General features: G+C 33.1%; 9 protein-coding genes across 10 annotated transcripts in view; 4 read left to right on the top strand and 5 right to left on the bottom strand.

Moving 5' to 3' along the window:
• Positions 1-1,907: 1,907 nt before the first annotated feature.
• Positions 1,908-2,415, top strand: LOC123908965 (transcription factor UPBEAT1-like). The gene has a single exon (XM_045959718.1). The coding sequence runs from the start codon at positions 2,004-2,006 to the stop codon at positions 2,304-2,306; it is 303 nt and encodes a 100-aa protein (XP_045815674.1). The 5' UTR covers positions 1,908-2,003; the 3' UTR covers positions 2,307-2,415.
• A 9,447-nt stretch (positions 2,416-11,862) lies between these two features.
• LOC123909766 (ribosome biogenesis protein WDR12 homolog) lies at positions 11,863-17,619 on the top strand. Its single transcript, XM_045960655.1, has 13 exons — positions 11,863-12,121; positions 12,208-12,305; positions 13,212-13,318; positions 13,915-13,950; positions 14,071-14,156; positions 14,473-14,531; positions 14,607-14,717; positions 14,813-14,935; positions 15,502-15,645; positions 16,320-16,428; positions 16,513-16,649; positions 16,750-16,785; positions 17,050-17,619. The coding sequence occupies exons 1-13, from the start codon at positions 11,950-11,952 to the stop codon at positions 17,140-17,142; spliced, it is 1,311 nt and encodes a 436-aa protein (XP_045816611.1). The 5' UTR covers positions 11,863-11,949; the 3' UTR covers positions 17,143-17,619.
• A 9,501-nt stretch (positions 17,620-27,120) lies between these two features.
• LOC123910870 lies at positions 27,121-30,009 on the bottom strand. The gene is made up of 2 exons (XM_045962152.1): positions 29,670-30,009; positions 27,121-28,955 (listed from the first exon to the last, which is right to left on the bottom strand). Exon 2 carries the CDS (start codon positions 28,651-28,653, stop codon positions 27,892-27,894), a length of 762 nt encoding a protein of 253 aa, XP_045818108.1. The 5' UTR covers positions 28,654-28,955; positions 29,670-30,009; the 3' UTR covers positions 27,121-27,891.
• A 19-nt stretch (positions 30,010-30,028) lies between these two features.
• Positions 30,029-34,028, bottom strand: LOC123910869 (LRR receptor-like serine/threonine-protein kinase RPK2). Its single transcript, XM_045962151.1, has one exon. It carries the CDS (start codon positions 33,709-33,711, stop codon positions 30,358-30,360), a length of 3,354 nt encoding a protein of 1,117 aa, XP_045818107.1. The 5' UTR covers positions 33,712-34,028; the 3' UTR covers positions 30,029-30,357.
• A 3,500-nt stretch (positions 34,029-37,528) lies between these two features.
• LOC123910052 lies at positions 37,529-38,308 on the bottom strand. Its single transcript, XM_045961080.1, has one exon. It carries the CDS (start codon positions 38,306-38,308, stop codon positions 37,529-37,531), a length of 780 nt encoding a protein of 259 aa, XP_045817036.1.
• Positions 38,309-40,197: 1,889 nt separating this feature from the next.
• LOC123908491 (protein CHLORORESPIRATORY REDUCTION 7, chloroplastic) lies at positions 40,198-42,117 on the top strand. Its single transcript, XM_045959145.1, has 3 exons — positions 40,198-40,353; positions 40,717-40,844; positions 41,627-42,117. The coding sequence occupies exons 1-3, from the start codon at positions 40,299-40,301 to the stop codon at positions 41,897-41,899; spliced, it is 456 nt and encodes a 151-aa protein (XP_045815101.1). The 5' UTR covers positions 40,198-40,298; the 3' UTR covers positions 41,900-42,117.
• A 491-nt stretch (positions 42,118-42,608) lies between these two features.
• Positions 42,609-43,911, bottom strand: LOC123908868. The gene is made up of 3 exons (XM_045959593.1): positions 43,546-43,911; positions 43,286-43,403; positions 42,609-42,932 (listed from the first exon to the last, which is right to left on the bottom strand). Exons 1-3 carry the CDS (start codon positions 43,719-43,721, stop codon positions 42,849-42,851), a joined length of 378 nt encoding a protein of 125 aa, XP_045815549.1. The 5' UTR covers positions 43,722-43,911; the 3' UTR covers positions 42,609-42,848.
• A 681-nt stretch (positions 43,912-44,592) lies between these two features.
• On the top strand, positions 44,593-49,068 carry LOC123906998 (LRR receptor-like serine/threonine-protein kinase RPK2). Its single transcript, XM_045957051.1, has one exon. It carries the CDS (start codon positions 45,133-45,135, stop codon positions 48,490-48,492), a length of 3,360 nt encoding a protein of 1,119 aa, XP_045813007.1. The 5' UTR covers positions 44,593-45,132; the 3' UTR covers positions 48,493-49,068.
• A 4,638-nt stretch (positions 49,069-53,706) lies between these two features.
• Positions 53,707-60,948, bottom strand: part of LOC123906997 (protein CROWDED NUCLEI 3-like) — an 8,137-nt gene continuing 895 nt past the window's right edge. The window contains exons 2-8 of one of the 2 annotated variants that reach the window (XM_045957048.1): positions 60,234-60,443; positions 59,205-59,458; positions 58,827-59,097; positions 58,656-58,739; positions 56,068-58,193; positions 54,168-54,360; positions 53,707-54,077 (exon numbers count right to left, since the gene is read on the bottom strand). In XM_045957048.1, coding sequence (XP_045813004.1) covers positions 53,841-54,077; positions 54,168-54,360; positions 56,068-58,193; positions 58,656-58,739; positions 58,827-59,097; positions 59,205-59,458; positions 60,234-60,443 — 3,375 coding nt within the window. In that variant the 3' untranslated portion in view covers positions 53,707-53,840. The remainder of the gene's footprint in view (positions 54,078-54,167; positions 54,361-56,067; positions 58,194-58,655; positions 58,740-58,826; positions 59,098-59,204; positions 59,459-60,233; positions 60,444-60,948) is intronic. The other variant, XM_045957050.1, reaches the window with a different exon arrangement.

The raw sequence follows: 60,948 nt of genomic DNA, 5'->3' as shown, positions 1-60,948 counted from the left end.
ATAGTTTATGGACTAAGTTGGTGAGAGTGTGATAGTTTAGGGACTAAATTGACGGATGAAAAATAGATTAGGGACATTTTAGTTGTTTTTAATAGTTTAGGGACTAAGTTGGTGAGAGAGTGATAGTTTAGGGATTAAATTGACTGATTACTCAATATTTGATGTATATAAATTCACACTTATATGATTTATGAATGATATGGGGGCAAAATGGTAATTGAAGAAAATGAAATTCTAGGGACCTTTCACATGTGCCCCGTTACAGAAGGGCAGGCTTTAGTTTCTGGCTGCATCACTGTCTGCAACTTGCCTCTCTTCCCGCTTTCTTTCTCTTTTTTCAATTCAATTGGAGGGTAGGGGTCATTCATCACGTACCAATATTAATTACTACCATAACCTTATTACATCAAAATATCCAATTTCTTCTTCTTCTATGGTCCCTCCATTTTCAACTACTTGCAATTCTTGTTTCGTCTAATGGATACTGTAGTTTAAATTCTAATATGGGTCACTTTTATAATTTTATAAATGGTGTTATTATTGTAAGAATTACTACTATTTAAAAATATTTATATGACAAGAAACTTATTTAATTCTTTATTTATCATTTTTATTATAAATTTATAATATCTTGGTAGTTTCCTATTTGCCTAACAAACATAATGATTTTAGGACCTACATACATATTGTATAATTTTAAATAATCAATATATATTTTTGTCTATAACAATGACAAACAATGGTACAAAGGATGTAATATTTTTTTTTTACTTAGGATGTAATAATAACTTTTAAATTTAGAGATAATTGTGTCTTTTAAACACGTAGTTAGGAAAGTAATCTCAAATTTGTGTGTATGAAATTTAGAAGGAATATCCCCTTGGATAGATTATCTCAAGGAATTAGTTTATAATAACTAGCTACCAATAACAAATATTAGTGGTGTCCCCGTGAGTTTAGCTCAATTGATAGAGACTTCGCACTTTATGTGCAGAATCGAGGTTCGAACCTTAAACACTTCATTTATTCGTTTTAAGGTAGATTTTTTAATTATTAAACTACTTGACCAAAAATAAATAAAAATATCGGTGGTTGATAGCCAAAACAAGATGTAAAACCTTTTATAAAAATAAATTAAAACTTTCAACCTGATTTAACTAATTGCAGCCGATCATTTCTTATGTTAGCTAATAATATTGGTATTTTCTAATTTATCCATAATAATTTGAGAATATTTATTCATCAACCAATAAGAACAAGTTATATGCATTTGAAATAAAAATTGATTATAAGTTAGTTGTGAGTATCACATACAAATTTACTTTTATGATTTGTTCTCATTAATTGTTGGATAAATACTCTCACATTATCAAGAGGTAGAGTAAGTGTCACCGTATGATAAAAGATAATACTTCTTATGTTAGTAACAATCTCACAAATTTATGTAGTACATATTTCTCTATATAAATTCTTTTAATCCAACGGCGAATTTCGTAAAATTCATATTCGGTAGATCACTCGTCCACGGTGGATCACTTGTGAAGATAGTCCACTGTAACATTAGCCATAAATTCTTTGGTTCTCACGAAAAGATAACTCTGATAGTTCAAAATTTGCCCATAATATAAATAAAATTCGATAAATAATTGTTCCCATCAGAACTCAGATTCTACGGAACAATCCATCTTAAAAAGAACTCATTAATTATTTAATTTCAATGTCATGCTTTTGTTTTTTACGTTAATGTCATGTTTAATTACACACATATTATTTGAACAAATTTGACACAAAATAACAAAAATAATTGTTCAAGGCAGTGGCATTTTGGTAGTAACCACTATAAACAAGTGGCAATTTCTTTATATCACATTACTTAAACCAATGACTCCTTCCATAACTCAAACTCACAAAAAAAACAGAACACAAAACTCATTTCCTTCCCATCTCTCTCTGTTTCCTCTGTTTTCTATATTTTTTAAGGTTACTTATTTGTTTCAACAACAATGAGCACAAACACAAACACAAACACAAAACATAGTTACAAACTCTCTGTGAAAAAAGCTACAAGAAGAACAAGAAGAAGACAATTAGAAGGAAAATGCAAGTCTAAGAAGAAGCTTTCACAAAAGCTACAAGCACTTAAGAATTTAATTCCTTCTCATAATGGAGATGAAGTTAAAACTGATGAATTGTTCAAGGAAACTGCTGATTATATAGTTTTTCTAAGAACAAGGGTTTTGATTCTTCAGAAGCTTATTGAGATTTATGGAAACAACACTGAGAATCAACATGATGTATTGTTATAGCTAGCTTCAATCTACTTCATGGTTCTTTTTTTACTTTTTAATTTATTTAAATGTTTTATTTAATTTTCCTTTTATTAATGAAGAAAAATGAGACAAGATCTTTGTTCTAGTAGTTTTTTTTATTTTTTTATTTTTTTTGTGATTTTCATTAGATTTGTCTAGGTACTTATCTTTCTTTGGTGAAAGAGAGAAAATGGAGAAGTAAAGATTGGAAAAATTGTAAAGAAAATCCAATGCATGTAACAATTTTTGGTTTATTTTAGTGTCAATGTTATAATTGGCATTGAATAATTGCTTTTTCAATGTTCATTTTTCACATTTCCAACCCAAAATAAAATATATGGAAAATTCTATCAATTAATAAAAGTGAATTTTGGTTTCAAGTTATTGGAAGAGAACAAGGAAAGCAAACTTTGGCATAAGAATTTCAAGCTTCTCTATTTTTTTTTTTGTTTTTTTTTTTCATTGAATTATTAAGTACCAATTAGAAGCAAATATAATTTATTTTTCCATGTTAAGAGTATGTTTTTGGATAATAGTCCACTAAGTATGGTTTTGTTGATGATAATTTTTTTTACTCAAATCATGCTTATTGTGGTTTGGATGGTGAAAACTAAATTTGAGGCAAGAATTAATTTTTCCTTGTAGAAACTTTAAAATCAAAGTTTTGAGTTAAAATTGACTTGAGATGTAAAAACTAAACACAATTATAGTGGTGAAAACACAAACATTCAAATATCAATAGAAGTTAATGTTATGTTTCTAAAATTAATTTCATGTCTCATAAAAATAAATTCAAGCATTCACTTACACTGTACAGTGACACTTGACACAGAATTTCATACCTAGATAGTGAATAGTAATTTGAGTAAAAAAAAAAGAAGGTAGTGAAATTGTGATACCATTTTTAACAAGCTTAACTTTTTGAGGATTTTGACCATGGTGAAAACAATTTGAATTTAATATTTTTCTTTATCAAGATTTGAATTTAAAAAATAAATACTAACATGCATGCTTGTCATCAGGTGCTAAGCAATTGTCTTGAATGAGACATGAAGAAAAATGGACAGAGTTCATTCATTTTTATATGAGTAAACATTTTATAATATTCATTTAAGAACATGGGGCTATAGTGCATGTTAAGTTTTTAAGAGTCTCTCTCATTAAAAAGATGTGTCCACACTTTATATACCTCACAATCTTAATTTTTTTTTTGGTAGAAACGCAATCTTAAGTTTTTATTATGGCATGACAACATAATTCGTACTCGGAGAAGTTTACTTTAACGTTAAAAGGAAAAACAACTTTTACAATGTGTTGGTGCGGATTTTGATTTTCCCCGAAATTAAAAGTCATGTCGGAGGCAAGAATGTAGCTGTTTATATACCTTTACCAGAACTCTCTCCGCTTCCATAGAAATCCACTCTATCTTTGATAGAAAAAACCACTTTGACAGAGAGTTTGGTACGGATTTTGGTTTTCCTCGAAATTAGAAATTAGGCCAAAGGCCGGGATGTAGGTCGCAAAGGAAAACTGGTTGTATTTTTTTTTTCTTTCTTTGGGATAGTTTTTAATTTGTTTTTAAATACTTATTGTTGTTTATTTTATTTAATATATTTTATGTATGTTATAAATTTAAATCTCATCTCAATAGAAAATGTAATGTCACTTTATTTATCATGTGTGTGTAGGAGCGCGCGTGTGTCCTTAATGTGGATCCAGATTTTAACCCTGACGAGAACAAATGTTGACACAATTTTTTTAGGGTAAAGCATATAAAACCCGCTCATTTGCTATTTGTGTGAACCAATCATAATCATTAATCATATTTTTTTTTTGTGAAAGTAATAATTATTTTAAAATTATATTCTCTCAAAATGAATTCTTATAAAAAAAATTTGACTGCATGAAATCTTATAAATTAAACACTACTACTAGATGCAAATTAAGAAATTGAAATTAGAGAATGTAATAATGGTAATGGTAATGGTAAATTGGTAATGGTATGGCACGGAAATGGATTCTACGTGAATCTCAACCATCCATATTTAAAGTTGGACCATCAAGTTTAAATCTAAAGGTTTATAATGCATGACTGCACAACTGCATGAGAATTTGAATGCATGAAATCCAGATATGAATGGCACACGAAGAGAAGATACAGTGGCTGGCTGCAAAGAATATGGGAAGGGGCATGCGTTCATGCTGATATTTGAGATAATATCTGAGTGACATGGACAGCAAGGCCCTCATTCCTGGACTATGATAAATAAGCATGCTGTGTGGTTGTCATGATCTTGACATGTTCACTCAAGGTTTCAATGAACCCATGTGCTAAAGCCAAATTTTAAGGGTTCTTTCTCTCTATATATTTATATATTTATTTTTAGATATCACCATGTGTCTATGTATGTGTAATTTTAGCCCACTTGCATCATTTCTAGCTCTCAACTAAATTCAAATCCATAAAAGGTTTGCAAATATCATGGCATGGGTTATCTATTTTTTTATCACTATGTACCTTTGTCTCATCCTATTTATGTGTTTATAGTTTATATATACAGGAGTATATTTTTTTTTACTGTTGTTTTTATCAATGACATACTGTTGTGAAACTATTAATAAAGATTTTGCTAACAAATATCCTAATGTCACATGCACTTTAAGAAATTAAAAATAGAAGCTTTGTGTAAAAAAAATTCTTTTTGAATTTTTGATAAATTGATTACACAAATTTTAAAATAAAATTATTATATGTAGTTGCTTAACATGTGTTTTTACGTCGATTGTTAATGAACTACATATAGTAATTTGTCTATGTATACGTCTAAAAATAAATTATAAGTTAGTCGAAATCGGCAAGGCAGACTATTAATAGACAAATGGATTCCCTCTAGTTGATAACTTATCTCGCCAGTATAAATGCAGCATAACACGAGGGAGCGGAACTTCGCAAACGACTTAATGAACCTCCCCCAACAGTGAAAAGCCTACGTTTGTGGCTCTTCCCACTGCTGCTAGAAATCAATCAATTGATCAATGATCCACCAAAGGAATCAGTGGTAATGGAAACATATTTTATTAGACAACAATTGAATATAGAGATACATGACACCATGTATCATGTTGCTCAACAACTTACTTAAATTGTAACTTGTAAGACATATGGTTCATCTTAGAAATGAATATTGGGTCTAACTCATCCTTACAAAACCGGCTTGTAAGGTGAAGATTGCCTCTAGTATATAAACACTTAGTCAGGTCATCTCTCAACCGATGTGAGACTCTTAACACACCCCCTCACGCCCAGCATTATTGGGCTTGGTGCGTGGATATAAACGGTGGGTGGCCCGATAGCGGAAACCTGATAACAGGTGGCCCAGCGGATCGTGGAGAGGCTCTAATACCATCTTAGAAATGGACATTGGGCCTAACTCATCCTTACAAAACCGGCTTGTAAGGTGAGGATTGCCTCTAGTATATAAACACTTAGTCAGACCATCTCTCAACTGATGTGGGACTCTTAACAGTTCACAACAAGGTCCAACACGTTAGAGGGTTGGAAACAAAAAAAAAACCAATTATTGTGCCAATCTTGTCATGTCTGCCATACAAAGAGTTCAAAGAAACCAAGGTCCGAAAGAGAATTGAGCAAAAAATGTAATACTTCTTTCGTTAGGATGAGAGGTGGAGGATTTAGAGTTGCTGCATAATTCAGGAAGTGAGGTTTTGTTCATTTTTCATTCAGTAGAATCTAAAATGCTCTAAAAATTAAGATGGTTGTTTCTCGTCCCTTCTAAATTGATTAAAATTTCCCATGTCACTTTCATCTATTGATTGATAACTCCTAGTAGTGCAAGTTTTACAAGAAGATATCTCTCGATAGTGCAAATCTTAGCGGAAGATATCTTTCTGTAGTGTGTTTTTGTTTTTTAGTGTGAACAATTCAGGAAGACGAAAAGCAACCATAAAAAATTAAATGAATTCCCTTTAACATAAACTCCAAAGATAATAAACTCCAAAGATAATAAGTTCTTAAATAATAAAAAAAAAATAGGCCCCAAGGTTCTAACATTTTTCATTTATGATTTTCTTTTCAAAAGATTAGGGAAAATTAATACTCCCTCCGTTTTTTAAGTGTCAATTTAGAATACTAACACCAAATTAAGAAAATATATTTTTGAATCTTATCTTCCTATTATACCTAAATTTTAATCCACCAATAAATTCCTATTTTTTTTGCACACACTTTCTCTTTTCAATAAATTTAATATATCATGTAAAGCCACTGTATTTGGTCTAGTGGTGAGGATTTTGAGTAGTATGCAAGAGGTCTTAGGTTCGATCTTCTCTGGCTCCATTGTAACAAAAAAAATTAAATATTATGTAAAAAAAAGAAACAAAATTTAATATGTTATGTATAAAAAAAAACTTTAGTTTTATTGAAAAAGATAAGAGTACTTGACAATGGGTATAATCGACAAATCGTACCCTTATTAAAACATCAAATGGACAATTAAATAGTAAAGCAAAACCCAACATAAATGACCTTTAAAAAAAATGGAGGGAGTAGTTTTTTTAGAAACAAAAAAGTTTCAAAATTTTCCGGAAAAAAGTTCTTATAATTTTTTTTTGGAAAAAGAAAATTGCCGAAAATAACATTCGAAAAACGTTTCTAAGGAAATAAATTTCCAAAATTTTTTTACTGAAAAAAAAGTTCAAAATTATTTTCAAGGAATAAAATTTTTTTTTTTAGTAAATTACATTTTCAGTTAAGTAGCGAGTGTAAAAATGTAAAATCTAAAAAAAATACAATTTACTACTTAAAATATGAACTCCGACAAATGTGGCTTTTTTTATGAACATTTTCACCATAGTTTGTTTGGTTAACCATGTCGTTCACAAAAGGAATTTATTTTTTTTTCCAACTTTTTCATGTTGGTGGTTAACGGTCTATAATGATGATTCTTGCGGATCTTTACTCGAAGAGTTTTTCTATATATCCATCTATGAAGCAATGGTACTCCATTTAAAAGAGAATACCAGTACTGGGTACGTACCGAGTACTGGTGCGCATACGGTACGCGGATGGTATGCACCAAAACCGTGCCATTTTTATTTTTTTTTCATATTGGGTACGCGGTACACAAGGGGTACACCAAACACAAAAAAAAAAAATTTCTTCGGTTTTTGATCGAGAAAGAGTAAGACTTATAATAAAGGAACAATAAAAATGCAGGATATTGGTAGAGATGAATGAAATCTATTTATTCTTGAACTTACTAGTCTTTCTCTCGATTAACCTAAACTAGAGGCCGCTCCTTTTTAGCAAATTGCTTTTTAATTTTGATGTTTTTTGTTATCATTTGAACAATTTGAATCAAGATTGTCATAATCTAATTTTTACGTCAACTCATTATATCTAAGTGGAATCGAAACTTAAATTTAACTCGTAAACTTGTAGAGTTTACCAAATATTAAAATAAACATATTGATAACTCTGTTATTACTCACTAAAAGTGACATAATTCAAAAGATTTTAGAAGATGATTGGATGGTTTTAAGGCATTAAATAAGATGAAATTGCATGAAGTAGAAAAGAGCTTGTTCCACAAAGAAAAGGTGAAATTTGTGACCATTTTGTCTTGCTGCTTCATGAGTTTCACGTGAGTTACTTGAGTGCCTCGCAGCTGCTAAGCATTTGGCCTTGTTTTGATGCATTTCCTGCGTGATACGTGAGAAGGATGTTGCCACACATGGATATTCATTTTAGCCATGTGAATTCTGTAACCTGCGCATGATGTGCAAAAATATGGGATATGAGGCGCAAATGATAGTGGCAATGCTGTCACTTGCGCATGATGCGCAGAAAATGGAGTATGATGTGCAAAAACTGGTAGTTGGTCTATTATTTAAGAGCTGTTCTTGCACCAAGAAAAGGGTTATGAATTTTGGGGACCAAAATTAAAGATCGGAGTTCAATTGAAGTTGATCCAAGTAAGGAACAAAGGGTGGAAACACTCTACCACTTCTTGTTATGAAGATTTCATCTCTTATTCTTCATATAATTTTTACTTTTAATATAAATTTTTAGATTCATATATTGGATTTTTAGGGGATTCTTATTGTAAGTTGTTTGAACCATGTGAACTTAATTTTATATGATTGGATTATAATCTAGTTTCAATTGATTATTCTTTGCACTTAATGCTTCACAAAATTTGACGAAATTGTGTGATGAATTTAATAGTTGATTTATCATGAGAATGGAAATTAGCTATGGACCTAGGAATGATTGAACAATTGATAATCACTTTAGAGATTTAGATTTATTGATTGTGATTTAGGAATCAATGCTTGTGAAAACCTCACATAAACACAAATTCACACAAGAGATTGGAGAGTTATGATTAAGTGAGAGGATCTTGAAGCTAGTTGAGTAATTCATTAGTGTATAATATGATTCACCAAACAAATTACTTTGAGATGAACCGAAGAGATCCAATCGTCCGCCAACCGTTCGATAAAATTCCAATTTTCGTTTTCAACAAATTCTTTTGAACAAAACCCCCAAATATTCTTTTATTTTCTTTTATGCATTGGTTTAATTGTTTTGGTTCAGAGTTAAAGACAATCTTCATGGACACGATATCTTAATTACTACTTGACGATAATTATATACTTGCAATTTATCTATCACATATATATATATATATATATATATATATATATATATATATATATATATATATATATATATATATATATATATATATATATATATATATATATATATATATATATATATATATTAGCTTATTTAATTTTGAACATAATATGAAATTAATAATTTTATTTTTAATCTATAAATTTAAGTGTTATGAATAATAATTAATAAAACTATAACAAAATTTATATGTTATTAATTTTAAATTAAAAGTGAAATTTAAATATTAGATAATTCACACTTAATTGATTTCCCCTCATTTTTATTATAGGCATGTATCTTAGTAACAAATAACACAACATCTATATGTCCATCAATATATCTTATAAAGAAATAATATCCCTCTCATTTTTTTTTTCTTTACGTATTAAATATGATTTTTTGAATCATGCATATCATGTGAAATTGAATATCATATATTTTAACCTCTATGGTTTTATTTTATTTTTACGAAACCTCAATTATATTATGTATCTTTTTTTTTTGAAAATATGTATATATATATTATTTATCAAATAACTTATTATATTTAAATGTCCACAAAGCTTAGTTCAACCAGCAGAAATGTCAAAATTGTTAGGCCGGACGCCATTTCGTCTATCTACCGGAAAAAAACTTATTATATTTAAATAATCGCATAAAAGTTTGCTATATTATATTATTTTATCAAAATATAATTACTTATTTATTTTGTTTCTCATTTGTTTTCATCTATTCTTTTTTTGTTATTTTTTTCCGCGCATGTGCATAAAAATAAGAGACATCATTGGGGATACACGAGTACTAAAAATTATTATATGCTTAACTCTTAATGTATTTCATCTGTTCCCCCGTCCCCATCTATAAGCAAAAGTTCTCTTTTTCTTTTGTTACATAGCAAAAATTCTCTTTTAAGTATCATTGAATAATTAATGTACTTGGTGTATAATATATACCATATAATCAATTATTCAATCATCAACCGTTGCTTAAAAAATAATATACTATTATAAAAAATAATTGTAAAAATTAGTGTAAATAATTGGAAAAATTAAGTGTAAATAATTGTTATTCCTATTGTTATTAATATAAATATAGTGAAAACAAACGAGATTTTAACACATTGATCTGAATTACTTTTAAAAGTATTTTTTTTTTATGTTTAATTATTTGTTTTGACAATGTAATTTTACTTATATAATTATATGTAAAAAAAAAAAAAAATACACAGACGTACCCATACCTCAGTTTTGCTAAAAATGCCGTATTTCATATGGTTACTCGTATCTGTACCTAGGCAACGTAGATATCCTTGCTAACCATCATCGTACTTTCTCTGGTCACAATGCTACTACTGCAATCGACATCAGCTCGGGAGCTATTCCATGGGTTTCTTGCTTTTGTCGAGCGCAAAAGAGATGCTGGGATCGAATCCACTGTTATTTACGTTTCCAAAACCAAAGATAAAGATCCTCTTCTCAAAACCAGGAACTTGCAAGTGTGGTGTAACACTTTTTCCGTATCGATAAGGTTGTAGGTATTAGTGATGAATATTGTTTCTATCAAAAGTGTGGGATATCCAATTTGAATGAGATAAAGTTTGGTCGATGAACACCATTGCATGTTATTGCACTTCCACCATGTTCATCAATGCCAACCACCACAAACTCCTCTTCCACCATTCCCATGACTCCAATCATCAAACCTTCTTCGAAATCTCTAAATTCACCCTCCAAATTCCACCCGACTAAACCCTCCAATTTTCACCCTTATTCCATCAACCAATTCCAAATTCAATACCATAAATCCTCTTACCTTAATTGAACAACATTAAGATGTGCTCTCACCAGTCTCTTTTGTAATGAATGTTTTATGTTATGGCATGCATGGTCATTAATGCTCTTTATAAATAAAAACAATTGTTATTGAATTTAAGGAGTAATGGTTTCAGTCCCCTTTCTTTCGGTCTTCTTCATCTTTCTTTTTTCCTATGAACATCTTTTTACTTAACGGCAACTTATATATGTCACTAATTATTTGAGGCAACGTAAACTAGAAAGATATGTCACTAAAAATAAAATTTGTAGCAACATAAACTAGAAAAACATGTATTAACAGAATGGTGAAAGGCAACATTGATATACCAACGTAATAATGCACAAATATCATAAACAACAGAAAGATAATCATATTAACGGGAAAAAAAAAGTTCAATCTTTAAATTTTTAAAAGGATAATTTTGGATTTTAACATAAAATTGAGGATAATTGTGTCAATCTAATTTAAAGTGTAATAATCTACCTTCGCTTCATTCTCCTCCAAATCCCCCAATTTGGGGGGAAACAAAAAATGATATTAGTAGGGATTTTGTTCTCCTCTCCCTCCCTCCCCTCATAAAAATTGAACCAAACATATAAAAATTAAAATATTACCTCCCCTCCCATCCAAAACACTCCAACCAAACATACCCTAAGGTTGTCAAACTCGAATTTTTAGCTCAATTTATTTTGATTAGATGGAATCGAATTGTAAACTCGATTCCTAAACTCGTAAAATAATGACTTAAATGCAATTTTTGGGTCTTAGATGGAGTGATAATCCACCAAAATTAAACTCACATGTAATTTTGAGATTCCGGGTTCGAATTCAATTTTTAAAAATTTTGATTTGCTATTTTTTTTGGTAAACCAAAGATATCATCCGTACGCAATTGCAGAGAGTAATACCCTCAAGGTGATTTCTTATTTTAAAAAACAATTTTTGATCCCTTATTTCAATTTTTATGCCGATTAATCAATTTACACATGTCATTAATAATTTATTTTTTATACCTAAAAAAAAAAATGCAGTTGTTGTGTGTCGCGCGCCCTTGTAAGAAAGAAGCTTAGTTAAAAAAGATAAAACCTTTAAACCCTAAACCCTAAAACACAGAGAAAGATGAATACCGAAGAAAATGGCGATGGCGAAACTAGCAACAGAAGAATCCAAGTCCGTTTCGTAACAAAGTTACCTCAACCTTACAAAGTTCCAAATTCAACCATCGCTATTCCTTCCGATCTCACCAGATTCGGCCTCTCTTCTCTTGTTAACGCGCTTCTCGAATCCAATGGTACATATTCAATCCTTCAATTCTCAATTACATATTGTTTTTGTTATTTTTTTGTGATTAAAATTAGGTTGATTTTGTTTTTGTAGATGATGATTATCAAACGGAAGCGTTTGATTTTTTGATTGATGGCGAGTTTGTTCGTATGTCACTTGAGCAGTTTCTTCTCGCCAAGGGAATATCTGCGGTAATCAACGATTATAGATTGTTATTGTTATTGTTATACACTTGTAATAGTTTAGTTTCATTTTCAGTTGGTTATGTTATATTCTTTTGATTGTGTTTTGCTGTGTAATGGTTTGGTTTTTATGCCGAAAGTAAAATGGTTTCATTTTTGACAAATAGGTTTAGTTTTGAGGATTAGAAACAGTTAAAAACTGGCTTAAGTTGAGAACTTGTTCCAAATAGGCGATACATAGTTTAATTAATATAAGTGCTTATGTATAAGCTATGAACATTTCATAGGCTATCCTAGAGCTTATGGAATAAGCTTAAACTGCTTACGAACATATCATAAGTTGTTTTCATAAGCTCTCCCAAACAAACTCATAAGTCATAAGTGTTTATACCAGTAGATAAACTCAAATAGGTCAACCCAAACAGGCCCTTAGAACTAAAAGTATAAAACTAACCTGTTAAATTTCATATAAGATGTTTAATCAGGCAGGACAGTAGCAACCAATAACTGTATTGTACTATTTGGAAGTATAAATTTGAAGTTAAAGAGTTTATGTCTGTGACCATGGATGTCAATATATCGAGGTAACTTATAAAATCCTACGAGTTGACAACTTTAGCTATCATAATTTTGTTAAGTCACTTATAAAATGGTTTGGGTAGACTCACCTAGATTTATGGACTGAATTTGAATCGTGAGTTTGATGACAATTGAATGGTTCAGTTCATGTATAGTTTATTTTTTCAGTTTGGGACTCTGAATATTGTGGGGAAATAGTTGAAATTTCCAGGATTGAATCACCAGGATATGTAAAATAATAAAACATCCATTCTTATAATCTTCACACAAACTATGGTCATGTTTGTCTCCGATTTTGTGTTCTCATAGCTAACCACTTTGAAGTATCAATTATAGGAAAGGATATTGGAAATTGAGTACACAAGGGCTGTAGCCCCACGGAAGGAAGAGGACCCTTCTTTACACGATGACTGGGTCAGTGCAGTTGATGGTTCTTCTTCTCGGTAAGTTTGTAATTGTGTACGTTTTTATCAATAATGGTCTAAATTTTAGTTATCTATTAACTCTTACCTTTGTTACCGCTGGCAATTTGTTACATTGTATGAGAAACTCACTACATAACTGTTCTTTGTCAATGATTTTACTGAGCTAGAAAGGTTGATTTAAGTAAATTCAGTTGGTTTATTGGTTTTCCTTAATTATTTAATCATATTTGGTGACCATGGCAAGAGTGATTGTAGAATTTTTTTATAACATAGGGTATGACTTCATCATGATTATTTTTTCACTGTATGAAGTTCATTTTTAATGTGGTGGGGGACTGTAGTCAGAGAATACGTCCTAAATACCTAACCCTGAGCGGAAAACGTGAAGCATCTAATGTTCTTAATGCATTGAATGCTACACTTTTCAATAAAAAACTTTATATCTCTCAATTCATTAGCCAATGTTCTATCGGCCCTCTTAGCCATTGGGTTAACAAGTGTTTTTAACCGTCTGAAATATAAGAATTGCTGTTCTACTCTAGTATGTTACTTATTTAATTTTTGACTTGAATGTTCCCTTCACTAAGAGTTTAACTATTCATTATTTTTTGCAGGTTTATTTTGACTGGATGTTATGATGGTTTTGGAAGGTAATAGTCTTTCTTACACTGTTTGATTCTTCTAAAGTTGGTGGTGTATTTTGTAATTACTAGATATATTGTAATTTGATTATTTTCCGTTTATTGTGCTTTTACCGTGTTATATTTTAGGGTATGGAAAGGTGCTGGATTATGTACACATATATTGGAGGGACATAGCGATGGTGTAACTTCTGTTAGCATCTTTAATCCAGAAGGTATTAAAGGCAAAAAGCTCCCCCCTCATACTGCCAACTTTATTTAATTTTCTGATTGCCAGTTGTCAAGTTTTAGCTAATTTTCTGATTGCCAATTGTCAAATTTTAGCAGATGAATGATCTGTTTCTGTTAAAAATATTGTAATCCAATGTATAGCTTTTATGTATATCCAAGTTTATTGATACATATTTTATGTTCCTAAATACAAACATCTGTTCATGTTGCTCTGTCATTCATTTCATTATGTGGCAAAATATAGACACTCTATATTGTACTTCAATTGTTCCAAGTTATCAAAATTTGTTCTGTAATCAGGTGTGGAAACTGTAACGGTAGCTACTGCCTCTAAAGACCGGACGCTAAGGCTATGGAAGGTAAGTAAAAGACGCTTTTAGCCGAATTCCTTATGTTGAGCTTATGCTTACTATGGTATATTTTTTATATTATAGATCAATCCTGAGGAGGCTACCGACCATCCTGCGAGGGTTAGAGCATACAAAATCTTGCGTGGTCATAAGTCTTCTGTGCAGAGTGTTGCAGCGCAGACTAATGGAGAAATGGTTTCTATTTGCTTTTCTTTTTTGAGTTTCTCCACACTTAGTTTATGAAGTGTAATTTGTAACATCATTCTTCATCTGCTGTCTCTTATGATCAGGTTTGTTCTGGTTCTTGGGATTGCACCATCAACCTTTGGCGAATCAATGACACTAATGCAGAAAATGATTTTGTGTCTAAGAAGAGAAAAGTTGAAGGTCAAGTTGAGGACTCTCAATTGGAGGTTTATACAGTCTCCTTGCATCTTATTGTTTTTCTTCTTGTATTGTTGAAATTTGAATTTGTGTATATTCACATATTTCTCCCAGGTATTTTGTATTCAAAAATCCATTTTAACTCCCAAGAGATCATTAATTCAAGCCTTAGATTTGACTCTGCTTTTGTTTTAATTGGTGCGTGGAATAGTAAAATATAAAGATGTTTTCCACTTGTTGAGTTTACATGTGCTCTAGTCCACTAGTTCTTTCACGCAGCATCTTTATTATTTATAAGAAGAAAAAGATTTGGGATAATTATAAATTTTAAAACTTCTTATGTTAATTTGTTTTTTTACTGCTGGGGTCCGGAAAAACTCTGGAAACTGTTTGAAAAGGAGTATAATCATCTACTTTGAGACATTTTCAAAATTTTCTTAATATTGTTAATGTAAATCTTCTAGATTTTGTAAATACTAGTATTCTCTTAATTTGTAGCACTTCTTTGATCGTTTCCTTTTTTGATGTATCATTCTGTGCTTTTTGTTGATAATCAAGTTTTCATTAATAATAATAATACACTGTTTTATTACAGGGAGAAGCTTTCACAACCCTCGTGGGCCATTCACAGTGCGTGTCTTCTGTGATTTGGCCACAAAGAGAGTCAATCTATTCTGCATCTTGGGATCATTCTATTAGGAAATGGGATGTTGAGAATGGCAAAAACGTGTCAGATATAGTAAGTTAACAAATCACTGCTATTTTTTCTCCATTATTGTAATCGTATGCTATTGAAGTTTAGATCTTGTCGACAAATTAAGCTGTGACATCATACTCGTTGGCGCTTTATTGTGTTAACTATTTGTGTGTAAATAGGCAGGTAAACTTGAACTGGATTAGGCATACTGGTCATTTTTTTTTCTTTTTATTTTGATGATGATCAAAGCTATGTTTATTTTCTTAATACCATTGTTCTGGTATCTATGAGATTATTTATGTTTCTCTGAATAATATTATCTAATCTTAACATTTTGTCTATACTCGTTCATCAACTATTTTCCATATGCTTACTATGATTATGATTATCATGAGTTAGCCCTAATTGGTCTTGTTATGACGCTATCATTATGCTTAATTAGTACAATTTTGTTGAACTCTTGAATTGTACATCTTTGTCTTATAACCCGTTTTAAGTACTTGACATGCTGGAGGAACTGTAACCTTGTTCATGGTCATAAATAAGTTTCGTTATTTTCTGATTATCTGTTTATTTTTTCTTCACTATTGGATGGAATACAAAAAACTACTATTGAAAATAACTCCATGTGACAATTAGAAGTAGATAAGCACCAAAATATTAGAAGTTAAAAATTTTCAAAGTGAAAATAAGACGACTTTGTTTTCCGTGTATAGTTTTGTGGGAAGGCTCTTAACTGCCTTGACATTGGAGGGGATGGTTCCGCATTGATAGCTGCCGGTGGTTCTGACCCTGTTGTTAGGATTTGGGATCCTCGTAAGCCAGGTCAGTAAAAGGAAGCAAATAATTGCCCCTCTAACCTCCACACACAATGCATGCATCTTATAAAGCAGTTTATTTTTTCTGCAGGCACTTCTGCTCCGGTTCTTCAGTTTGCTTCTCACACTTCTTGGGTATCAAGTTGCAAATGGCATGATAAGTCTCCATTTCATTTACTGTCTTCATCTTATGATGGGAAAGTTATGTTATGGGATCTGAGAACTGCGGTAATATATACTTATTTTGACCAAGTAATTTTTTACTTATGGTGTGATTATACATGTCTTTCGGTTTTTAACCAATAACTTTTGTTTATTACTGTTGCAGTGGTCTCTTTCAGTCATTGAATCACACAGTGACAAGGTATAAAACTTTCTTTCCATGCTTTAGAAGAGAAAGAAAACAATCTTGGTAAAAGTGGCTATAGTAGCATTATAGTGTAACTGAACTTAAACAAATTGCTAAATATCCGCTATAGCTCTGTTGCATAGTGAAATTGGAACAAACTGCTATTTTCATGATTTGCGATTGACAACACTGGAACTAAAACAAAACTCTCCAACATCTTTGTTTTATCCAAGAAAAGGGCTAAAATGGTTGCTAACATATTTAATTTGTTTAACTCAGGTATTGTGTGCTGACTGGTGGAAAAGTGACAGTGTTATCAGTGGTGGAGCAGATTCAAAACTCTGCATTTCTTCAAACATTCCGATACAGTGACATAAACGTTGATCCCTCATATATGGAACTCTTTGAGTTTGAAGCCAATTTTGTCCCAGGCACAACTACTGCTAGTGTTTTATCTATGTAACACATACACTTCGGATTGAAGAGGTGTCTGATAGACACATGATCAATTGTAAACAACAGTCTGTGTTTCTAATTGCTATTTATGTAAACCTTTACATTAAGCATATCTATGAACTCATTTTGATAGCCACGCTGTTCTTCAATAAGAATTGAGACGATGCTCAGAGAGTAGTGTTAAGTACTTAAAATTGCTCTCTGAATAGGAAAAACAAGTACTAGTCAACACTATTTTGAATGACATAAAAAGTAGTAAAATATAGTCCCGTAAGGGTAGCTCAATTGGTAGCTATCAAAGGACATTATTGAAGGTGTTGAAGTTCAAACATCTAGCCGTTAAAAACAGTTGTTTATTTCTTTTCTTTTTTATGAAAAATATTGTTTATGTTTCGTTTTATGGGGTTTCTTCTTATTTTTTCTATATTATTTATATAATTTTTTTATTGATTAAACTTTCTATAATTTTTGTATTGTTTTTTTTTCTCCCTATTTTAATGTATACATTGTTATGTTTTGTTCATATCTATAATCTGTTTTGTTCCTATTTTTAAGCATATCATCTCTTTATATTTTTTTTAGTGAAATTATAATGAAGGATATAAATATTGCAATGTGGTTAAAAGTAATAAGGATAAATTAGTAATTTTGGTGGTAATCGATTTTAATATATTAAGTAATAGATTACAATGAAGTATACAAAACCTGAAATGTGGTTAATCCTACTAAGGATAAATTAGTAAATTTGGTAGTAATCAATTTTATTACTCCCTCTGTTACTTTTTACTTGTCGTTTTAGAAAAAAATATTTATTTCAAATTACTTGTCGTTTTGGTAATTTAAGGTTATATTTTGTTTATTATACCCTCATGTAAATTTCAAATATTAAGGAGTAGATGTTGAAACCGTAAAAAATTTAATATATATTTGGAAAACTAAAGTTTTTTTTTTTTAATTCTTTTTTTGGTACATAACATATTAATTTTTTCTGGTACATAATATATCAAATTTATTGGAAAGAGAAAGTGTGTGCAAAAAATATATTATTGATGAATTAAAATAAGGGTATAATAGGAAGATAAGATGCAAAAATACACTTTATTAATTTTTTTTCTTCTAAAACGACAAGTAAAAAGAAACGGAAGGAGTATATTGGAAGTAGAAAGTAGAAGAGATATACAAATATAGTTATCTATACATATATACAAAGAGGATACAAAAGTTTTGTTATCGACTTTTTATAATACCAACAATACACTTGATTTTTTTTAGTAGCAACAAAATTCTTTTATTAACAAACTCACTGTACCGGGCCATGGACCAGGGTGTGATTTGTTAAGGCCCAATACAAAAAAGCCCAATCAATTATAGTCCATAAGGTTCACACCAAAATATCTTGTGTTTCTCACCATGATGATGACACGTAAAGATTACCACCACCTCCATGATCTACCATAGCTTGGAGAAGAAGGAAAAGAAGCTTGGAGAAGAAGGAGAAGAAACCGCCCACTACCCATGAATTCCTCCACAAGCAAGGCGGTTATCAAGCAACAAGAGAGAGATGTTTTGCCTATAAATAGGATCTTCTTCAAGAGAATAAAGGGACTCTCATTCTGAGAAACCACCATACTTTCATTCTTGTAAAGAGACAATTCTTTCATTCTTGTAAAGTTAATCAATTTTTTCTCTGATCATACTTGTATCCATTATCAATCTTGAATAATACACACCCCCTATGTTCTTCACCAAAACATTTTGGCGCCCACCGTGGGGCTGCGGTAAAAACATTTGTCCCAGCCTACCACATCAAACTAGACAAAAATTAAACATCTCCACATCGTATATCGCAAAGAAAGAAGGCCAATCTGAGAAATCAATCACGTTGACAAACACTTCCAGTTAAGAGTTGTCTGATTTGCTCTTCGATTTACCAAAAGGTTTATCCATCTGCGTTTGGTATGGTCGCCGCTAGCCAAGCTTCAGGCGACAACAATGAAGTCGCCGTCGCCGCCGTCATATTCGTGAAGAACCGCCGTGTCGGCACCATGATTATGTGGGAACTGGTCTAGTGACTGGGTTCAGAAAATATATGACAATCGAAGCAAATCAGCATGGAAGAGTCACCATATTCGGTAGCATAACCCAGGTGATATCATTCTAAATCTCTTTGATGAAATTTATAATTTTATTTGGTTTTCTCAATAAAAGCCACCATGGATGAATTTATGTTATTGGGAGAAAACACGCTGCGTATGAATCTATTACTGCATATGAATCTAATCATTCTTCTCTTGTCTGTGTTTTACTCTGATTCTTACTTCTGAATGTATCAGATAATCTTTCAATATATTAATTTATAATCTTTGATCATTGTGTTTCAAAACAAAAATGAAGAAACCCATATATTTATTAATTCCCTGAATTGCTCTGTTTTTGACTTCCCCCAAAAAAGGCTTCTCACATTTAGTTTATTGATATCGCTTTAAAGAAAATTGGTATCATTAACTGCTAAAAGAAAATTTGGATATGAAGTTTTCACTCTTGTAGAAGAGATAAGAAATAATTGGAACAAAGTTATCTGATTATCTACATTTAAATTATGGAAACACACTTATTACCTTTGTCATTAATTATGTTATTCAAGCTCTATTGTTTAGGATTCTGAATATGAAAATTCTATGAGTCTTTCAAAACTTATCATGCTAACCTGAAAATGTCTTTTGAATAAAATACTTGCTGACTAAGTTGCAATTTTTTATGTGTTTCAAAGGTTTGTGTAAACCCTCTAACTATCAGGCTTACCTTATATTTATGCACGATCAATAGTGAACCTGTAATGAATTATAAGTGATGATAATGTTATAACGGTAATAGTAAGGCCTTTATCATTTAGTGTTTTCATTTTCATAGTTGAAAATTGTAGTCTTTCAAGCACAATCATGTTCAAGTGAAAGGTTATATAAAAATTGCATTATGCTTCTGCACTGATGCGGAAAAGGTATGAGTGTATCTAGTTTTGTAAAAGTAAAAGTAATAATAATTTATCCAGTTCTGTTCAGAAAAATGATGGATTTCCATGTCATATTTCGACTCTGTATTGCTCTAAGCGTGGAGATAATTTGCTATAAAATATATATCTGTGTTACTACTAGATAAAATCTGCATAACATGCATATCCTTCCTCATGCAATTACTTTCTGTTCTTTTGCTCTCTAAACTCTCATTGTCTTGTCAAGCATTATGTTATTCTTTGTTTATAATTAAATGGCCTGATATATTGCCTTTTCATATTGATTCTTTCCAATATGTGATGCTCATGTTGGACATTGTTGAGTCTGTGGACAAAGTACTATTTGATTAAACTTGAAGTAAGAGAAGGTCAAATACAACTTCGAAGATCAGATCCGTCACGTTTGAATTGAAATGGTGTCGCCATAGTTGATGTGAATCTAAACTCTCCAACTCGCCGAACTGGCGCCACAGCGACTTACCGTCCAACGTCGTCATCTCGCCGTAGAATCGTTTTTGTTGCTAGGCGACTCCCGATCCAGGTGTTAACGTTCTTTTCCTCTAACTTACCATTTAATCATATAGTTCTCGCTCTCTCTATTGTGATAATATATTATTTGTGCATATATACGTTATCGGTTTTATTAACATGGTTAATTTATAGTTCATGAATCACATTCTATCGCCATCTATAATAATAATAATAATAATAATAATAATAATAATAATAATAATAATAATAATAATAATAATAATAATAATAATAATAATTATAATAATAATCTCATCAATGAGTAAAAGAAAAGAACATCGGTACTTATGTATTTCAAGGTTAATCACTAGAATGAGACTTGTTTTTCTTTTAGTGTGCCACTTTACAAGATCTAAATTCAAGAATCGCTGTTCTGTTTGGTTCAAAACTGTTTGTGCTTATTTGATATGTGATATCTTTAACCCTGCTATAAATTATTCTAGCACACGATAAAATATTTTGTGTGATTGTATGAACTAACTTTCTTAAGACCTCATGTAAACATTTTAAACATAAAAGAACTTTTGCATGAAAGAACTTCAACTCTGATAAGTAGAATAAGTCAACACTTTAAATTAAAATGACCAAGACAAATATAACCAACAGAGAAAGTATAAAAATTTTCATATGTTTCTACATTTTTTCGGTTAAGAACTAAATTAGTATTCTTCTTACAAAGTATTTTGCTTTTTACTTATAACTAACATGAATATGCTTTCTCTACGTATCACATTTTTATTTGTTTCGGTATCGATTAATTAAAATTAATCATACATGCAAAGTTTCAATAACTAACGGAGTATATGAGACTTATTATTAGCCGACGTGTTTTTTACATATACTTGAAGCACTTGCTATAATGTCACCTTCTTTGAAATTTATCTTGATTAGGAAATTTAGTTTATTCATCTATGATTTCTATTTTGATTCATTGATGTTAATCATAGTGCAGGACAACGAACAAATGTGGAAAATTAACATGAAAATTCAATAATTATCACTCGACGAGATAGAAGCCGCCAACTAATATTTCAGGTTGAAGCGTATTCCGCGATGACTACCGCAATGGAACTCAGTCTCGCCACGCCAAAACATAATTGTTTTTTCTTACTAGGCGAGGAGCGCCGCAACAAACCACCCATGGCGGTATCATTTTTGTTTGTTTTATGTTTCATATATTATTATTGTTGAACCTTTAATGTATCAAAGCTTATTTGCAGCAATCATGATTAAGTTGCGGGCTCTGAACCATAATGAAGCCAGCCGGCTCTAGACCAATAAAGACTAACCAGTGATGGAATAAAGATCAACTCATATGAAAGCTCTGAACCAAATGTAAGGTTGAAAGGCCTTGGCGTTACCTGTAAACCTTACGAGTAGGGGGCGTCAGAAAAAGAAAAAACAGGGTTGAAAGGCCTTGGCGTTACCTGTAAGTCTTACGAGTTGGGTACGTCAGAAAAAGAAAAATTAAACAAGGTTGAAAGGCCTTGGCGTTACCTGTAAACCTTACGAGTAGGGGGCGTCAGAAAAAGAAAAATTAAACAAGGTTGCAAGGCCTTGGCGTTACCTGTAAGTCTTACGAGTTGGGTACGTCAGAAAAAGAAAAATTAAACAAGGTTGCAAGGCCTTGGCGTTACCTGTAAGTCTTACGAGTTGGGTACGTCAGAAAAAGAAAAATTAAAACAAGGTTGCAAGGCCTTGGCGTTACCTGTAAGTCTTACGAGTTGGGTACGTCAGAAAAAGAAAAATTAAACAAGGTTGCAAGGCCTTGGCGTTACCTGTAAGTCTTACGAGTTGGGTACGTCAGAAAAAGAAAAATTAAACAAGGTTGCAAGGCCTTGGCGTTACCTGTAAGTCTTATGAGTTGGGTACGTCAGAAAAAGAAAAATTAAACAAGGTTGCAAGGCCTTGGCGTTACCTGTAAGTCTTACGAGTTGGGTACGTCAGAAAAAGATACAGCAAAGAAAGGCGAGATTACCAACACCGTCAGAAGAAGCTTACACACAACCAAAGCAAGGCGATTCATTATAACGCCAAATGACAACAGGTATAAAGTTATTCTCAAACGGTTCATAATCATGTTTAAAGTGTCAAAGACATTGCAGGTGCAAAGTTAAAAATTTTCAAAGGCGAGATCATTTTCAACACCAGACACAAAGTATAGTGGAAGGGCGACTCCGAGCAGCGCCAATTCTTTTTAAATCGCCAAGAAGTTACAAAATAAGGTGTGCAAGCCCGGCAGTACGAAAATCAACTACAATAAAGAAGTGGCGAGACAGATTACACCAGAATACTTACAATCCTCAAATATAGAGTGTCAAAGAAAATAAGAAACTCATGTTGAGTAGAAGAAGCAGAAGTACAGACCAACAAAGTTACTAGCCTCAAAGTTTCAATTTAATTTCAAGAAGACAAGGAGGGACGAATCGCAAAAGATGAAGAGGCGAGATTGGTGACAACACTAGCTTGAAAATGCAAATACAATGAAAAAAGAGGAAGGGCGACTCGCCAACTTGCTCAAAGTCGCTAAGAAACAATGACAACAATATTCAAAGCCACAAATGGCGTACATCAAGATATTCAAAAGTCATAGAAGGACGTACAAATTAGCTAAGAAATATCAACAACAAAAGGAAGGAAAAGGCGACGAGCAAACAAAGAATATGAGTCAGCAACAAATAGGCGACATAGAACAACATCGAGGCATAATAATTGCCAAGTGATTTTAATCAAAAGCACTTCGCCTTCCTGAAGCCTCGTGCTTGGGGGGCTGTGTACCGGGCCATGGACCAGGGTGTGATTTGTTAAGGCCCAATACAAAAAAGCCCAATCAATTATAGTCCATAAGGTTCACACCAAAATATCTTGTGTTTCTCACCATGATGATGACACGTAAAGATTACCACCACCTCCATGATCTACCATAGCTTGGAGAAGAAGGAAAAGAAGCTTGGAGAAGAAGGAGAAGAAACCGCCCACTACCCATGAATTCCTCCACAAGCAAGGCGGTTATAAAGCAACAAGAGAGAGATGTTTTGCCTATAAATAGGATCTTCTTCAAGAGAATAAAGGGACTCTCATTCTGAGAAACCACCATACTTTCATTCTTGTAAAGAGACAATTCTTTCATTCTTGTAAAGTTAATCAATTTTTTCTCTGATCATACTTGTATCCATTATCAATCTTGAATAATACACACCCCCTATGTTCTTCACCAGAACACTCACCATAACATAAAACACATTGTTTTTTAGCAACAAAAATCTTTTTGACAAACTCACCAATAACATAAGGGCATGTCTTATTTAGACTCATGATAAAGATTAAAGATACACTACTATCATTTAATAAGGCCATTGTGCGGTATAAAAGATCCTAGTTTATTTAATTTTTTTTTGGATAAAAGGAATCCTAGTTTTGTGAAGATCCTTAACAAACTAAATTAATTATCACAACTAATAGAGTTTATAAATAGTTATTGTGGTGTGCACTCTTACTACTTATATTATTCAAATCAAATTTCCTTTAGTTTCAATTTCATTCTTTGATATCTAGCTAAGTACAATCATTGCCACATCTCTCGGTTGCAATGTCAGATTTGATTTGTATATTTTTGACAATCATTGTGTTCTTCATACTTCTTAAACTTATGATAACATTTGTGGATAATTATCTTCGTGGGACAACACAAATACAAGATTATGGTTTCGGAACAATTGAAGTAACAATGCTCTAGCTAATCATAATTATAGTTTCGGAACAATTGCAGAGATTACAAGATGGATAATTATAAGATCATTGCCGCCGGCTAAAAGTTTTAATGCTGACGAAAATATGTGTTGTCCTATTTGCATGGAGGAATTCAAAAAAGGAGAATTGATTCAACCTTTTCGAGTATGTAACCATGAATTTCATATCTCGTGTATATTCTCATGGTTAGATAATGAAGGAAAAACTACTTGTCCGGTTTGTCGCCAAGATTTATTTTTCTAACGGTTAAGCATATATATAGAAATTAAGTTTTAAGTTTTATTTTTTTACTCTTTTGATTCGATTTGTAGTATATATATAATAAGCTAAAACAGTAGTTTGTATTTTATTTATTTTCTATATATGTATGTATTAACTAGTTTAAAGACTCGTGCATTCGCACGAGTCATTTACTTTTATTCGATATTTAAGTTTGTCATTATATTATGGTAGAAAATTTATTGTAAGGCCTAATAGCAAGTATTGAAGCAGCTCATAATAATATATATATATGTATATACTGATAAATAAAAACACAATTAGCAAAACGTTTTACATATACTAGAACTTCTGACCCGTGCGTGCACGCACGAGTCTGATTAAAAGGTATATGAAAAATTGAAGTAATATTAACCATAAATTTGGATAAATTTTCGTACAACGGAAATTATGATATATTACGAAATACTTCCTTATAAACTACAATAGAAATTTTATTTGCATCTTCACCGTATTTGTCGATAATCAAAATCTTTAATCATTCTCTTAAAGTAACTCTTGAAGATGCAACATACAACTGACCATGTGAAAACACCGGCGACGAAAAATATATCTTAACATGTTTAAAAGATTGTCTTTACTCTTTATTTTAAATTTTGATTAAATATTAAAAGTTCACATTGTGATCTTAAATTGAATTATGATTTTTTTGGCATAATAGAATAGTGGCAACGAAGAAAAAAAATGAGACATGTTTTGTAAAAAAAATTAAAATTGAGTAAATATGTTTTTGTAATCGGACGTGTAAAAATTATATACACATTTCTTCATATCCAAAACTTTTTTTATAATTGATTTAGGGTTAGCTTATGTGTGGGTAATATAGTGCTCAAAAGATGTTTGATAAAAATTATCTTTGAAGATGGATTTCAATTGTTCTTATAAGATCCGAGAATTTTAACTTTGTAGATAAATATTTAATTCTATTTATAAGTTAAAATATTTTAACTTCAATTTTAGAAAATGATTTTTCTTACCCTATGATTTAATTTACGGCAAATTACACTAACCTTCCTCAAGATTTGTTAATATATCACTCACATCCCCTCTATTTTTTAACCGAATACTTACCTCCCTTATTTCATTTTCTATCTAACAATTACCTTCCCTCATAGTTAACACCGTTAAATCTCGGTTAAAAATTGACTACCCTGTTCAACAAAAAAAGAAAGTCATCGTAAAACTACACCGTGCCCTTTTCTTCCATTCAATAAACTACTCTCCCATGGTTTTCAAGCTACGTCCGCTATGTAACTTCCCTTTTTATTTTGTTGTTCTGTTTCTGTTTTTCAGTGCCTTAGCTTTAGAATTTAAAATTTGAATCTAAAGGAATTTAGGGTGCAATTATAAGCTTGGATTGTGTATTTTAAATTCTTATTCCTATTTTTCCCCATCTGTTTGAAGGGGATCAATGAACCACATGTGACTCCGAGTCAAGGCGTGTAGAATAAATTATCGCTTTAACTAGCTTGTATAATGAATAATAACGTTTCAAATAACTAGAAATTGAAAAAAAAAAAACCGGGTGAAATAAATTGATATACTCCCTCCGTCCGAAATTATAAAGGAAAAAAACTCATTTTTTATCCCAAATTATAAAAGAAAAAATCATTTTCAAGAATGTTTTTCTCTTATTCTTATAAAATTAAATGTAAATTGCATTTAATTTTCCCTCTCCTCTCTTATCTCAATAAATAACGACCAATAAAAATTATTTTTACATCTTTCTATGCAACTTATTCCAAGAAAAACTCACAACAAAAAAGACTTTAGAAAACACAACTCATTTGACGGGCCAAATAAAAATGATGATAAGACAAGAAACATGTATTTTTGGAAGAAAAACAATACGTTAACTGTGGTTGTTTAACTGTGTCAATTTGGAGGGAGGTAGTGCTTTTATAAAAATAGAGGAGAGGTGAGTGACATATTAACAAAACTAACTAAGGGAGGTCAATGTAATTTATCCTTTAATTTATTGAGAGAACTTTATCCGACCTTTTTCGACTATCTAGTTTTTCGAGGACGAAACTTTTTCAAGGGGTTAATGATGTAATATACTAATATCCCAAAATTTTAATATATGTTCTATCTATTTATTTAATCAATTAGTGTGATAATTATTAATAATTATTTTAAAATAGATATTATTATTTAAAGAACCCTGCATGAAAGAAATGGAACAAAATCGATTTTCTCCTTCCTTCATTCATTTCGTTGACCCAATCCCTTCCATTAGTGTGCAATAAAACTATTGAACTCTCTTGATTGCCTTAATCCATTCTCTCACACGTTTTTCCTATTGGCTTTATTTAAGTGCTATGACAAGTCAATAATTATCATATTATTATCCATAATAGAGCACAAAGAATACATAAACTCTAATTTATATTTGCTAGTACATATTAAAATAAAACACATAAAGAACGAGACACTTAAGTTACACTGAAAAATACAAGAAAAGATTATTTCATACTCTCTTTTGTCCACTTAAGACTTAAAATTAGGTAAAATAAAGAAAGTTAAAAGACCACTTAAAGCTTATAGAAGTGTAAATAAGAGATTTGGAACTCATTACTAGGCATGAGCCATTGCCTGTGTACCTTTAATTTCCTTTTCCTTTAATCAAAGTTGAAGCCAACTTAAACAGCTGCCAAGACACAAAACCGAAAAGTATTCCCGCCAATGTTCCAAGCTAGCTAGCTTCTTCCTGCTCTTCTTATGCTTGTGTTTAGTACCTGCTGCTGCTGCAGGACCAGGAGGTGGAAAACCTGCTGATGCTATCATTATGCTTAATTAGTACAATTTTGTTGAACTCTCTTGAATGGGCTCTTCATTTAGCTATATTGCCTTGCCCCTCATTCTCACGTTGACATGCTTGACTCGTTGGCCCTTTCCTTCCTTAATATCCGGATCTGCTCTAACAGAATTGATTCCCTCACATATATACACTAGAGTCCTTCCTTGCTGTGAACCATGAAACGGTTTCAAATGTGAAACATGAAAGACGGGGTGAATCTTCGCCTCTGGAGGAAGTTGAACCTTGTAAGCCACAGCACCAATGCGGCTAACAATCGGAAAAGGTCCAAAATACCTTAAGCCAAACTTCTGAAGCTTACAAGGACCTGATCCAAAATTTTGGCCTTACGGTCCATCAATTCAGAGTAAGGGAGGTGTTTGACTCCACAACTTTGCGACCGTTCGTCACCGTTGTTCATCACATTCGAGATTTGGCTGCTATTATTGGAAGATCCTCTTCTGAAATTACTCGGGCTAGATGGGTTGGGTGTGTGAGATCCGACCCGGTTTGAATTAACTGATGGGTTAGAAGCTGACCCATGACCCAACTTAAGATTAGGACCAACGTTCCAATCCTTACCCCCCTTCCAAGTATTTGGGCCAGCACCATACTTGGGCTCCCTTGGCAACACTGAACTCCTCAATTCAGTTTCAACATACCTAGCCAACTTCATCGCTTGCACTCTGTTACGCGGACAAAATGTTCGAACTCGCAACCGTAATTCTGGTCGTTGTCCTCCCATAAAATATCTGAGATATTGATCTTCCAGTAATCTTCCAACTTGTGATGACACATACTCAAAATCTGCAATGTACTCCTCCACAGTCCCTTTTTGTTGTAGATCTTTCAATTCTTCGAAGGGATTATCACATTGTCGTCCTCCATATCTCTCAATCAAGGCTTGTTTCAACTTCAACCGTGACAATTCGTCCTCTGTCTCCCTCCAGAGAGTAAACCAGTGGATTGTCGTACCTTCCATGCTCAACTTGGCTAATCTCACCTTCACCTCTTCCGTCGTACCTTGCACTTCAAATATGTCTCTGCTCGTTTGATCCATCCCACAGGGTCTTCACCGTCAAACGATGGTAATTCTACTTTCTTCACAGCTATCCTATACTCCGACACTGTCTCCTCAACAGAGAATGACAACGTTGTTTTTTCAGGTTCACATCAACTTTTTGCAAACTCCTCCGCCAACTTGTAACGAAATTCAGCAAACATTTGACGAAACGTTTCCTCCAGTGTCGAAACTCTGTTTTCAAACGCTTCTTCCATCGATGCAACTCTAGCCTCCAAATCATCCATTCTCGTCATTTTCGATGGCGTAAATCACAAGTTCACCGGCTCCTCTCGATCAATCTGGCAGATCAGACCAATGATAGATATTAAAAGAATGAGAGATGGAATATGAATGTTTATTTAGTGAAAATAATGGAAAGTGGTGGTTACAAGAAATAAACCAGAGCCAAAATGCTCCTCCCAGAGAAATGATTCTCCTTACTCTAACAAACAGAATATGTGATACCCTCTCCCCCACTAATCATGCCTACACATAACCTCTAATCAAATTACAGCACAAAGATAACTTCCACGTCATGTAACTACTTATTTCCACTAACCCTCTTCCTAGAATAAACTTTCCAAATAATGGGCCTAGCTGGAACCACCCCAACATCAATATTGGGCTCAGCAGTATTGGGCATCAGGTTTCTATCAATGCCCTTCTCTGTACAACCTGACATCACAGTTGTGCAAGTAAATGCAAAAATCTATTCCAAGAATATTGCAAGTGCATATGCGTCAAGACCAGTGGTGCATGACCTGACATCAATTCAATTGACACAATTGAATACAATCCCTGATATCCTAAACCTGACTACAACAGCCTATGAATTTCAGCTTCAAACAGCTCTGATTTTGCAAATTAAAAATGTTATCAAATCATGACTTAGGATCAAACTTTACTTCCCCAACCCTCACCAACAACAAAATATCTCATGAAATAGATGTATACGACTATTTAAATAATTGTTTATCTATCTAACCGATTTTTTTTTTAAAACAACCATATACCTCTTGTACTCCAAAACCATTGATGACCTTGGTGTGCTCCATGACCTCCACTGTCGATGATGTTGGTGCAGTTGACCTCAAAAAGCATTATACATAGCCCAATGACTTCGTCCACCGACTTACCTTCCTTCGTAATGCCAACTCTTACAACCAATCTTCAAGTCACGCCTACCGAATTAAAGAAACAAACAAAAGGGCTGCAAAAATGCAAACATTAGGGACCATATTAGCCATTCAGGGCTCCATTAAATATCCTGCAAGAACAAATATAGTAACATTTAAAAAGACAACTTAAGTGATACAAATGTTTAAAAGATATAATAGTGGTATACCATAACCAAACGGCATAAAAAATTTCAAAAAACTGATTCTATTCTATAATTTTATTGAACAAAAAAGAGATGAAAAAGGTGCCTATGGCGTGGAAATCAAACATATACATTCTTCTGCAGAATCATCACCAAGCCCCCTAAACTAATCAAGAAAATTGCATGGAAAATTGGGGTTACAACTATATTAAAATTTACAAGGGGATGATTAAGTACAAATTGGGGAACTCTACCTAATACAAGTCCATAAAAAAGGACCCAATCTAATAAATCACAAATTACACAGTTACAAATTAAAAGTGGAAGACAATATCGCTCCAATTAATAATGATTTCAAAAGTGCACAGCCGCACAAGGAGTTAGCATGATGGAGGTTGAAGTTGCTTAAGCCTTTTCACAACCTGTTTCATTGTAGGTCTTGTTGATAGTGAGTCAACAGTACAAACAACTGCTAAGTGAAGAACCTCTACCAAATCATTTTCTGGTCCGGCGTCCCATAAACCTGCAGCGAAAAACTCCTTTGCTCTTCCTTCCCTCAATAGCATGCATCCCCATGCTACTATATTGAAACCATTTCCATAAGAAGAAAATGAAGGGTCCAATAATTTTTTATCTGATAGCAACTCAAGAAGCACCACACCATAGCTATACACATCAGCTTTATCAGAAACACGACACGTCATGGCATATTCAGGAGCAACGTACCCAAACGTTCCCGCCACACCAGTTGTGGCGTGTGTCTCTGAAGTTCCGAGAAGTCTCGCCAGTCCAAAGTCGGATAGATAAGCGTTGAAATCGTCGTCCAACAAGATATTGCTAGGTTTGACATCACGATGAAGAACACGCGGTACACATTGATCGTGCAGATAGGAAAGTGCGCGCGCTATGTCTAATGCAATCTTGTGAAGAATTTTCCAATCCATAGCCCTTGTGGATCTCTCTTGGATGAACTTTTCAAGATTACCACTTGGAAGATAATTGTATATGAGAAACATCTCTGTCTCACTAGCATGGTAGCCAATCAAAGTTACAAGATTTGGATGATGAAGCCTTCCAAGTGTCTTAATCTCTGCATGGAATTGTTGAACACCTTGGAAACGTCCAACTGAAAGACGTTTCACTGCAACCAAGATTCCCTGTGATATCTCTGCCTTATAAGTTGCGCCGAATCCTCCACTCCCAATACAGTTGCTTGCATTGAAATTTCCTGTGGCTTGGACAACATTTTCAAATGTCAATGGAATGCCGATATCAGTAAACACGGTAACTTCTCTTTTGGCAGAACCACCAACCCTGGATTTCGGTTTCCACCTTCGCGTGAAGAAGAACAGAACAATGAGAGCTATAAGAACTGAAACAATGGCAGTAGCAGAAGTTATAGATGCTATTTCAATAGCGCTGAAACCGTTATCAGTTTTTCCAGTAGCTGGTGCAGTTTCAGAAGAATTGTCATCAAACTGCCCTTGTTGATTTGCCGATGGCACAGTTAAATAAACTCCGCGGCAGGAACTTAGAAATGGATTACCAACAGCACTGCTGCATTTGATCAGGCTACTATTTGACGGCAAGTATCCAGATAAGTTATTGAAAGACACGTTGAATACAGAGAGTGTCGTGACATTTGCCAAACCAGCAGGAATGTGTCCAGAAAGGTTGTTGTTATTTAGCAAAACATCAGTCAGATTTCTCATGTTCTCAATAAAATTTGGAATCTCACCAGTAAGAGAGTTTGCAGAAAGGTCCAAGACTTGTAAAGAGTACAAATTTCCTAGGCCGGTAGGAATTGAACCGCTCAAGTGATTATCGGCCAAAGAAAGAAACTTCAGATGATTCATCTGTCCGAGGCGGGTGGGAATCTGACCTTGTAACCGGTTGCTACTGAGATTCAGGGAAACAAGAGAAACCGAATCCCCTAAAGTAGAGGGAATTGGTCCTGAAATTTGATTTCCAGATGCATCCAAAAATTTCAGTGATCTGCAGATTCTACTAATATTTGAAGGAATCTCACCAGATAGCATATTATAACTCACATTCAAAAGCAATGCATCTAATCCATCACATTTCTGAAACAAATATGTAGGAAACGGTCCCGTGAGCTTGTTCTCTCCGACAAGAAGTGTGTAACCACTCTTTTCCTCCATCCTCTCACGTGCTATTGGCAGTGACTGAATGCCAGTGAAGTTGTTTTGCTCAAAGCTGTGAAAGACTGAAAGGCCAACTCCCCCTAATGATGTGAAAAGTGTTCTCTCACGAACTTTTGATGAGAAATATGATGCATAAGGAGTCATAACATCATCGGTGTTAAACTGGTTCCCATTCCATAAAGGAAAGGGAGAACAACCATTGTTGGAGAAATCTGGAACTGAACCAGATAACTTGTTCACACTAACATCAAACACAGTCATACATGGAACATGAAGTTCCTCAGAAAGCTGCCCAGTAAGATTGTTTGAGCTTAGATCAAGAAAATGCAGCTTCTTGCAGAAACCAAGCTGGTTTGGAAACTCTCCGGTGAAGAAATTCTGAGCCAAATTAACCATCTCCAAATTACCACAAGCACCCCAACTCCTAGGAAAACTTCCTTCCAAATTCACCATGGGAGCCCACAAAATCGTAAGCTTAGGAAGGGAAACAACTTCCTCGGGCATTGAACCTTCAAAATAATTCAACTCATCATTCAAAGTAACAAACCCAACATCCCCAACCGGATCGAAAAGGTTAGAAAGCACAACAACAGAAAGCTCTTTACAATTTCCAAGCTCGTGAGGAATAGAACCACTAAGTGTATTCCTCGAAACATCCAACACCTCAAGACTCTTAAGGTTCCCAAATTCAGCAGGAATACCCTCTTCCAACAAATTTGAATACAACAAAAGTGTCCTCAACCCAATACAATTCCCCAAACTCTTCGGAATCTCTTCAACCAAAGAGTTACCAGACAAATCCAAATGCTCAAGCTTCCCACAATTCTCACCAATCTCCTCAGGAATAACTCCACTAAATTGATTAAAAGACAAATACACCCCTCTAAACTTCCCAACAAAACCAGGAACAGAACCATTCAAATCATTTGAAGCTAAATTCAAAACCTCTAAATTCTCAAGAGAAGATAAAACACTAGGTACAACTCCAACAATCTTATTAAACCCCAAATTCAAAACCCTTAATTTTCTCAAACCTTGAAAATGAAAAGGCAAATAACCACTAATGAAATTACCTTCTAAATCAAGAACTTCAAGTTTCTCCATACTCCAAATCTCTTGAGGAATTGAACCCACCAACCCATTGAAAGGTAAAGACAAAACCCTAAGCTCAGTTAACTCACTGATCAAAGATGGAAACTTTCCAAACAAAGAACCCTTAAAACCCAAACAGCTTCTCCTAATTCCAAATCCATAAAGCGGAAACATACCAAAATCAGAACATGGGTGTGAACTCCGGTTACCATCTCCGGCACCGGTGATGTTGAGAGCAACGACACGGGAGCTTGAATCACAGTGAACACCATACCAGGAACAGTGGCCGGAGGAAGGGCTCCATGAAGAGAGAACTCCGGTGGGGTCGGAGAGTGAGTTTTTGAGACGGAGAAGTGTTAATTTATCGGAATAGAGTGAAACGGCGTCGTATTGAGAAGCTAAGAAGAGAAAAATGGAGAAGAAAAAGATGATGAAGTTGAATTGAGTAAAGGAAATAAATTTGATAGAAGAAAACATCTCTCATAGAAGAAGAAGAAAGAAGAATCAATTGAAGAAAACCCTAATTCTTCACACTTGAATTGAAGTGAGAGAGAAAAAAGGGTTTTTTTTCTTCTGAAAACCCTAATTGGAATTTGCCAAGAGGAAAGAAAGAAAGTACAGAGAAAGAAGAGACAAACACGACTCAACGCAAACTCTGTTGTTTCCCAAACAAAACGCGTTTTTCTTTTCTTTTGTTTTTTTGTTGTTAATTTGTACTGTTTCTTTTGGTGTAAAAAAATATTGTACTAGTACTGTTTCTTTGACTTTGTTTGACTAAATTACTACTCCATTTGGATAACAATTTTTTTTCTTCATATAGAAGGATAATTGTTATAAAAAAAAAACTGCTTCTCAAATGTTATAATAATTAGGAGAATGTTAACTTGTGCTCTTAAGACATATGTTAAGGAAGCAAAAATAGAAATTATTAAATGTTAATTTGTGCATTTTAACTTTTAGGGCCCGTTTGGTGCACAGGATAAGAGACAGATCCTGCCGCAATCCAGTGTTTGGTGATACAGCAGGATATGATAAGTTAATCCTGAAGCTTATCATATCCTGTCTCTCTAGTTATAATTCTTATCCTGAATTTGAGCTGGGTTACCAGCAGGATAGGATAAGAAGAAAAAAAAATTACTGATTTATTTTATAAAATATATTTTAAAATACATAAAATAAAATTAATAATATATAAATAATAAAATAATTAATTTTTAAATATATATGTGATTTTCTCATAGGGATAATTTTGTAATTTATATATTCTAAAAAATCAAAATTTTACTAAAATTACAATATTTTAAAGTAAAATGATTATTAAAAAATTGACAAATAGGGATATTAACTTAAATTTTATAAAAAATTAAATATAATTCTTTTGCGATAGTAGTTTTATTATTTACGTATGAGATATATCATATATTTATTTGGCTTATCTAACATGTATATATTATTGAGTTATTTATTTGATCATGATTCATATAAAAAATTAAACTTGATTATTTTCTCATGATTTTTATTTTAAATTATATAAAGTTATTTGATTACTTATTTATATTTTTTATTTATAAAATTCAAAGTATAACAAAATAATTTTTAAAAAATAATAATTGTTTTACAAGAGTAATTTTGTCAATTAAATATGTTATATATCTTATCATATTATTATGAGAAAATATGTATTAAAAACAAAATATAATAGTTATCATGTTTGTTATCCTGTGTGCACCAAACATAGGATATGATAACTGAGTATAACTGTTATCCTGTTGTTATCCTATCATATCCTTATCCTGTTTTATATCCTATCATGTCACTATGCTATCCTGCGCACCAAACGGGCTGTTAAAGCATTAAATTTCTTGTATCATTAAATGTTGAATTTCTATTTTGGTATATCTTAACATGTGCCCTAAGGGCACACGTTAACAAGACCCATTTTATAATACTTATAATTTAATTTTTTGCTTTCAACTTTAAAAAAAAAAATTGACAAAAAAAAACTGCTTATATGTGTGTAATCAATTTACTTATTTAATAAATATTGTGGACTATATCTTTTAATTAATAAACTTGATTATTACTATTTGGGTCATGTTAACATGTGCATCAATGACACAGGTTAAGATTCTAAATATAGAAAATTGCATTTAATATTAGAAAAAAATTTAATATTTAAAAAGTTAAATGCACAAATTTCAATATATTATTTCTACTTTTGCTTCCTTAACATGTGCCTTTAGTGCACATGTTAACATTTTCCTTATAAAATTCCAAAATATATTAGCAATTCAAAACCCAAAATAACACTAACAATCGTTCCAAAAAAAATAGATTATTAAGGATGCATATAATATCGGGCGCGTGTTATCATGATGATGGTATGTAGGTATCACAATTTGCCTTTGTAATAGATTTAAATAATTAATAAATATTGTGGATCATATCTTTTAATTAATAAACTTGATTATTACTATTTTTGAAACACATTAAGTAGGATACTAGCTCATTAATTGAACCTTAAAATGTGTCCTTAGGGCACATGTTAGCGGACCCTAATTATAATATAAACACTACATTTGTTCTAATTTTTTTATCCTTTTAAAGTTTTGCACATAAATTAAGAAATAATAAATATTAATAAGTTGTATTAAAAAAAATATTGATAAGTTAAGTCATTGTTACTCTTATTTTATTAAGAAAGAGAAAAATCTATATAATGGATATTTTTATTTTTATAAGGATTGATTGTACTTTAGTTTCTTAAAAGAATTAAAGTTTTTGGACAAAAGTAAAATGACCAAAGTTTTGGGACGAAGTGAATAATATATAGGGATTGAAGTTCAATCTTCGGTACTTCCAGTTATTTACCTTAAAAAATGAAATTTTAACCACTAGACTACTTGATAAAAAATTAGATACTTGATCGAATAAAACAATTTCTAATTCGAAGAGAATGATCCTAGTAATTCATAAATAATTCGGTCGTAAGATAAATAAAGTTTAGCTAAAAATTATTTTCACCAAAAATCGAACTTGTATTCTCCATTATTCTCATTAACACTTGAGCAAATTACTTGGTTATATTTTTGTTATTTGACACACTTAGTCAATTTAAGACAAAACCCTAAGCTCAGTTAACTCACTGATCCGTAATATATTAGTTTTATTTTACTGGTAGTCATAATATCATACTTACTCCTATTATTGTCTATCTCTAGTAAATAAGAGAGAAGCTTAAATTTAACATTTAAAACATTCGAAAAGATAAAAAGATTAAAAAATTGTCACTTTAACGGGGCAGCCCTGAGGGGGGTGCAGGTGCCCTAGTGCGCCAAGTTCAAATGATAATAAAAAAAATTTATTATATTACTGCAGCCCAATTGCCAAGCTCAAATGATAATAAAAAAATAACACTTTTTTTTTACGGTCAGGCCCAATTTGAATGTATTTTATTGTTATTGATAGAATATGAATCTTTTTTTTTGTTGCTTATAAGAATAATTATTTTCTATTTTATTTGCAATTTAAAATTGATGATGATTTTTTTTTTAAAATTGTATTTATTTTTTATTATAAGAGACCATGGTTAAAATTTGCATGTGGCCTCTAAAAATTCGGGTAATATAGCTCACACAATCACCGAAGCAATCGGGACATCGATACCACATTTAAGCACTCGGGACAACGATGGTTGTTTTGATATCAAGATCTGGCGGTTAATTTTTTTCCTTCATATTTTAATTTTAATTTCATAATTGAAAATACCGAACTTGAATCTAGACTGTTCGATCTTAATAGAACGACCACCGATATCTCAATTGAGTGAATGCGAAGAATCTCTGATAGTTGGAGATCGAGTCGAACCCAAATATTTGATTAGGTGGACATTCTAACTGAGAAGCATAGTCATCTAAGAATTTCATTTTCAACAACACTATTTGAAGACATTTTATTAGAAACATGGTGAACAAGAGAAACAAGAACAACAACACCAACTTCTAGAACTATGTTTCGGTGTTATTTCAGATTTTGGACTAGGAGACTTCGTTGGTTTATCTGATTGCTGCATTTGTTGTTGTTGATGATGCTGCTTTTCATAATTTTCATGCTTTTCTGACTCAATTGTTTCTGAACTAGTTCTTAATCCTTCAGGTGTCAATCTGAAAGAAAATTAAGAAGAAAAATATATTTGATTGAATTAATTCAATTACTTAAAAAAAAAATACATTTTTGGTTGTGTATTAAAAATTCAATTAGCTAAAATATATATAAGCAAGATAAAATGAGAGTCTTACATAGGAAATTGAAATGAGTGATTGCTGCTCATATCGCTTTCGACCGAACGGTACGAGACAGTGGCCGCATAATTCGTAGGTTCTTCGTTAAGAACCGCCGCCGCTTTACTATGATCATCTTGAGTTTTGTCCAATGTAGTTTTCTCAACATTTTCATTTGACGATTTTATACGGTCATTCTCCAAAGTTAAATTCTTTGTTTTATTTGATGTATTTGTTGAGTCATGAGAGGAGTCTGACGACCCAGAATGTCTCTCAATTTCAACTATATTGTCATCGTTACTATGTTTTATCTCTTGAATACGTGGCATTGTCGTAGACACCCCGACACTATCATTATTCTTTGGCAGTTCACCGGAATATTTGTATGCGAAAAATTGTTCCCTTGAGAAACTATAATTCCCCAAATGTAAACTAAACAATGATTCATTTGATTGAACACTCCAATCCATAGGACTTGTAGGTTTAGGAGCAAAAGCAGAAGAAGGTATTCTATTTGGATCATATCCAGAATTAGGGCTAGGGCTCATCAACTGAGGTGGAGGAGATTGTGTCACTATTCCACTTTGAAAACTCCAAACAGGTGAACCATAACCAACATTATTAGATTCTTCAAAATTTTCTATGTTATGATCATTTGAATCTAGTGAAGAATGTGATGAAATTGAAGAACTTGAATTCTTTTCTTTATGATAATCTTCATCCTCAGGAAGATCAAAATGAACTTTCAATTTCTTGCCACTTCCTTTTATATTCTCATCACTAAATGAAGCCATTAATTTTGAAGCTCTACAAAAAATAAATATAAATAGTACATTAAAATCTCACAATTATAACAAAATTTAATGTAGCATGCAATTTAGATAAAATATAGAATCAACAAGGTTTTGTATCAATTTTTTTTTGTGAACAAAATGAAACTTTTTAATATTTCAACGCATGCAACTTTTTTGGCATAAAAGATATAAATACATATTACATCAATCATTATACAACAAGAAGAGATTATTTGCATCATTATCATACCACATTTTATCTTCATGACAAAAAAATAATTAGAAAATATAGAATTTTGTTATTATACAATCAACAAATAATATATGAAGGAAAATATATAAAACTTACTCAAGTTTTTATAATTGATTCTTGAAACCTTGCAGCTTCAATTTATAACAATTATTGAATAAAAAAATGGTGCAAGATGAAGGTTAATATAGAGATGAAAAAAAATATGAAAGCTGGGTTTTGGGGTATATGGAATTAATTGTGTATGAAGAACACAGAAAATGTTGACATTGAGAATGATGATGATAAAGGAAGGCAAAGAGAGGATCTCGGAAATTAATCTGTTTCTTTAACAGAGTGATTAATTATGAGTTATGACATATTAGAACTTATTTGTTAGAGAGGTTATGACAGACAATGTTTTTGTTTTTTGAAACGGCATGACAATGTTTTTGTTAAATTTTCATATGATTTTAAGGCTTAACTATACGTTATACATTTGATCTCTTATGTTTATTTTAGATTTTAATTTAATCTTTTTATATTTAAAAAATATCAATTTGATCCTTTATGTTTCCACCATTTACATTAGTTAGTCATTTCTGTTAGTATTTTGTATCATTATCGTGTAATCAACTAAAAAATATCAATTTGATCCCTTATCGTGTAATCAACTCTTTTAACATTTAATATTTTGTATCATTAAATGCTAAATTTCTATATTTAGATATCTTATCATGTGCCCTTAGGGCACATGTTAACATGACCCTATAAAAGGATTAAAATTAGGTTTAACTATACATTTAGTCTCTTACGTTAATTTTAGATTTCATTTTGGTCTCTTACGTTTCTACTATTTGCATTAGTTAGTCCTTTCAGTCAGTTTTGTCACATGTGGCAAACAGTTTGCATATGTGGACAGACACGTGGACACTTGGACACACCGACGCGTGTATACTTCAAACGTTGTCAGTGACAAAACTAACAGAAATGACTAACTAATGTAAATAGTGGAAACATAAGGGATCAAATTGATATTTTTTAAAGGGTCATGTTAACATGTGCCCTAAGGGCACATGATAAGATATCTAAATATAGAAATTTAGCATTTAATGATACAAAATATTAAATGTTAAAAGAGTTGATTATACGATTTTCAATAGCATATTTCCACATTTATCTCATTAAAATGTGCCTTAAGGGCACAAGTTAACATTTTCCTTATTTTTTTTCACCATATTGCGGATTTGGTTCTCCTAATTTTACATTTCTGGTCATTATATCATATTTTTTAACAAAATTTGCACCATCATAAGTGGTTTCTATCGAAAAACCTATGGAACATACAAGATGAGTTTTTCCATCCAACCGAACTTTTTCATGTTTGACCTGTTTTATTTTGTTAACATAGACCAAGGTACATCTAGAAGATTTCTAACCCGTTACTACTTACTAGAGTCAATTTTCGTCACGGTACAATATGAGATTTTTTATATTGAGCTTAATAATCTTAACAAACTCAAAAAAGCCAAAAATAGACAAGACCCAAAATAAAACAAAAAGTCAGAGATGATGGAAGAATGGCAATATTGTAAATATGAAAAAAATGGAGGGTAAATAAAGAAACATAATAAAAAGAAGTTATCTCTAGAGTTTGTGATTGTAATTCACACTAGCTATATTGATGATAACTTTGGTTTCTTATATTCCAAAATTCCATAAATATGAACAAAGCTTAGCACAAAAGTAATTATAATTACTATGGTAGTTATTTTGCAGCCTCAAGCCTTCAATGTTAGAGTTCAGTTCCTCCACTGTAAGCTATTTTATAGCCTTATCTTTTCAGCTTTTGAGCTTTGTTAGTTGTAACATTATTTTTAAATTGCATGTTTCATATGACATGAATTATATGATTCATTCATAAGACCATAGCAGCTGCATTAGTCCAAAAAAAATTATGTAATATCAAAGATATCGATGTAATTTCAAATGCGTCTGCAACCGTAATTTGAAACTTTTTTATGTCGATTACAAGCACTAATTCGTTTAAATAGACTATTCTAAATCTAATAATGAGTTTGATGCTCTAACTAATGGTTGAATACAATTTTTGCAAATATATGTTATTAAGCCAAAGTATGATGTTTTAGTGGCTAATTAGATTTGTGATCATTTGCAGCTACAAAAAGTTATCATATGCAGAATGCAGTAATCCATGTAACATCACCAGCTCTAATTCAATGTTTTAGTTCTTCTATCTATCAGAGACTGTCTCATGTTGCAGGTGATTGCAGAAGTAAAACAAAGGTTTGAAATCTCATGACCTATTTATTTTCAGAAAACTTGTTTTCATTTTCTTATTTTTAGTTTTAATAATAACAAAAAAAGTGACTCTTGTTTTCACTTTATTTTCTGTTTTCATCACATAATTTTGAAAATGTGAACAAAAATGAAAACAGAAAATAAAAATCAATCAAGCTCTTGGAATTCTTGTGATTAATTAATGCGGTTATTTGCTGCGCCAACCCTAATTTTGCTCTTAATGTTCTTGTGATTAATTAATATGGTTCTTTGCTACACCAGCCCTGATTTTAGAAAAATAAGTTGTTCACAAAACTACAGTGAAAAACCACATTGACGCGAAACTTTGGTTTTGGAGCTTCGATGAAATCGTGTCAAAAACAGTACATGACGCATGATTAAAGACTTAAACATCGAACCAAACATATGTTTTCAGTTCAATGCTCCTTAGAAATGCTATATTATATGGCATTGGCAGGTTAAATGTGATAAGAAAAGGTATCAAGTACCAACCGGGGTTAGGTCTAGCGAAAATTGCTAGTCATCCACAATGTGGTGTCTAATAATCAAATCCCAGCTGTGAGAATCGTCCATATTTAGTGTTTGATGGCTCAAACAGGATTACCTCTCGTGGAAAAAACCTATGGCAAACAAAAAAAGGAAGCTAGAGTAGAGGTGTCGAGTGTAGTGTGGCACAAAAGTAATGTTAAAATTCATAACACAAAAGTGCTTTTTTTTTTTTTTTTTTTTCTCTTTTGCTTATCAATTAACTCTGCATTTTGTAACAGGTTTTTGCAATGAGGAGAAGAAGGGCAAATGAGAGAACAGATACCTATGTACTATTAGAACCAGGGAAGGATGAGAGGTTTGTAACTGAGGAAGAGTTGAAAGACACCTTGAAAGAATGGCTCACAAATTGGCCTGGCAAGACTCTTCCTCCTGATCTTGCAAGATATGAAACCATTGATGATGCTGTTTCTTTCTTAGCAAAGTCCTTTTGTGAACTTGAAATTGATGGAGAAGTTGGATCAGTCCAATGGTATGAAGTTCGTTTAGAGTGAATATATAGAGTCAGATTATTCCATCAACCATTTCATTTTTGTCTTGCCAACTTGTGAATGTAATGTTCAGTTTAGTTGAGGAACCATTGGTGTTTATTAGAACATTTCATTCTCTTGTAACTGATACAAACATGTTATTTAGGTTCTGCTTATCATATAAGTGCTTATGTATAAATTATTTTTATAGCAAAAGATAAAATAAAGTAAAATTGTTTTCATATAACTATTCAGGAGAGTTTATGGTAACAAAGTTGAAAACAACTTATAAACACATTATAAGTTGTTTTCGTAAGTTCTCTCAAATTGTCTCATGTGATTTATGTCACTAGATAAGTTAAAATAAGTCAATCCAAACATGTTATTACATGACCCTAATTGTAATGTATAATGAACTAGTTTAGAGCTTTTATAACTCAACGGGCAATGATAAATGATATTCAATTTCAAACACAAAATTTCGACACCGTATGAAGTATATATCTATTCACCGTATAAAATCGTATCAAATATCTGTTTGAAAAACATTTCTCTAACTCAACTTATAACTAAGAAAACAACAGTATGATACTCTAAGGATAACAAAATAAGTATGAACTTCCTTGCAGAAATATACCATTTTCCAAATCATATATACCTTTTTCATAATCTATCTACCAAAGTATACCAAATCAGAAAACAGGTTGAAAGAAACAAGAATCAACAACTTCAATAGAAGGTTAAAATAAAATGATCTTATTGGAATCCTTACATAAGTTTCATCAAACATCTATAGAATCTCAAAGTACAAAACTTTTTAACATCAGAGTATTGCTAAGAAAAGCCTATTTAGGAACAAAAATCAGAAGAGCATCATCATATAGTTCTTTAAGATACTTCATCATCTTTTAACTCCCTTTGAGAACCACTGTCACATACTTTCATCATGTAGAACAAAATGTCATTGAATTCCTCAAGTTGAGTTGAATTTCTCATCAATCATCATAGGAAGCTTGTTTTGAAAAGTACTCACATCCTGCAAGCACATTTCTTGAACCTGCAATAGTTGACATAAATTACCAGTTATAAATAACTCTACATTGAAAATTATACAACAAATTTACTGATATACTAAATTTTTCCCATAATGATTTGTCTCAAGTAGATTATGCGGTTGGTGAGCCGAGGGACACTGAAAGAATAACTCCACATTGAAAATTACATAACAAATTAACAATTTGTCTCAAGTAGATTACTCGGTTGGTGAGCCAAGGGACACTGAGAGAATACTAAAAAGGAGGTTCATAGTTCACTCCCGCGGAACTAACACAAACCAACAAATTTACTGATATACGAAAATTTTCCCATAAAATAAAAGCAAATTAACAATCTCATATGTTACTAATATACCTTTGGTTGATATTTACTAGCTCCAATTCCAGGTGGTATCAGTGCACCACCCTTTTTATTTCTGGCAAGTAGGCCTTTGGTTACTGGGGACATCATCATATCTGTTGGGCTTGTATACCTAAAAAAATGAATGAAACAGAAAAACAATTAGCCAACAAATATTGATAGATATCACCACTAACCTAATTATTAAGTCTTCTGCATGTTTCTCTTCAAAATTCCCAAAACTAATTTTTTGTATATATACCTAAAAAACATACCTTTCTGGATATTTGAATGCTTTGGGAAGTTTAAGATGATCTGGGGTAACAGGTTTACGCAATTCATTGGAGGGTTTATGATGCTGAATTGAAGGGGTTGTTGGTGTTTTGCATTCAAGCTCCATTGTTGGAGTTTCAATTGGAAATTTTTGAGGAGTTTGCTGCATATTTTCCATCACACACAATGATGAATGATGATTCTATATTACTTGGTTTTAGTATCTAAAACCCTAATTTGATGAAATGGGAATTGAAATATGAACATGAAAAGGGTTTAATTAATAGATATTTATATGGATAATGAATGAATAAATAATAGTAATAATAATATAAGGTGAGTGTTAGAGAGGAGATGAAATTGCAACGGTCGAATTTAGTGAAGATGCTAGAAAATGGTTCAATTATGCTGTCCGTTGGGAAGGGATATACATCACAAAAATTTATTAATTATTAATTAGTGATAGAGAAAAAAAAATCTATTAATTAAAGTGACCATAATTTTATTTTAGAGTTTTTTTGAAGACTATTTTAGAGTTAATTACGTGTCCCTCATTTTATTTATATGAATTTCATCTTTTAAGATGAATAAGTGGAAGTATCAGATTTTTGACCAAACACTAATAAAATAGTTTCAATGTCTAGTGACAAACACTAATAAAATCAAATTACAAAACAAAAAATAGTTTCGCCATTTTTGGCGTACAAAAAGCTAGTAGACTTTCAAAGAGAGAGCGACAATCCTACCACTAATAACAAATAATATTAGAACAAAATTCAGACATAATATTAAAATACCGAATCACTTGATTTAGACCCCAATTGGCTAAAACATCCACCACTTTATTGTCCTCTCATAAGACACGAGAAATCTTGATTAATTCCATAACTGTCATCAATATAAAAATATCTACGAGAAGAATACTGAACAAGTACAATACTGCATATCTACGATGAATATAATCAACAACTTCCTCGGGGTTAGATTGAATGATCACCAAATAAAATCTCATATATAATGCCAACTTAACACCATGAAAAATCGTCAGAATCTCCACCACAATATCAATGCAATCACCGAATTTAACAGAAAATACCGTGATGAATTCTTCATCAAAATTCCTAATAACTCTGTCGCATCTCATCTAACAATTAAGTCACCATTATTCGCCGCACCATCACATTTTAATTCGACATAATTCATATAGGATGACACATCCCGCAAGAATCTGAATCCATTGAAAGTGTAATTTGATCAAATTTCTCTTATATTTAAGATCGTAGAAAATATTAAAATGACCAAAAAAAAATAAATTGTACCGTAACATGTTTAAGTTTTATCAAATGCTTGTACTAGTCAAACAAAGTCAAGCAAACATAAATTGACCCAAAAAAACACAAACAAGGAAGAAAACGCGTTTGGACAAAAGAAGAAAGAAAACAACACAGTCATCTTTCTCTTCTCTGTATCTTCTTTTCTTCCCCAAAATTAACAAATTCAAATTAGGGTTTTCAGAAAATCCCCTTTTCTCTAATTTCAATAATACACTGAAAAAAAACTCAATTGATTCTGGTTTCTTCTTCTATGAGATGTTTTCAACTTCAATTATTATCAAATGGAGTTCCTTTACTCAATTCAACTTCATCTTCTTCTCCATTTTTCTCTTCTTAGCCTCTCAATACGACGCCGTTTCACCCAATTCCGACAAATCAACACTTCTCCGTCTCAAAAACTCCCTCTCCGACCCCGCCGGAGTTCTCTCTTCATGGAGCCCTTCCTCCGGCCACTGTTCCTGGTACGGTGTTCACTGTGATTCAAACTCCCGCGTTGTTGCTCTCAACATCACCGGTGCCGGAGATGGTAACCGGAGTTCACATCCGTGTTCTGATTTTGGTGTGTTTCCGCTTTATGGATTTGGAATTAGGAGAAGCTGTTTGGGTTTTAAGGGTTCTTTGTTTGGAAAGTTTCCATCTTTGATCAGTGAGTTAACTGAGCTTAGAGTTTTGTCTTTACCTTTCAATGGGTTGGAGGGTTCAATTCCTCAAGAGATTTGGAGTATGGAGAAACTTGAAGTTCTTGATTTAGAAGGTAATTTCATTAGTGGTTATTTACCTTTTAAATTTCAAGGTTTGAGAAAAATGAGGGTTTTGAATTTGGGGTTTAATAAGATTGTTGGAGTTGTACCTAGTGTTTTATCTTCTCTTGAGAGTTTGGAGGTTTTGAATTTAGCTTCAAATGATTTGAATGGTTCTGTTCCTGGTTTTGTTGGGAAGTTTAGAAGGGTGTATTTGTCTTTTAATCAATTTAGTGGAGTTATTCCTGAGGAGATTGGTGAGAATTGTGGGAAGCTTGAGCATTTGGATTTGTCTGGTAACTCTTTGGCTGAACGGATTCCAAAGAGTTTGGGGAATTGTGTTGGGTTGAGGACACTTTTATTGTATTCAAATTTGTTGGAAGAGGGTATTCCTGCTGAATTTGGGAACCTTAAGAGCCTTGAGGTGTTGGATGTTTCGAGGAATACACTTGATGGTTCTATTCCTCGTCAGCTTGGGAATTGTAAAGAGCTTTCTGTTGTTGTGCTTTCCAACCTTTTTGATCCGGTTGGGGATGATGGGTTTGTTAGTTTGAACGATGAGTTGAATTATTTTGAAGGTTCAATGCCTGAAGAAGTTGTGTCCCTTCCTAAGCTTACAATTTTGTGGGCTCCCATGGTGAATTTGGAGGGAAGTTTTCCTAGGAGTTGGGGTGCTTGTGCTAACTTGGAGATGGTCAATTTGGCTCTAAACTTTTTCACTGGAGAGTTCCCAAACTGGCTTGGCTTATGCAAGAAGCTTCATTTTATTGATCTGAGCTCAAACAATCTTACTGGGGAGCTTTCTGAGGAACTTCATGTTCCCTGTATGACTGTGTTTGATGTTAGTGCTAACATGTTGTCTGGTTCAGTTCCTAATTTCTCCAATAATGCTTGTTCTCCCTTTCCTCTATGGAACGAGAATCTGTTTGAAACTGACGACACTGCATCTCACTATGCGTCATATTTTTCATCGAAAGCTCGTGAGGGAACCCTTTTTGCATCACTAGGAGAAGTCGGTCTTTCAGTTTTTCACAACTTTGGGCAAAACAACTTCACTGGCATTCAGTCATTACCAATAGCCCATGACAGGATGGAGGAAAAAAGTAGTTACACACTTCTTGTCGGAGAGAACAAGCTAACGGGACTATTTCCTACATATTTATTTGAGAAATGTGACGGATTAGATGCATTGCTTTTGAATGTCAGTTACAATAGCTTTTCCGGTGATATTCCTTCTAATATTGGTAGAATGTGCAAATCTCTGAAATTTTTGGATGCATCTGGTAATCAAATTTCAGGACCAATTCCCCTTGGTTTAGGGGATTCGGTCTCTCTTGTTTCCCTGAACTTCAGTGGAAACCGGTTACAAGGTCATATTCCCACCAGCCTCGGACAGATGAAGGATCTGAAGTTTCTTTCTTTGGCTGGTAATAATTTGAGTGGCTTAATTCCTTCCGATATGGGGCAGCTGTACTCTTTACAGGTCTTGGATCTTTCTAGAAACTCTCTTACTGGGGAGATTCCAAAGTTTATCGAGAACATGAGAAATTTGACCAATGTTTTGCTCAATAACAACAACCTTTCTGGACACATTCCTGCTGGTTTGGCAAATGTCACGTCGCTCTCTGCATTCAACGTGTCTTTCAATAACTTATCTGGATACTTGCCATCAAATAGTAGCCTCATCAAATGCAGCAGTGCTGTTGGGAATCCGTTTCTAAGTTCCTGCCGTGGAGTTTCTCTGACTGTGCCATCAGCAAATCTACAAGGGCAGATTGATGAAAATTCTCCTATTACATCACAAGCTACTGAAAAAAATAGTGATAACGGTTTCAATGCCATTGAAATAGCATCTATAACTTCTGCTTCAGCCATTGTTTCGGTTCTTATAGCCCTTATTGTTCTGTTTTTCATAACGCGAAAGTGGAAGCCGAGGTCGAGGGTTGGTGGTTCCATTAAAAGAGAAGTTACTGTTTTTACTGATATTGGTGTCCCGTTGACATTTGAAAATGTTGTCCAAGCCACAGCAAATTTCAATGCAAGCAACTGTATAGGGAGTGGAGGGTTCGGCACAACTTATAAGGCAGAGATATCACAAGGAATCTTGGTTGCAGTGAAACGTCTTTCAGTTGGACGTTTCCAAGGTGTTCAACAATTCCATGCAGAGATTAAGACACTTGGAAGGCTTCATCATCCAAACCTTGTAACTTTGATTGGCTACCATGCTAGTGAGGCAGAGATGTTTCTCATATACAATTATCTTCCATATGGTAATCTTGAAAAGTTCATCCAAGAGAGATCCACCAGGGCTATGGATTGGAAAATTCTTCACAAGATTGCATTAGACATAGCGCGCGCACTTTCCTATCTGCACGATCAATGTGTACCGCGTGTTCTTCATCGCGATGTCAAACCTAGCAATATCTTGTTGGACGACGATTTCACCGCTTATCTATCCGACTTTGGACTGGCGAGACTTCTCGGAACTTCAGAGACACACGCCACAACCGGTGTGGCAGGAACGTTTGGGTACGTTGCTCCTGAATACGCCATGACATGTCGTGTTTCCGATAAAGCTGATGTGTATAGCTATGGTGTGGTGCTTCTTGAGTTGCTATCAGATAAAAAATTATTGGACCCTTCATTTTCTTCTTATGGAAATGGTTTCAATATAGTAGCATGGGGATGCATGCTACTGGGGCAAGGAAGGGCAAAGGAGTTTTTTGCTACTGGTTTATGGGATGCCGGACCCGAAAATGACTTGGTAGAGGTTCTTCACTTAGCAGTTGTGTGTACTGTTGATTCATTATCAACTAGACCTACAATGAAACAGGTTGTGAAAAGGCTTAAGCAACTTCAACCCCCATCATACTAGCCCCTTGTGAAAAGGCTTAACAATGAAACAGGTTGTGAAAAGGCTTAAGCACAAACATGACAGCGGATGCACAATGACATTGACACATCGGCACCAGTATTTATTTGGGGATAAGGAATTAATCAACGTGTCATTGTCGTTTCATGTCGGACACTGGATACGCCTTCATTTAGAAGTCGGTGTTGTAGAGCTTGTGTGGCTAAGCTCTTTTGGAATCATTGGTAATTTTTATTGATGTTCATTTCACTTGTAAGTTGTAAGTTGTGATTTATTAGAATTTTAGGCCATTCATTATGGACTTGTATTAGGTTGAGTTCCCTAATTTGTACTTTTTTTTTTTATAAGCTCCCTAATTTGTACTTAATCACCCCCTTGTAAATTTTAATATAGTTGTACAACCCAATTTTCCAAGCTTTTTAGATTATTTGGTTAGGACTTGGTAAAGATTCTGCAGAAGAATGCAGATATTTGATTGCTACTCCATAAAATATTAGAATTCTTCAAATTTTGGTGCTGTTTGGTTGAAACTTTTCGGTTATTACTTATATATTTTGATTATGTTTTTCACTTAGTTTATCATCATTCTCTTGTTTTCGATGTAATATTCTCTAATGTGTGAAATGGTGAAATGCGAATGTTATTCTAAGATAAAGGTTCGATATAAAATTTGTCCGGTAACTTTGTAAGTAGTATAGTTTAATTTATAGTTGTAGAGACATTGATTTACAAGAGTCTGAGTTTGAATTCAGAGCAGCTCTCGCATCCGCCAGGGGACATACCCTCGGTTGTTCTAGAATGGCTTGTTTTCAGATGCTGAATTACCGCTCTTAGGCATCTATGGAATCTGCTCTTTGGGTTCCTAACCTTACCCTTTGACTACTAGAAGTGACATATAGCCCATTCTCTAGAATATCAACGGATGCATACAGTCGATATCTGCTCTTTGCTAAGGCAAGGAAAGCTGTCCAGGAGTGGAACCGTGAAATATCTTTCATCAACATCATCAGCGGTAGGGAAAGGAGTCATTCAAATAAAGAAGTCACAAAAAGAATAAGGTTCTGGATAAAGAGAAGAATCGGGTTTAGCGGTAATGGCATAAGCGAAAGCTAGATCACCGGGATTTTTAATTTCTTTCATACTTAGAGTGAGACTGAGAGTGACTCGAGCAACTAGAAAAAAAGTTTCAATTTTGAGACAAAGTAACCATTTGAATGATTTATTTTCCACAACACATGGTCTTCTATTTAGTTGTTGCCCACCACATTATTGAATCAGCTGAAAAGTTTCAAAATGGAGTTTGTGGCTACCATTCAACCGTAGATACATCTATGTCAAGTAGCAAACTTTTTTGTTTTTTCACCAAACTTATATCTTAGAATGGTGGTATCTTTCAAATTGATTTTAAAATTAAATTTAAACATTTTATGAAAACAAATCATACAGTATTTATTATTAATTTTATAACATGAAAATTCATATAAAATTAAAACAAAAAATTACATCTAATCAACAATAAAAGTAAAATAATTTTTTTTTCTCTTTCAAAATATGCTTAAATTGCATCATCTTTTTCCTTTGGAAAAACCACACCCTCCTATATTTAATTTTTTATTTACTCCCAATATTAACTCTCATTCCTTAAATCCTCCCATAATATTTCCACACTTTCTCTAAGTTTTTTAAAGAGTGAACAAAGGAGAGCTACTTTTACATCTATACTTTCTTAAAATCCCATACCCCCTACAAATTTATACATCCAAATGGAAAAAAGAAAATATTTTTTCTTCACATTCGGATAGATAAATTTAGGGGTAAAAAAACAAGTCATTCGAATTAGAACGGTTTTTAAGAATTATAAAAAGGAAAGAAGCTCTCTCAATAAATGAATTGTAAGAATTGCATTTTCATCATTGGCCCTCTTTGTCAACACTACACAATCTAGAACAAGTTAGCAATAGCATTGATAAGAATATGCTTCAATATTTTTTTGACTAAAAGAGAACAATATGCTTCAATATTGGTGTGCTACATGATTATTCACTGTCACATGTTTGACAAAATCAGTTGAAGTGAGGGAAATTGCCGTGACAAAAACACAATTTAAAAAGAACCTTCTCTCTTTTTTCCACTTGGGCCCCTTCCTCCCCTTTGGTGCACAGACATGACATGTCTTCCAAAGTTCAACTTCTACCTATCAATGTCTTTGGTTCTGCTTTTTCTATAGTGATGTACAGCTTATGTTGGAAATAGCAACCAGAAAATAGAGACATAACTGTGGAAAAGTGTCATATGTGCTCTATAGTAAGATAGAAGATTAATGGTTAAAAATCGCTTAAAATTTTGATTATATTGACCAATATTGCCAAGAATTCAGGGTTAAAACTTAGGCAGTAATATAATTTGGTGGTGATTCAACAAAAACAAGAAAAATATATATAAATTGGTTTTGATGCAGTAATATATTAACTTTTCTTGTTTTTTCTCTCAAACCGGCGCCAATTTAGTTATTGTCTCGATCGTGAGAATATGCAATATTGTGGAGTTCTATACACGAGGACGAACACATTAAAAATATTGAGACACTTCATAAGACTCACAATAAACAGAAATTGGATACCCAACTTGATCTGCCTACTTCAACAATAGAGTGACTGTTGTAATTTCTATACAACAACCTACATGATACAATTCATACAAGAGACACCAAACATCGAGATAGATACAGACACCGGCACCAATATTGTCTAGAATATAAGATACCGATGAGCAAGTACTCAATAATTAACGACCTGATATCACGATGTAAAAACATTGTCCATTTATAGATTTATCATTTAATATAGTGTATGTTATAAAAGGAGAAATAGAACATGAAAGAACACAATGGTTCACCTTTGAAACACAGATACTAGTAGGTCACTGCAATATCATCCTTTCCATTTATGGAACTGCGCACAAGTAGCGTCAACTTGATGAAAACCCAGTGAGAAGATAGTGGCAGGCAGGAAGGAGTAATGGCATAAGGCCAAATTCCGTCATATAAACATGCCAGTGCCGCTGCTGCTTACGACATTGCTTTGACTGACATTCCTTGACAAATTGCCTACTAATTGGCAAAAAAATCCACCATGCCATTTGCAATTGCAAAGCCACGGACCCTATTTAATACCGAAGGAGATTCATGGTGTCATTTATGTTTAGAAGAGGAACGAACTTTCAGATATTGATGAATTGAGGAAAGACTTAATGACTGAAGGTTCTCGAAGACACCAAAGTATGAAGGTGTTTTCTCTATAAGAGATGTTTGGCCTAAACTCGAGTTCTAAGTTGCAAGCAAGTTTTTCCCAGTTATCATTGAGGATGGTGACTGGATGCCTGTCTGGTGATTCAGAGCATTTGAAGGATACGGGTCCAATATTCAACGCAATAATCTACCAAGAACCATTAAATAGATCACAAGAGATCCCTGCAGCACAAAACAACACATTATAATTAAACCATTATTGAAGATCATGTTCTGAATTTAGTAATTGCTTGGTTAGTTTAAAGAGTTATAACTCTAACTACATGTCTCAAACTCAAAGGGCAATGATTATAGTAGTCACTGTATGTGATCTTTTACTATAGGACCAGTAAAACTTAGAGAAAGGGAACAAGTACTAAAGACAGTTAGGCTCCATTTACTTTGTGAAAACATTTACAATTTTCATTTTAAAAAATTTGCATTAATTTTACTTGCTAACAAAGTGATTGTAGACTCTTGAAGTGAACAACTGTCTACATTTTTTTAAAACAAGGAAAATGCCAAAAAGTTGTTTTCATCACAATTGTTCCCTTCCAGAGTCTCACATTCTCTTATTAGCAAGTTAAAATGAACACACATTTTAGAAAATGAAAATAGAAAGCCTTAAGTTTCATACTATGACGGGGAGGGAATCAACAAGCTTCAAATGAGAGTAGCTTTGGGATTAGCAAAAAATTATATTTAATTCGGTTGATTTTCTTTTACTTTGCCATGCAGTTGGCCAGTTGCAGAAGATTTAACCAATTAGTCCTATGAAACTCATCTGAAAAATCATTTCTAAAATTCCAAATCCACATTTGCATTCACAATAATGATTCTCCTAAAAATTTTAAAGAAAAAATACCAAATTTGACATGTCACCATGAAATGACATAACTTTTAACATGAATTAATTTGACATGTCCAACCTTGTCTATACTCTAGCAGTTTCATGAAAATTTAGCAGTTTGGTGTATATAGTACCTGAGCATGAGTCCAACCACACAGATCTGGATGGAGATCTGAGCCATTCCTTCAATCACCAGAAAGTTCTTGAATGGTGGAATATAAACTCTTCTCCATTGGAGCCACATCAAGGTCTACTTGTCCAACACAGCTTGAACTCAAAGAGGTGACAAAGCACTGCTGTCAAATTTAAGCCATGGTGGCGCCATGGCATTTGATTTTATGGTATGGAAGATTTTATGCCAACCACCATAGGCTAAAACAACTATTATATTAATCATAGTCCTGTCATAGACCGCAACCCGAAGCATATATGGCATATTTTTTGCTGGCAGCCATCCGCCGTTGATAACAGTATGATGAAGAGAGCAATATTGGCTTTGACTAAAAAGTCTTGAACCTCTTCATGATGTTATTGAGTCAAACAGGACTAAGATGAATGTTGAAAAATTGGAAAAAAAAAACACATAAAAACAGGAGGTGCTTGGCTTTAACGTTACTAATTACTGCATAATTTGGTTCATGATTTTCATTGGCATGCACTGACTTGATCCCTCAGCAATGAAGGGGATATCAAGACAAATACCAACATGGGTCCCTAGAGAAAATCAGTGACAGTTTGAACAACAAAACAAATAGAAGAGATTATCCTGGAAATGTGTTGGAACAGCAAAGAAATAGAGAATGGTAATGCAAATGCAAAAGGTTAACAAAAAACCTGACCTCTTTTCTTCCACTGTTTATGGAAAAGCTAAGGAACAAGAACACAAAATGTTAGCACAGTTTTCAAAGCTACTAGTAAGAGAGGCCTGACTTGCAAATTGAACACTCCTTTTTTTATTCTATTACTGAATATTCATATCACTTCATCATTATTAATCATCTGAGTGTTAGAATGGAAAATCCTCTGCACATAAGCAGTACAATCAATTTTTCGGGAGAACAATCATAATAGACAAAGAAAGGAAAACAATGCTTCTTATCTTTCCATTAATAAATCTCAAAACAAACATGGAAGTTAACCCACTCCTATTTAAAAGGAATGAGGATGTATGTATATCTAATGATGTAATATCAAACGGAAATATAACTACTTCCATCATGTTGTGAAAAATTTAAAGATCTTCTTTCCAATAGACACCTCACCAGGATCCTCCTCTTCCTCTTCTTCATCCTCCTCCTCGTCCTCGTCCTCTTCCCTCTCCTCATTTTCAACGTCATTATTGATTATGCTTCCATCTTCACCTCCATATTCCAATGTACCACTTTCTTCAACACGATCCACAGGGTTGGTTGTAGCACCATTGTTATCAATGTTGTCTCTTGGTATTTCAAACTGTAAAAAGTTTTAGAATGTCAAATAGAACTGAACATATATCTAAAATTTACAATTAAATCAATCATCAATACAGGAAGATTGATTTACCCTTACAACTCGATCATCTTTGAACTCCACGGACACTGTTGAGACCTGCACTAGAGCTGTGGTTTGCATACTGTCATCAGCTACTGTTGCTTCAGGGTTTTTATTACCCGCCTCCTGTTTATCACCGGAAGCTTCTTTTTCCACAGTCTCTGTTCCGTTGGACAACTCCTGTGCTGATGAAACTGTGCCTGCACTGTTCAAGGAAACGCACGACGTCAGCACAATCAAGAAAATTTTGATCACAGCCGACAATAATGCATGGTGCTAGATATACTATTAACAGCTAGATACAGACACATGAAAGACAATCAATAACACCCTCGACATCCGCCCACATTAATCAAAATGACTAAATGGCATTAAATGGTTTCTCAATCGGGTAATTGACATTCCTACTTTTATACACAATAAGATCTTATTATTGGAAAAGTATCCACCACAGTAAAGCCATGTATGCAGTTCCTTCAGAAAATCCGGGAAAAAAATCCAAAATTAATATTTCAAATACTCTCATTCAAAAAATTCTAGTGCTGTCTGAACACAAAATAACTATACAAACTAGATATCCAAGACTGAGGGGCTGCAATTAAGATCTTTTACATTTCAGTAAAACAATCTGTACAGATCAAACATCTGTACAAATAAACAAGTCTCTCAAATATTTCAGTATACTACATATCAGAAACTGCCATCTCAATCTCAATTTTCATTACTATCTGATGATTAGTGCTTTTCTGTCCATATAAATAATCAATCTAGCACTTAAGTGATTAACGCCAAAATAGCAAATTTCATAACCACAGGTTATTTGTATCCAAAGACTTGCAGTTTTTCGATTGCAACCCAAACATACATACTCTATTATTCTTGCTATTACAGAAATGTAGAAGTCACTTTGACTAAACAATAAACAGTTGGAAACATCAATTGACATGGTAACTGTTATGATCAGCCGATTAAATATGTGGTCAGAGAAGTCTTGTGCTTATGCCAAAATAGCAAATTTCATGACCACGGTATAACAATGATTATTATGGGTATGTTTGGGTTGCAGTTGTAACCATAATTTTCTCAAAAAATCTCTAGATACTTTGGGTCAAAAGACTTGCCGCTTTTCAATTGCAAACCAAACATACACTATATCATTTTTGTTATGACAAAAATGTAGAAACTACATTGACTAAATAATAAACAGATGGAAATATCAACTGAAATACTAACTGTTAAGATCTACAGAGTAAAATATGGTTAGATAATGAGTCTTATGTTTATTAATATTTCAAACTACAAAAGTTTCGCGTGGACAAAATAATTTCAAAGCTCCCATGGATTTCATTTACAACGGAGGGGTTGGGAAAAGATAATCTTATGAGATGGGAATAAAATATATATGTAAAATTTCTTTTTTTTAAATCCTAGAACTACCTCCAATGCTCACTTTTATACAGACTTGTGGCAATGTGATAATTATTAACCAAACACTTCTTAAAAAGCTTGCATCAGTATATTCATAGAAAGCATATTCCCAAGAATCAATTTAGATAACTTGAAACAAACACTAATATTTCAAATTTGAAGCAACCTTGGAAACCAAAATAACAATCAAACCAATCACACTGCAAAAATTGGCACAACGCAATTTTTCTTCATTACTTATTGGGAAGGGGGCAACGAAAAGGGAAAAGAGAGATGAGTTTTAGTGTTAAAATTAGCAAGAACCGATATATATATATATATATATATATATATATATAACTCATCATTACTTTCGAATTAATGCAAATATAAACATACAAGAAAACTATCAGCAATAAATAAATACAACCAGTGTGTACAGTGATACAATAAAAAGAAACATATAACCTTTTATTACCCCATACAAGGCCCTCACTAAACTTACGTCTTATGCCGTCTGAGATTGTATCGCTTCTCCCCAGTAACTTGTGTGGGTGGAGCAACTGTTTGCCTTTTCTTCTTGCGCCCACCAGTTGTGATACTATCTGCATGTCCTTCGCTATCACCAGCATTCTGTTCACTTTCTGCAATCTTGGAAGTTTGTGCACGTTGCCGCTTCCTTGTATTGTTACCAGTAGCTTTTTCAGTGTGACTGGACTCTTCTCGACTGTTTTCTATGTTATGATCAGTATTGAAAGACTGCAAACTCGCATTTCCTATTTCCTTTGAGTTTTTTCCCAAGAACTCCTTGGCCTCCTCAACCACAGCCTTCACTGAGCGTGTTCTAGAAATTCCAGATTTGCTTTTCCTCCCAGGTTTTCGCCGACCAACCTTTGGGACTGACTGCTGAGAATCGTCAAGATCACCACCTACCAAACTTTCCATGTAGCTGTGATCATCTACGGATAAAGAGTATTCATTATTCACGTCTCTAACAATGTTATCAGATTGGAGGTGTGGTGTATTAGAAGAGTGAAGCGCCACTCCACCTGCTACTTGACGTTCTGGAAGAGTAATTATAGGTCCTTCTATATTAGGAGATGACACGGGTTCATCTACTTTTTCTATATTAACATTCACATCAACCTCCGGCGATGTCCCAGCCATATATGAAGTACCAACAGAATTTGTTTTCGTACTTGGGGATAAACTGAAAATCGACGTGCATTTGCGGAGCAAGGGAAGAACACCTCTTGTAGATCCAGCAGGCCCTGTAGATTCAGAATAGTTCGAGCCAGAAGTGATAACATTGTCCTCTGTGTTCTTAACAGGTGTATCATTCAAAACAGGGGAGATAGGCAAGGGAAGAACACCTCTTTCTTTACTGTCAGGTAACTGAAGATCAGACACAACAATGTCCCTAACAACTTCCCCACAGTCCTTGCAATTCCGGAGTTTCTCAACAAAAGCGAGAAAATGGTTTCTTTCAGCCACAAGGCATTCACGTTCTTTCTTCACTTTCTGGCTAAGATTCATAAGCATTTCAGAATCTTCATACATCTCACGTTGGTCAGACTTTAGCTGTTGCTTGTTTGTCTCAAGTTCGTTTCTCTCATTCTCTAACCTGGTACCCTCAGACTTTACTTCTTCCCATTCCTTTTCAGTAGCATCCTTCAAGATATTAATATTATTAAGCTCTCTTTCCATCTCCTCCTGAAATTTTCTCTCTCTTTCCTGCAGATCATTCTCCATCTCCTCCTTCCTTTTCTGAATTTCATTCTCAAGATTTCTTGACTTCCATTCAAAATCTTGAAGCATTTGTGCCTTTTCATTTTTCACCTTTTCAGATAAAAGAAATTCCTCCTGTTTAATTGAATCATTAAACGATTCCTTATCCAATTCAAGCTTTTCCAGCTCTTTCTTTAAATGATCTTCCATATCTTGCTTCTCTCTTTTCAACCTTTCTTCTTCACTGCTCTTCAGTTTTTTCAACCTTTCTTTCTCCTTATCAATTTCCTGTTGTTCTCCACTAATTTCAACTCTTTTCTTATCAAGTTCTTCCCATTCTTTCTCAAACCTAAGTCTCTCCTCCTTCAAGTTTTCAGCTTCCTTCATAACTAATTCCTTCTGCATTCTGGTATGCTCTATTTCCTGCTTTAGTTCCAATTGCAAACGAGAATGTTCTGCCCTCTCATCTTGAGTAAGCTTCAAATTTTCAGTCTCTTGGCATATTTGAAGCTCCTGCTGAGAAATCTCAGCTTTAATCTTCCCAAGTTCAACATTTAAATTCTCCAAATTCTCCCGATCAGCAAGCAATTGCTCTTTTTCCTTCTCCAGATCTTTCTCTTTTATTTTCAAAGTCTTTTCTTTCTCCTTCAAAGAGTTCAACTTTGTTTCAAGCTCCTTATCTTGCTCCTTTATTCTCTCAGATTTTTTACTCAAAGCCAGCTCTTCTTTTCCAACCTTAGTTTCCCTATGATTGACTTCAATTTCCCTATGCTCCAAGGCTTCCTCCTTGCTGCTAAACTCCTCAGCCAGGGATTTTCGCTTTTGCTCCATTTCAAGCTCAAACTCCTGCAACTTTAAATCCAAAGTCTCCTTTTGCTCATCAAGAAGTTGCTGGATCCCATCCTGTAGCAAATGCGTGTACATGAGTAAGAATGCAACAAAATCATGTGAATTACTTTCTAAAGTACTTCAAGTTAAACTTGCAATCATCCGTCAAAAAAAAAAGTTAAAATTTACCAATTATTTTGAAAACATTACATATCCAGAACTACGGGTTGATTTAGTAATTTCCTTACCGGCATTCACATTTTTTATTAATAATTAATTTTAAAAGTTACCAATTATTTTGAAAACTATCTATCGGTCTCAAAGTAAATTACCATATTGACCACAAAGGCTGGGATGTTAGTGGGTTGATTTGGTTTGAGTTTGGGATAAAATAAAATCATTATATTTAATTGGATTGATTTGGTTGATTCTCAGAAAAAAACCAGCAACTTCAAAGCATAACGAATGATTTGGTTTGGATTATCAAATTAAAAAACATTCTATTGTATTGTAAAGTTACCAAGTGCCTAGACTCACTTTTTCTCTGACATTAAGCTTTAGTTCCTGTGCATGTAATTCTTTCTCTTTCATCTCCAGCATGCTCTTTAGAGAATCTATTTTCTGCAACCATAACCACAACATAAATGATGGAAAACAAAAGCAAATTACATGTTTACAAAAGGCAAAATAAGAAATTTAAAAACACACCTTCTCTTCTACATCTACATCAGCTAATCTTCTACTTATCTCGACTTCCTTTTCTTTTAATAAAGAATTGGCTGAGTCAATTTTCTTCTCCAACACTTCTAGGTCTCTCTCTTTCTGCTTCAGGTTTTTCTCTGCTTCACTCACGTTCTTTTCTCTTTCACTAACATTTTGCCTTCCATCCGATAGCAAATCCTCTCTTTGCCTTAGCTTCCTCTCCCACTCCTTTAAATCTTCCCTTTGTTTGTAGAATACTGCTTCAAATGATTCTCGACTGAAATAGGGGTACAATACCAACTTCAATGAATTGATTCACATAGCATAAGACTAAATACGATGAACAGAAATATTAAAAAAAAAAATAGAATATGGAGTCCATACTCGGTAGCTACTGACAAACGCTCCTTTTGAAGCAAACTTTCGCGAACCTCCAACTCTCGCAATTTCATATCTAGCTCTGTATTTTTTTGGTTAACCTCAGCAAGCCTAGCTTCTGCATCATGCAATTTCTTGTTAACCGTTGCAGACTTCTCTTCAATTCCATCCACCAATGCATTTGCTTTATCTAGCTTTGTATGGGAGGAAGAATGGACTTCGGCAAGCTCTTCTTGCATTGCACGCAGAGCTCTCTCAAGCTGCAATTAATCGATTTCAGCAAAATCAGTATAAAATGATATAGCTACACAGACAATTTAGGACAACCTTAACATCAAATAAAAGTCCTCCAAATCCTATAATAAAATTCTCAAGGAAAGATAGCAATTTTGCTTTCCATCCTAAAATAGCAATGACAACAAAATAGTGGATTTATTGGGGGACAAAACACTATATATTATATATACATACAGACATCTACCTATCTAATCATTGCAGTTGCCTCGGAAGTAGTTTGAATAAAGTATGACCGGGTATCCTACATCCAAAACTGAATTATGCATACCCACCAGTGCATAAGTTTCAAAAAAATTGCAAACATTACCATCCCAACATATGTTTTCTTTGGAAACAACTCTACATTTATTTTAAAACATCAAAGCCCATCATTTCCACGTTTTTTTATATGAGATTAAAAATTTGTATGTCAAGAACAAAAATCTAGGAATCATTCATACTTCCAGCATATACAATGTTTTCGCATATTCATGAATTGATAATGAACTATGGCATCATGCTAATTTTATCTTGACTTTTAAAAGTAATAAATAAAACATAATCAGTCAAAATTCAAGATATGAGTTGTGCTCTCTGTATTTTTAGCTTAAACTTTCGAGTGTCATTGTCAGACTGAGATCTAATTCAGCCATAGCTAGCATCAGCTACCTAACATGCAAAAATACTTACGATGGTTGTAATAAGTACATTAATATGTTTAACGACATTCATATACTTGAAGATAGAAAAAGAACATACATCAGCTCCACACTGTTTTTCTGTACTCAATGCTTTCCTTAAATTTTCCTCCCGCTTCTCAACTTCAGATAATGCAATCAAATGTGAAGATTGTTCTCGTTTTAAAACCTCCTCAGTTTCAGCTAGTTCTTGCCTCAGCCTATCGAACTTGGAACTCCACTCTTGCTTCTCAATCAACAGAAGGCCCATGTTGTATTGATAGTCAAAAAGCTACAAAAAGATTAAAAGAACCTGTTATTACAATAACGTTCAAAAAACACAACATTGGGATACAACCATGAAGTTATTTTCTGAATTAATATTGACACAACAATAACTAAAAAAATTACAGAAGGAAATTAGGAACACAATTTTTCTGTTTACACCATCTGTTTTATGAATCCTTGAAAATAACAAATAAAGTAAATTTCTAACCAACCCTAGAGAGAGAGAGAGTTCTAACAGATATACACACTACGATTACCCACCAACAAGGTCCGCACTCCTCACACAGGCAGCAGGAATTGAACCCACACTCTCCCAGGGTACGAGTCAGCTTCTAACAAAATACTTAGTGGGTTGTTTCTACTTCTAGTAAGTGTACTTATTGTACATAAGCATAAAAGTCTCAGAAAATAAAAGAAAACAAGGATAACCAATCGAAATACCGGATAAACTATTAATAAATGGTTGAAATTTTATGCATCTAAAAAATTTCAAAAGTATACATTTTGAT

This window comes from Trifolium pratense, linkage group LG2, assembly GCF_020283565.1.
Source record: "Trifolium pratense cultivar HEN17-A07 linkage group LG2, ARS_RC_1.1, whole genome shotgun sequence".
Lineage (NCBI taxonomy): Eukaryota > Viridiplantae > Streptophyta > Magnoliopsida > Fabales > Fabaceae > Trifolium > Trifolium pratense.
The sequence above is the reverse complement of the archived record's forward strand: the minus strand, read 5'-3'. Positions and strand labels throughout refer to the sequence as shown.

Bases quoted from the DNA above. Each gene is read 5' to 3' on its own strand.
- LOC123908965 (XM_045959718.1), top strand. From the start codon at position 2,004: ATGAGCACAAACACAAACACAAACACAAAACATAGTTACAAACTCTCT.
- LOC123909766 (XM_045960655.1), top strand. From the start codon at position 11,950: ATGAATACCGAAGAAAATGGCGATGGCGAAACTAGCAACAGAAGAATC. The intron at 12,122-12,207 runs GTACATATTCAA...TTGTTTTTGTAG, and splicing joins CGCGCTTCTCGAATCCAATG to ATGATGATTATCAAACGGAA. The intron at 16,429-16,512 runs GTCAGTAAAAGG...TTTTTTCTGCAG, and splicing joins TTGGGATCCTCGTAAGCCAG to GCACTTCTGCTCCGGTTCTT.
- LOC123910870 (XM_045962152.1), bottom strand. From the start codon at position 28,653: ATGGATCAAACGAGCAGAGACATATTTGAAGTGCAAGGTACGACGGAA.
- LOC123910869 (XM_045962151.1), bottom strand. From the start codon at position 33,711: ATGTTTTCTTCTATCAAATTTATTTCCTTTACTCAATTCAACTTCATC.
- LOC123910052 (XM_045961080.1), bottom strand. From the start codon at position 38,308: ATGGCTTCATTTAGTGATGAGAATATAAAAGGAAGTGGCAAGAAATTG.
- LOC123908491 (XM_045959145.1), top strand. From the start codon at position 40,299: ATGGTAGTTATTTTGCAGCCTCAAGCCTTCAATGTTAGAGTTCAGTTC. The intron at 40,354-40,716 runs GTAAGCTATTTT...GATCATTTGCAG, and splicing joins TAGAGTTCAGTTCCTCCACT to CTACAAAAAGTTATCATATG. The intron at 40,845-41,626 runs GTTTGAAATCTC...ATTTTGTAACAG, and splicing joins ATTGCAGAAGTAAAACAAAG to GTTTTTGCAATGAGGAGAAG.
- LOC123908868 (XM_045959593.1), bottom strand. From the start codon at position 43,721: ATGGAAAATATGCAGCAAACTCCTCAAAAATTTCCAATTGAAACTCCA. The intron at 43,404-43,545 runs GTATGTTTTTTA...TCATTTTTTTAG, and splicing joins GCATTCAAATATCCAGAAAG to GTATACAAGCCCAACAGATA. The intron at 42,933-43,285 runs GTATATTAGTAA...CAACTATTGCAG, and splicing joins CTAGTAAATATCAACCAAAG to GTTCAAGAAATGTGCTTGCA.
- LOC123906998 (XM_045957051.1), top strand. From the start codon at position 45,133: ATGTTTTCAACTTCAATTATTATCAAATGGAGTTCCTTTACTCAATTC.